General features: G+C 39.2%; 8 protein-coding genes across 9 annotated transcripts in view; 4 read left to right on the top strand and 4 right to left on the bottom strand.

The window, feature by feature from the left end:
* The first annotated feature begins 6,947 nt into the window (after positions 1-6,947).
* On the top strand, positions 6,948-8,342 carry LOC140799107 (SKP1-like protein 11). Its single transcript, XM_073153255.1, has 2 exons — positions 6,948-7,497; positions 7,698-8,342. Exons 1-2 carry the CDS (start codon positions 7,096-7,098, stop codon positions 7,866-7,868), a joined length of 573 nt encoding a protein of 190 aa, XP_073009356.1. The 5' UTR covers positions 6,948-7,095; the 3' UTR covers positions 7,869-8,342.
* A 13,175-nt stretch (positions 8,343-21,517) lies between these two features.
* LOC140798976 (SKP1-like protein 11) lies at positions 21,518-23,471 on the bottom strand. Of its 2 annotated transcripts, XM_073153069.1 has the most exons (3): positions 23,001-23,402; positions 22,613-22,709; positions 21,518-22,167 (listed from the first exon to the last, which is right to left on the bottom strand). In XM_073153069.1, exons 1-2 carry the CDS (start codon positions 23,400-23,402, stop codon positions 22,644-22,646), a joined length of 468 nt encoding a protein of 155 aa, XP_073009170.1. In that variant the 3' UTR covers positions 21,518-22,167; positions 22,613-22,643. The 2 variants fall into 2 exon arrangements, with proteins under 2 accessions (XP_073009170.1, XP_073009169.1); XM_073153068.1 differs by lacking the exon at positions 22,613-22,709 and having other exon boundaries at positions 23,001-23,471.
* Positions 23,472-28,289: 4,818 nt separating this feature from the next.
* Positions 28,290-28,968, bottom strand: LOC140798965 (uncharacterized). Its single transcript, XM_073153058.1, has 2 exons — positions 28,738-28,968; positions 28,290-28,649 (listed from the first exon to the last, which is right to left on the bottom strand). The coding sequence occupies exons 1-2, from the start codon at positions 28,966-28,968 to the stop codon at positions 28,290-28,292; spliced, it is 591 nt and encodes a 196-aa protein (XP_073009159.1).
* Positions 28,969-31,591: 2,623 nt separating this feature from the next.
* On the bottom strand, positions 31,592-32,110 carry LOC140798964 (uncharacterized). Its single transcript, XM_073153057.1, has one exon. It carries the CDS (start codon positions 32,108-32,110, stop codon positions 31,592-31,594), a length of 519 nt encoding a protein of 172 aa, XP_073009158.1.
* A 7,142-nt stretch (positions 32,111-39,252) lies between these two features.
* On the top strand, positions 39,253-40,932 carry LOC140799086 (SKP1-like protein 12). The gene is made up of 2 exons (XM_073153229.1): positions 39,253-39,750; positions 40,453-40,932. The coding sequence occupies exons 1-2, from the start codon at positions 39,370-39,372 to the stop codon at positions 40,663-40,665; spliced, it is 594 nt and encodes a 197-aa protein (XP_073009330.1). The 5' UTR covers positions 39,253-39,369; the 3' UTR covers positions 40,666-40,932.
* Positions 40,933-46,249: 5,317 nt separating this feature from the next.
* LOC140798471 (SKP1-like protein 11) lies at positions 46,250-48,538 on the top strand. The gene is made up of 2 exons (XM_073152309.1): positions 46,250-46,749; positions 48,026-48,538. The coding sequence occupies exons 1-2, from the start codon at positions 46,348-46,350 to the stop codon at positions 48,194-48,196; spliced, it is 573 nt and encodes a 190-aa protein (XP_073008410.1). The 5' UTR covers positions 46,250-46,347; the 3' UTR covers positions 48,197-48,538.
* A 7,179-nt stretch (positions 48,539-55,717) lies between these two features.
* LOC140799072 (uncharacterized) lies at positions 55,718-60,367 on the bottom strand. Its single transcript, XM_073153215.1, has 2 exons — positions 58,828-60,367; positions 55,718-56,083 (listed from the first exon to the last, which is right to left on the bottom strand). Exons 1-2 carry the CDS (start codon positions 60,322-60,324, stop codon positions 55,910-55,912), a joined length of 1,671 nt encoding a protein of 556 aa, XP_073009316.1. The 5' UTR covers positions 60,325-60,367; the 3' UTR covers positions 55,718-55,909.
* A 6,927-nt stretch (positions 60,368-67,294) lies between these two features.
* Positions 67,295-71,463, top strand: part of LOC140798485 (uncharacterized) — a 5,057-nt gene continuing 888 nt past the window's right edge. Inside the window, exons 1-3 of the mRNA XM_073152327.1 lie at positions 67,295-67,575; positions 70,722-71,025; positions 71,144-71,463. The exon at positions 71,144-71,463 is cut by the window's right edge and continues 888 nt beyond it. Coding sequence (XP_073008428.1) covers positions 67,513-67,575; positions 70,722-71,025; positions 71,144-71,463 — 687 coding nt within the window. The 5' untranslated portion in view covers positions 67,295-67,512. The remainder of the gene's footprint in view (positions 67,576-70,721; positions 71,026-71,143) is intronic.

Here is a 71,463-nt window from a genome sequence, read left to right as displayed (position 1 = left end):
AAATCTGCATGGCACGACGTGGCCGGCCACATTTGCGGGCTGGGGGTGCCACGCACTCCTAGCTGGCCGGGTTAGCTAACTCCGGTGGGCCCGCCGGCCCCGCAACCGCAGCGCCGGCATCCCCACCACCTCTCTCTCTCCCCCTTTATATTTATCTCTCTCTCTCTCAAACTTTCTTCCTCTCTCTCTCTAACTACTACCGCCGCCGCCCCACCGGCCTGCCAACTGGTGCTACCTCCCATGGAATCGCCGCCGCCACCGTTGAGGTCTCTCACTTCCCCACTTTCCTTTTCTCTCCCTCTCTCTCTCCCTCTATTTTTCTTGCTTTGGGCTCGGGCTTGTCGGAGCCGAACCGCCGGCGAGAGGCCGGCAGCTGGCTGGCCACCAGCTGCCGGTGCCCTCCCCGTCGGCCCGGGTCCACACCTCCCTTCCCTCCTCCCTTCTCCTTCTTCTTCTTCTTTCTTTCTTTTTCTTCTTCTTCCTCGGTTTCTTCTCCTTCTTTTTCTGCACAGTGTTGGGTCGTCTTCTCCTTCTTTTTCTGCACAGTGCTGGGCTCAGCCCAGCACTAATGGCAGTGTTTTAATTAATTAATTAATTAGTTATTTATTTATTTTATTGATGTTATTTATTTAGGTTTTTCCTTCTTAATTAATGCAAATAGATTATTTAGACATTAATTATTTTAATAATAATATATATTCTTCAATATGATTAGTATTAATTATAATTTGTATAATCAATGATTAATTAGGTATAAATATAAGTTATACTCACATTTATTTATTTATATCTCTATTAGATTAATATATAGATTTGTAAATTATAATTATCAAATTTATATACTAATATTTTTATGAGATACATTTTAAATAATTCTAATAATTTATTATACATTATTATTTTGTAACAAATAAAATAATCGGCTTATGTATTTATTTATTATTTTATAAAGTAATGACTACATAGTCCCTAATTAATTAAGATATAATTTAATTATAATTAGGTTTTTATCTATATTTATATTTTTATTTATAATTAAAAATCTAGCTAGTTATAAAAATAAGTAGAAATTCTAAAATCTAATAAATTATTATATTTTACTCGAACGGATTATAATCAGATAAAAAACTAACTTTATGTTACTTAAACATTTTCAGATCCCGAACCCTTTATTTAAGACCCTGTGGACCTTGCTAGTGATGTGTGACGATTGATTGATAGACGTGAGGGATACCTGTGCTAGATTTTCTAATCAGAGGTGAGTAGTCTTATCCCCTAGACGCCTTTCTCAAATTAGGATATATTATATATTATGTACATGCATGTTTTGCCCTCCAGCATAATTATATGACTTTATCTAGAGATGATTTCAGTCGAGAATATTTTATCATGTATTTAATTAGGCTGATCTGAGATATGAATACATTGGTGATATATAGAGATGATTGAAGATGATTATATTGTTATGACTTTGTGTCAGGGTGATCTCTAGCATGAGTATGCATGTGATAGACTAGCAGTGATATACATGTGTTAGTTATATGGTTAGAAACTACATTGCATTATTTTCCTCTTGACTTCCTTACCACTTAAATTTCTTATATGCATGACTTGTTATAACACTGGATATATACACGTGATATATCATATAGAAGGAAATGCATAAATCTCATTGATAGGAAAGTTAATAGAAAAAGTATGAGGTTACCCGAGTAGGCGCTAGGGTTAGGGGTGTCTGGAGTGATGATTATGGTCGTTGATATGCGATATCTCGTGGCCCATGTCCGAGGTTTGTTGAGTCTGTACGCACAAACAATCGGACACCTACCGTTCGCCATGGCATGCGGGTGACGAGTTACCCTCATGTGATTTCTATTAACTGGTGGGGGGTTACCCGATCTAGATAGATTTTGATATACCTTTAGCATATGGCAGGGTATGATTATGACTGAGATACCCTTAGCGTATGGCAGGGTATGCTTTGAGCCTACGGGTAGGATGTTGAGATCGGGTACCGAGTGTTGACTGTGCACAGTGGTCTAGTATGATGATATTATACCGAGATGTCGGTGATGATCGTGATGTTGAGAACTACATATGATTTTATTCTCATCTGAATACCTGATTATAAAATGGTCAATTTACATCATATATGGTTGCATTTGATATCATAGCATGGTCATAAACGGCATGCATTATGTATCATATTTGAGAGAGTTATGATGATACTATAGCATGAAGATTTGTTTACTTATTATCGAGAATTATATGCTTTTATTAGTTATGACATGTTATCTGCATTTCAATTATATATTATTGAGGTTACATTCATACTCTCATTCATAACATGATGCTCTTTCTGATTAATATTATCCAATACATGATTTACTCTTTGTTTGCCTTCACTAATTTCGAGTAAGGTCTATTCACTGAGCCTTTTGCTCATGACTCTCTTTATTTTTTTTCTAACCCCCACAGATATTATGGTACGTGATACCAGCTTGAGATATCCTAATGAGATATTTTAGAGCAAAGATGAGGTGATTTATAAACGTGAGGTGGTATAGGAGCTAGTTTAACTAAATATTGAGTTATATCATTGTTTGTTATATTTGTACATTATTGTATCAGATAATGATTTGTATAGTACATGTCAGAGTATAGTGCACTCGTGTATTAGTTATTTAGTTGTATCTTGATGATTTATTATAGCTTGTGTGAGTCCTGCCAGATTTGGTAGTGGTCTAGTGTATATTATTGTGGACTTGGATATTCATATATTAACAGATTTATTTGGTTGATGATATGATTCATTTGGTGTTGGATTATGTGAGCATGAATATGTTAGCAGGTATTATTGGATGATGTCATGATTATATATGCACGAGAGTGTATCTGTGCGTGATGAGCCCTGCCCGTCCTGTCGCGTGCGCCGTACATGCCGTGTGGGCACGTTGGCGTACACGTGCCGGTGTCGGGCGGGGGCATTACATTTTGTGTATGTTCTTCCAACGCCACGTAAGTTATATAATCTTTGTCTTTTATGTGTCAGCGTTCGAACATCAATAGAGACTATTTAGTGGGTTATTGATACAACTCGTGAAATTAGATCTTTTTCGATTCAAACTCGATATTCTTTGCTTAATTCAATCTTCCACAAGTAATATAGTAACAAAAAATAATTTTAAAAAAATACTAGCTCTTGTTGCTTCTATTTATCCCCCCAAAGTGGGAGAGGAAATCGTAATATCCATGTCAAGATTGAAAATCGTGGCAAACCTTATTCCTCAATAAAATTCTAGCCATGTAGCCGATTAACTATTGAATAGATCTAAATTACTTTATATTTTTCATATTACGTTACAATAATTTTTTACAAATCATGCTATCTATTGCCCAAGTAGAAGCTATAAAATTATTTACATAAAATATTTCATTTTTATTAGAAGTATTCCATTACTATTTGAACGTATTTTTTTTAAAACACATTCACTTTTAGAAGGTATTCCACTATTCTTACCAGGAATATTGTATCCTATATATAAGATATTACTAGTTAACAAAACTAACATAATCTGTTAATTATAAGCATAAATATGTTAATTTTGTATAAGTTTCTTTTTTCTTTTGACCAGGTCTCCACTTCTGAAGTGTAGTTTGAAAATGGAATAGTAAGAATGACTTTTCCACAAGGAAACTAAAAGTGGATTTATCCACTTAAAAACGAAAATGCAATGGATTTTATTGCAAATTACCCAATGATCTGCAACTAAATAGAAACTTGCAAAACAATATACTTAAGATGAGAATGAAATTCAAATTTTATTTTATATATATGAGAAGATCACCTTCTTTGTCTTGTTTATGATTAGCCTATGAGTTCACGTTCCACAAAACACACAAAAAAGGAAACAAAGTGTTGTGCTATTGTCGACCAAGAAAATGAAATTTATCGGGTGGACACTACTAAACCCTAATAAATATCAGGATACGTAGTCTAAGATACACTAGCAAAAATACCGAAGGATATAAATATCTAGAAGGGATTATGAGATTTTCTTTAATAAATATAAAATTTGGGCCGTTATTTGCAAAATAATTAAATCATTATAATTTTAAAACTGCCTACCTAGGAGATTTTATGAAAGATGAATTCATAGGAGCCTTTTGAACATGATTTAGGCTAATGAAACCCATTTCTTGATAGAGTTGACCTAGTTATTCAATCTATATATAGAGAGGGCTAGCTTTTAAAAAAATTATTGTTGTGCTAACTTCAACAAAAAAAAGCAATTTATCAGACGAACACTTAACCCTATATATACTCTCTCGAAAATACTAAGGGATATTAATATCCAGAAGGTGTTAAAGGCCTTCTGTAATAAATCTAAAATTTCAGTGGTTATTTGCAAGACAATAATATGCTGCCTTCGGGTATTTGCACACATGATTTTAGCCCTAGTTATCGAATAGATATAATAGGAATAACTAGCCCCTACATATCTTACTTTTTAGTATTACCGGAGCTAGACACTAGGTCGCCGTTTACTCTAAGAATAAGTATTCATTTTTGTCATTCCCAAAATAAGAACTTTATTCCAAGAATAACTATTTTTATACTTATATTCTAAAATTAGAGTGTAATAATTTTATTTGATGCAAAATAAAGTGATAAATTATATAAAAAAAGGTTATATTTTATCTTTTGTGAAATTACCATGAATACCATTTGATTTGATATAAAGTAGGTTGCTGGTATATATATTAATAATAAATTAATAATTGAGTTATTATGTAGTATATGCTAAAATATTGTTATTATAATGTTTAACTGTTATTATAGAATAAAGAGTTGTATTGTAAGATTTAACCATCTGCCGAGGCAATTTCAACGCCAAGTGTCCTGTCTACACCAAATTCCTGCATATAGGAATGCACTCGATCCATTTCTTCCACTCACACTGTAAATAACCGACGAACTCTGCATAGTGGCCTCTCTCTCTCTCCCCCCTCCATTTATCCAAAGCAATAACTCGATAGAGATACGGAAAGAGACGACCTTCTCTTTTAGGGTTTCTCTCCGCAACCGATCCATGTCGACGGAGACGGAAAGCAAAGCGGTACTTCCCGAAGACCTCGAATTGATCGAAGTTCTAAATTGTATATTCTTAATTATTGAAAATCCAATCAATTTTGATATCCAGATCTTTCTCTCATGACATGTGATATATTAAGTATTCCTATCTCTATAGTTGCTTTTGAATATGCTTTTAGTGTTGGTGGTAGAGTACTTGATCAATATAGAAGTGCTTTAAAGCCTGAAACTGTGGAAGCTTTAATTTGTACTCGAGATTGGTTGTTTCATACTAGAGGCAAGTATATATTATTGTTTTCTTATATAAATATTCAAAAAGTTTAGTCTACTATTTATTTTATCATATTATGATAGATAATTTGGTAGCATTGGAGGAGCTAACGGAAGATATTACAAATTTGGACTTAATGGCTAATGCAAATGAAGTTGTAGAATCTGGTGAATGCTCAAATACATAAATCTAAATCCGATGAATGCTCATTGACTAATATAAGTGAAGTTTTGTATATATCTTATATTTTAGATGTTTACTTTTTGTTCTTTTTGGTAGGGTCATGATATTTGAAGATGGAGAGCTTAATGATAGTGTTTGCATATTTCAAACTATTTATAATTTGTAATGAATTGTAAAATCTAAATTTTGTTCTAATTGTCATGAGATTGTATGGACTTTGTTGGAATTTTATTTTAAACTACATTGTATGGACTTTTGTTATGTTAATTTTGATATTGTATAAGTTTTGAGTTGGAAATGTATGAGTTGGAAATGTATTATTTTGTTTGTACGAATGTTTGATACACTTTTTGAGAGTTGGAACTTTGTTCTAAACTCTATTGTATGGGTTTTGTTATGATAAATTATTAGGATTGTAATTTTAATACTGTATAAGTTTTGAGTTGGAAATGTATTATTTTGTTTCTATGAATATATGATACACGTTTTGAGAGTTGGAACTTTGTTCTAAACTCTATTGTATGAGTTTTATTATGATGAATTATTAGGATTGTAATTTTGATGTTGTATGAGTTTTGAGTTAAAAATAGGTTATTTTATTTATGTAATATACCATTTATATATAATAAATCAGTAAATATTAAATTTTATATATGATTTATATTAAACGGGTTAGACGGGTCGTGTTAGCGTGTCGTGTTAACTTGACTCGTTTATTAAACGGGTTAGGCGGGTCGTGTCGTGTTACCTGTTTATTATTCGGGTCGTGTTCGTATTTACCAAATGCAACTCGTTTATTAATCGAATCGTGTTCGTGTCAAGGTAATATTGACCCGACCCGAATCTGACCCGACTCGAACCCACTTAACCCGACCCAATTGTCAACCCTAACTAGCCCTTACATATGTTATTTTCTAGTATTACTAGGGCTAGACACTAGGTCGCCGTTTACTCTAAGAATAAGTATTAATTTTTATCATTCCTAAAATAAGATCTTTATTCCAAGTATAACTATTTTTATACTTATATTATGAAATTAGAGCGTAATAATTACATTTGATGTAATATAGAGTGATAAATTATAAAAAAAGGTTAGATTTTATCTTTTATGAAATTACTACGAATACTGTTTGATTTGATATAAAGTAGGTTGCTAGTATATATATTAATAATAAATTAATAATTGAGTTATTATGTAGTATAAGATGTAAATATTGTTTAGCTGTTATTCTAGAATGGAGAGTTGTATTCCATAATATATCTAGAAGGTATTAAGAGGTTTTATGTAATAAATGTAAGATTTAACCATCTGCCAGGCAATTTCAACTGCCAAGTGTCCGGTCTGCACCAAATTCCTGCATATAGGAAAGGAATGCACTCGGTCCACTTCTTCCACTCACACTGCAAATAACTGACTCTCTCTCTCTCTCTCTCTCTCTCTCTCTCTCCTCTCTCTCTCTCACCTCCATTTATCCAAAGCAAGAACTCGATAGAGATACGGAAAGAGACGGCCTTCTCTTTTAGGGTTTCTCTCCGCGACCGATCCATGTCGACGGAGACGGAAAGCGAAGCGGTACTTCCCGAAGACCTCGAGCTCCGGGGGGCGGCGGCGGCGGAGCTGCTGGCCGAGGTGGTGGTCAGTGAGGGCTTGATCTCGCCAGAGAAGAGACGCAGATCCAAGAAGACGGTGTTCCTGAAGAACTCGGAAGGGTCCCTGTGCGAAGTGGATATGACAGTAGCGATGGAGTCGGCGACGATCAAGAGGTGCCTCCTCGCCGGGAAGTTTAAAAATGGCGTCATAGCCATCAGGGGCTTCGAGAACGAGTTTTTCGACATAGCCATCGGATTCCGCAAGAAGACCGTGGGAAATGACCCTTCCCGTTCCTGGGAGGATATGATCGTGAAGGATGCCAGTATCCATCCCGCTACCCTCCTCGACCTTATCTCGGTGAGTTAGTCATCAATCTTAAGAGGTTTGATGCCCTAAGTACGATATATACCTAATTCTGTGGAAATTTCAGCAACATAGAATTAGATTAAAGAATCAATCTACTTCTGTTCATACTTTTTCATCACGTATTTTGCTCTTAATTAATTTCCCTCACACTTTTCTAAATTAAACATTATCTTTCTTGCTCTGATGTACAGACTGCAAACTACCTTGGGATTGAGGGACTCAAGGACATGACCTGTCGAATAGTGGCTGAGATGATGAAGGGAAAGACTAGTGATACTATTCGACATCTGTTCTACATCGTCGATGATTTGAGTATTTCTGAAAAGAAAGTGATAGAGAAAGCTAAGATAGCTAACAAATGAACTACCAGTGCTTTTGCTTATAGAAGTTAGAAGTAGTAATAGCAACATGCAGATGATAATTTCCACCGAATATGATATAAACATCACTGTTTGTACAGTAGAATGAAGAGAAGCAAGAGAAGAGCAACAAAGTACGAGTGCTTTGCTGAAGATTTTCTTTGCATTTTCTTCTCTCTCCCAACGCCTGTTCTTCCGCCAGGTAAAATTGGATTTGTATATGAAGAAGATGTGCAAGGAGGACTGCCTAAGAGACTAATTCAAGCCTTGTTCTTAAAGCCTACTGGTTTCTTTCCAGAATAAATCTTGGGTTTTCTTAGGCTATATAATGTTTAACTTGTAAATAGGTCTCGAGTTTTCTTACATTGTGTATCAAAAGCAAGAGGTGGGGATTTTGAATCCCAATACAAGACCGTAGAATCTGCATTATTAAACAGCATCAAAAGAATTCCTAAAGAATGAATTGCTCAGTTTAGGTACTTCTGCTTTCATCTCACACAAAATAATGTTCAAAAACCAATACTGTAAGTAAAAATTTTCTTCAAGTAATATTATTTAGAAAGCTTATTAAAGAAGCAAAAGAGGAGAAAGTACATGGCATATCCAAGCTACAGTTTTTCAGCAGATTCTCAATTTGCTTCCGGTGACAAAAGTTGACTCCAACTTGTAATTCGACGCAATAATTCGGCTAATAGATAGGTTTGAGATTAATTTGGTTGGTTTTCGTTTTTAAACGAGTTAACCCACTGGAACTCGATTATTAAATATTTCGTGTTCATTTTTATTACCTCAATCCGCTTAACCCAATTTTGATCTAACATGGCATCCTGTTTATGATACTGTTATAACCCGAATAACTCATTTGTCACCCAAATAACCTGTTTACAACACAAAAAAAACATATTTATAATACAAAAAAAATTATATAAATTTAAATAACTTATGTCACCCGTAATCATTTTATAATTAATATTAACTATTTAATAAATGAGTCATGTTCTATGTGTATTATCATAATGCTACCTAAATCCAGCTAATGAGTTCATCTTTGATAAGAATTCCTAGGCAGGCAGTTTTAAAACTAAACTACTTTTTTTCTCTTTTTTTTTTCTGCAAACTATCATCTAAATTTTAGATTTATCGAAGAAAGCCTCTTAATCCCTTTTAGACATATATATATATATATATATATATATATATATATATATATATATATATAATTCCTTCGGTATTTTGCTAGGGTATCTTAGAGTTCATACTACGATATTTAGCAGTTAGTTGTGTTCATCTCGTGAATTTCATTTTTCATGGTTGATGATAGAAATATGAATCTATAGACTAACCATAACCAGACAAAGAAGGTAATCCTCCCATATATATAGATTAAAGAAATTGAATCAACCCTTCCAAAAGAAAAGAGCCACAATTGATTAAAGCCATGTACATATAGCACTCTTTTGAAAAATTTATCAAATATGATAAGCTGCTACAGAAGACTGGAATCACATTGGGCTCGGCGCACAAGAAGGAGTCAGGGGATTTACATTTAGACCCTTAATAGTTATTTATTTGCTTATTAGTCATTGTATGTCATATTAGACTCAATTGATCTTACTATTTGCTTATTGATACTTAGTTGTTATTGATTTTAGTCAGACTCAAGCAGGCTAGGTCAACCATCTCACAAGTAGCCACCTACTTATGGTGTGTACCTACCTAGGCATCTTTGTATCAATTGGAACCTATCTCCTTCCCCCTAGTTTGACCATTTTTCCTTGTTGGTGAGTTCCACCTTCAAGACATAGAGATACATTAGTACCAATTGTTCACTAGTAGTTCTGTGGATGGGCCAATTTTTCTAAAAGTATCACCCCACAGTTTAGAGTGACAAACTACAAAGATTTCCATGCCATCCTTGGCAAAATGTAGTGAGTAGCTGTTGCATATTGCCATGGCAGGATCAAATGTTGAGGTAAACTGTTATTTTCTAATTATGAGAGGAGATATGAATAGACGTCCAAGCTCTCAATCCTTACACACTGGAGGAGGCCTTTGAGGAAGTCATGAGGATGGAACAAAAGCACAAAGCATTAAGGCATGCATCGAAAATGACTTAGACTAGCCAAGACAGTCAATATACACCTCGAGCGGTCGTCGGATCTACTACTGTAACGCCCCCGCCCGGCACGGGCACGTGCATGCCCACGCGCCCACACAGCATGCGCGGCGCACGCGACAAGACAGGCGGGACCCATCACGCACAAATACTCTCCTGTATATATACAATCATGACATCATCAAATACTACCTGCTAGCATATCCATAATCGCATAACCCATCACTAATTAAATCATATTATTAACCAAATAAACCTGTTAACATATGAATATCCTAGTCCACAATAATATACATTAAACCACTACATAATCTGGTATGACCCACACAGGCCACAACAAACCATCAAGATACAACTAAAACGACTAATATAAGAGTACATTATGATTTGACCTGTATTATACAATTCATCGTCTAATACAATAGAGTACAAATATCAAATACTGGTACAACTCAATTCCTATATAAACTATCATCTATACTATCTTGCATCTATAGCTCACCTCATCATCGCTCTAAAATATCTTCTCGAGATATCTCAAGTCGCTATCACATACCACGTATCTGAGGGGGTTAGAAAAAAAATAAAGAGAGTCATGAGCAAAATGCTCAGTGAATAGACCTTACCCCGAATCAGTGATGTCAAATAGAGAATAAATCATGTACTAGATAACATGAATCAGAAAGAGCATTATGTCATGAATGAGTATATGAATGTTCTTCAATAATACATAAATGAAAAATAGATAACATGTCATGTCATAACTGATAGAATATATAATCATCGACAATGTATAAATAAATCTCCATGTCATATCATCATCATAACTCTTTCATAAATATGACACATGATGCATGCCGACCATGACCATGCTATGATATCAAATGTAACCATATATAATGCATATTGATCACTCGATAATTATATAACCAAATGATAATGAAATTATATGCATTTCTCAACATCACAATCATCAATCATCACTGACATCTCGGTATAATATCATCATACTAGACCACTCTGCACAGTCAACACCTGGTACCCGGTCTTAACATCATGCCCGAAGGCTCAGAGCATACTCTACCATCCGCAAGGAGTATCTCAAATATAATCATACCCTGCCATCCGCTAAGGGTATCAACATCCATCCAGACCGAGCACCCTTCTAGTTGATAGAAATCTCGTGAGGATAACTTGCCACATATGCCCTAGTGAACGGCATGTGTCCGAATGTATGCTGCGCACACAGACTAACGACCTCGGACGTAAGGCCAATAGGATCGTGACTGTGTCGAGCGATCATCATCCACTAAGCGCGTCCTAACCCTCGCGCCCACTCGAGTATCCTCACGCTTTCTATCAACTATCATATCAATCACATTTCATGCTTTCCTTCTAAATGACAGATCAAATGCATATATCCAGTACAATAACAAGTCAATGCATAACAGGAATTTAGGTGGAATAGGAATCAAGAGAAAATGATGCAATGTAGTCTCCAACTGTATCGTCAACATATGCATACTCATGCTAATCTATTACATGCATACTCATGCATCAAATCAACTCGGTAAACAATCATAATAATAGAATCATCTCTAATCATCTCTATATATATCACCAATGTACTCATATCCCAAATCAGCATAATGGAATGCATGATAAAATATGCTCAATTGTAATCATCTCTAGATAAAATCATATAATCATGCTGGAGGCCAAAACATGCGTGTACATAAGATATAATATATCCTAATTTGAGAAAGGCGTCTAGGGGACAAGACTACTCACCGTCTGATCATAAGACACAAACCATGCATCTCTCACGTCCGTTAGGTAACCGAGTAACACTCATCACTAGCAAGGTCCATAGGGTCTCAAATAAGAGGGTAACGAATCTGAAATATTTAAGTAGTATGATGTTAGCTGTTTATCTAATTAGAATTAATTCAGTTAAAATATAAATGTTTATTAGGTTTAGAATCACTTTTCTTTATTTTTTATTACATAACTAGGTCTATAATATAGATACGATTCAAATATTATAATTCTATTATTATTATAAAATGTTACTTATAACATAAAGAGAAGAGGCATGTTTCCTTTTATATGAGAGTATTTCTAAATATATAATTATAAAATAAAATAAAAGGCTACATAAGTATAGACAAGGTCTAATTATAATTAATTTTATAATTCATACACTATCTTGATTAATTAGGGACAATGCAGTCTTTACTCGATAAAATAATAAATAAATAACTAAATAAGCTTAGTATTTTATTTGTTGCAGAATAATCATAAAATTAATAGAAATACTTAAAATATATATGATGAGGGTATTAGAATATAAATCTAATAATTATAATTTACAAATCTATCTATTAATCTAATAGATATATAAATAAATAAATAAATATAAGTGTTACCTATATTTATACCTAATTAATCATTAATTATAAAATTATCATTAATAAAATTATATTGAAGAATATATAATATTATTAAAATAGTTAATGTCTAAATAATCTATTTGCATTAATTAAGAAGAAAAATACCTAAATAAATAACATAAATAAAATAATTAATTAATAAATTAATTAAATCTGCCATAAGTGCTGGGCTCAGCCTAGCATCTTTGCTGCTCTGATCTTTGGCCGAGCCCAAAGACTGCAAGCGAAGAAGAAAAAGAAGAAGTAGAAGCCGAGGAGGAAGAAGAAAAAGAAGGAAAGCAGAAGAAAAAGGAGGAGGAGGAGGAGGAGAAGAAGAAGAAGAAGAAGAAGAAGAAGAAGAAGAAGAAGAAGAAGAAGGGAGGAGAAGGAGAAGAAGAAGAGCGGGAGGGGAGCTGAGGGAAAAGAAAGGAAGAAGAAATAGAAATAAGAAATAAGAAGAAGAAGAAGAAGAAGAAGAAGAAAGAGAGAAGGTGAGGGAGGAGCTTACGGACTCGAGCCGGCGGGGAGGGCACCGACCGTTGCTGGCCAGCCAGCGGCCGGCCTCTCGCCGGTGGCTCGGCTCCAACGAGCTCGGGCGAGAGAGAGAGAGAGAGAGAGAGAGAGAGAGAGAGAGAGAGAGCTTCTCATTGGTGGCGGTGGCTTCGGGAAGGTGGCGGCGGGCCAAGGTCGGCGACGAGGAGTACGAAAGATAGTGGAGAGAGAGTGGAGTGAGAGAGAGACCGAGAGAGATAAATAGATAGAGAGAGAGATTTAAAGAGAGAGATAGAGAGAGAGATTTAAAGAGAGAGAGGAGCCGATGGAAGGGGTTGCGGCGGCTCCGGGGCCCGCCGCGGCCAGTTGGCCGCAGCCCGTTGGCTGCAACAGCGGCAGCGGGCACGTGGCGCCCCCACCACGCAAGCTGCATGCGCAGCTTGCACGCGGCCGGCCACAGTGTGGCGGTCGCGTCGTGCCCAGAATTTTTTTATTATTATTTTTAAGATTGGGTTGTTACAACTACGGTGCTAAGAGCAGCAGCAGCATCATCATCTAGAGTGAGGGCACCTCTTAGAACATCTACTAATATTAAGGGAGGCACATGGCCACCTGTTCAAACTCTCACACCTACCCAGGTGAAGGAGCAAAGAGCAAAGGGCAAAGGGTTTATGCTTTCGATGTGATGAGTACTTCAAGCTGGGACATAGATGCCCAAAACCAATGGAAAGTATAATGCTTATTGATGGATTTGAGGATGCAGAGAATGATGTTGCTGAGGAGGAGATCATGCATGAGCCTTAGGAGGAGGCCTTGGATGAGTTCATGGAAGAAAACATGCAAGTGGAGATCTCGTTGCAAGATAACTCGGGGACAACTGCACGAAAGACCCTTAGGGTGGATGGTCTCATCAAAAGGTATTGTGTACACATCCTAATTGACTTGGAAAGTACACATAAATTTTTAGATGAGCAGCTAGTTAAGAGGATTGAGCTTGAACTTGAGTCGACAACGAGGTTTGATGTAGCGATAGGCAATGCCACCAAGCTTTAGGCAAACTGCTTGTGCCGCTGGGCTAAGATTTGCGTGCAAAGCCACAAAATTACTATGAAATTTTACCATATTGCCTTGTCAGGGGTTGACATTGTTCTGGGTATATAGTGGCTACAAAGCTTAAGTCCTGTCATGCACCTTAGACTTCTAGAATATATGGATGATGTTCAGAGAGAATGATAAGGATGTGTGGTTTGACAGCGTGAGATCCATGTTGAGCCTAACGTTGCAGCCTATGGTGGGCTGCCAAGAATGTGAGACTTGGCATACTTTCTCTAGATGTTACTAGCTGAATCTGAATGGGCTCTAAGCTCAGGTACATCTATTAATTCATCGCATTTACTTGATAAATTTTCTAGGCTATTTGAAGAATCCAAAGGGTTGCCATCGATGAGAGAAGCCGCCCACCATATTGAGATCATCTTAGGGGCTGAGCCAGCAAATGTGCGACTGTACTAGTACCCCCACGTAGAAGGAGGTGACTTCCAAGATGGTTGCTGAGATGTTAGAGCAGGGAATAATTTAGCCAAGTTACAGCTTATACTCATTGCTGGTTTTGCTTGTGTGGAAGAAAGATGGGACTTAGCGTTTTGTCTTGACTATCAGGAGCTCAATGCTATTACTGTCAAAGATCGATATCTCATTCCAGTCATAGAGAGGCTGCTGAGCAAATGATTATCTTTAGCAAGTTGGATTTGCGAACCAGGTATCACCAAATCTAAGTTCATGCAATCGACATTCATAAAACAATGTTCTAGACTCATAATGGACACTATGAGTTTTGAGTGATATCGTTCGGTCTTACTAGTGATCCTACAACATTCCAAGGCCTCATGAATGATGCGTTTAAGCCTCTACTACGATGGTATGTTCTAGTATTCTTTGATGATATATTTGTATATAGTAGGATAAAAACTGATCACCTACGACGCTTAGAGAATGTGTTGAAATCGTTGGACCTGAACCACTTGAAGGCAGATGTTGAAATGCCTTTAAGGAGTACCATAAGTGGTTTATCTAGGCCATGTAATCTCATGGAAGGAGTTGCAGCCAACTAAAGCAAAATAGCATGTATACTTGGCTGTACTATTTCCTTGGACTTACGGGATACTATGGCGGTTCATTGCCAAATATGGGAAGATCGTTACCCCACTCACAACCCTACTGAAGGACTAATTTTAGTGGACAAATAAAGCCACAACGGCCTTTGAAGAATTAAAGATCGCCATGACGTCGATACCAGTCTTGGCTCTTTTAGACTATACTAAATAATTCATGATCTAATGCGACGTGTTGGTAATTGGCCTAGGTGCAATCCTCATGTATGGGGGAAAACTTGTAGCCTTTCTAAGCAAGGCTTTATCAGGGATATCTCACCTTCTATCAACATATGAGAGGGAGATGCTCGTCATCTTACACGCGGTGACGAAATGGCGCCCTTTACTTGATAGGGCGATGCTTTGTCATTCAGACCGACTAGTAGAGCCTCCTATGAGATTCACCAAGTTACTTGATGAGATAGTGAATACACACTTCGGCATAGTAGCGATGAGTCACTAAGTTTCTAAGCTACGACTATAAGATTTAGTATAAGAAGGGAGTGGAGAATCGAACAACAAACTCCTTATTGTGCCAACCTAATGTCGCCAAGCTCATACCTTTTTTGGTGCCCTCCGAAAAACTGATTCCTATTTGAAGAGTGCATAACTCTTATCCTCGATGAGTTGAGGAGGGTAGGTAAGACTAAGCCAGACATTATGATGTTGTTGTAGGAGATTGTAGTTGACCCAAAGAGCTACCTAGATCTTGAGAACTGAGGTGGACTATTGTTGTATCCCGGTGCCCATGGATGTGAGTTTAAGCCATTGATTTGATGAAGTATTGTGCGAGTCTGGCCAAGGCCATGGATGAAGTATTTGTGTGAGATGTCGCGAAGTTTCATGGCATGTCGCATACCATTGTCTTCACTAGCAAGTTTTGGACATAATTTTATACATTGCATGAGACCCAATTGGGCCTCAATTCGTCCTACCACCCACATAAGAATGGCAAAACCAAGGTGATCAATTGGGGCATCGAGCAGTATCTTTGATGCTTCATGGGAGAGAGACTGAGATGCTAGTTATAGTTCCTACCATGGGCGGAGGGGCCCTACAATATTGCTCACTGCAACAACATCAGCATAATATTTTTTAAGATAGTGTGTGGACAGTCAGTACTAGTGCTGCACACTTTTGACCTATTGGCTTCATCAGCATGGATGATAGTTGACTCAACCTTGATAGACTGTGATGAGACACTGAGAAGGTAGCGTGCACATATGAAGATTGCTTAGAATTGTATGAAGCAAATCGTTGATCATAGTCACCATAAGCACGAGTTCGAGGTGGGCGACATAGTGTTCATAAAGTGCAGCCATATCGATAGGTGACATTACGTCCAATATAAAATTAGAGTCATGGAAAGGATAAGACTAGTTGCTTACTGTTTGGATTTGCCCAGGGGATTGCAAGTCCAGTTAGTGTTCCATGTTTCTATACTAACGGAGAGGATCGAACCGGATCGAATAGTGGGGACATATTTGCTTGAGCCATTGGAAGAGATAGAAACTACAAAGCCAGTTCATGTGCTAGCTAGATGACCTCAACATGGGTATAGGCTAGAGTTCGAGATTTTGGTCTTATGACTTGGTAAGCCATCCGATGAAGGTACATAAGAGCTGGAGACGGACACGATAAAATAATTTTTTTTAATTGTAACGATCCGGTAAAAATAAACTCCAAGAGTGTTTCCCCAATTTCATACCTTAGTGATAAGGTGGGAGAAGCATAATGAGCTGATAGGATTCAGCTTGACCGAGTCGCTATAAAGGACCGGATCACATTGAGCTCGGTACCCAAGGAGGAATTAGGGTATTTACACTTAGCCCCCAATGGTTATCTATTTGATTATTGCTTCACATTTTCTTATTAGTCATTGTATTTTGTATTAGACCATATGATCTCACTATTTGCTTATTGGTAGTTATTTATTAATGAGTTTAGTTGGACCCAAGCTAGTTAGGCTTGGCCAACCAGGTCACTGGTAGCCACCTACGTATAGTTGTGGTGCGCACATAGCCAGCCATCTTTGGATCAATTGGAAAACTATCTCCTTCTTCCTAGTATGAACCTTCTTCCTTGTTCCTTCATCCAAGCTTGGCCGACCACTATTGCCGACCTTGTTGCCCACCTCCTCGTCCCTGAGAGAAAACTCATATTCTCCTTCCTCCCATCTACACTCGATAACCATTAATCTACACCACATCACTATCTCCTCCACTGTCCCTGAGAGACAACTCATACTCTCCTCCCTCCCATCTACACTCGACAACCATTAATCTACACCACACCACTATCACCAAACTATTGCCGAGCTCCATCTCCACCACTTGATCACCACTTCACCGATTCGTTCCTGTAAAATTGTTCCTCCATCCATGATCTCCAATGCTACACCACACCACTATCTCCTCCACTATTACCAAACTATAGCCGAGCTCCACCTCCACCACTCGATCACCACTCCACCAATTCGTTCCTGTAAAATCATTCCTCTATCCATGATCTCCAACCCTCCAAGTTACATTCAATTCCAATGGTCAGATCTCTGATCGGCCACCATTCGACCAAATTCAGACTCTCTTCAATTTTCTAAGTTGGATTATGCCATTAGTTTTTCATTCCAGAAGGCCTAGTATATCAAATATCAAACCCAATGTCTACAAGGGCACTTGCAATTCAAACATATGACCTCTCTCATGGGCTGACATTCTTTTCCTATAGCTTATTCTCTCATATGTACAATATTTTATCATGAAGAATATCAAATAAGTCCTTACCTATGTGACTTCTTAAAATTGATTCAAGTAATTCTATTGTCATATTATGTTTGCAAGTTTCTAAATTAGTTGTATATCTTTTAATAATTTGCAATAAAATTCTGTGCATTTTCATTTTCAGTGGATAAGTTCATTTTTAGTTTCTTTCCATGATAAGTCATTTTCATTTCCAAACTACCCATTAGTTGAGGTGAGAGAGGAGAGAAGTATCCAATGCATTTAATGTGATGCAAATAAAACAACTATTATACGTATTTAATTTAATGCATCTTACAACTAATTGGACATGAATATACTATAAATTGATTAAAACATTTCCTTTTCTTTTTCTTCTGTTTTAAAGAAAAAAGAGATCTATATAAAATTAACATAGTAATCAAAGGCATAAGCATCCCTTAGGTCTAAGTTAAGGGCATCCACATCACCACTACAACCAAAGCGATCCACGTGTGGAGGAGAGTCGACAATGGAAGGAGTACCCTCCATGGCCATAGGCCACCGTGGTACTTGGATCTACCAACAAGGCTACAAGATCGAAAATAAATGTGCCAACAAAATCCTCACGAGAAGAGAAGTTCAACCAGAAGGTCAAATGCAACAAGCGGCGACAGCGAGACTGGATGCAACGGAAGAAGGCCACGGAAGGAGGTTTCATGGTTCTACCTCTCTCGGTCACTTTGGAACTCGATTGAAGATTCCTATTAAACAAGAGTGATTGATATGAACCGAGCATCCGTTACCTGATCAAGCTCACGTATAGAGAAGCAGTCCGCATAGTCAGAGGAGAATATTTTCTAAATATTCTCCCATAGTTAGAAAATTACAAAATCAATTGGGATCATTCCTTATCTTCCTAACCTGCATTTTTAATACTCATGTCATTCGCAGATTCTGATTGCACCTAGGGAAAAAAATAGGCAATATTACAGTGGAGGTGGAGATGGCGGGTGATGGTGATGATAGTGATAAGGGTGGTGATAATGGTGATAGATTTGGTTGCACGGGGTGCTGATGGGAGAAGGATGAGGGAGGAGAAGATGGTCGAGATCCCAAGGAGGACTCCACAGTCGAGGGAGATTAAGAGTAACAGGCGTTGAGATGGCACACACCTAGGGTTTGAACGAGGAGGGAGAAGAGTTAGAGTAGAGGAAGAATGAAGAAAAATATAATATTCATTGATAATCTTAATTAGGTTGCCTTCCACATATTAAGAGGCTAACCTAATAAGCAAAACTAACAAATGATAAACCTAAAAATAAGGTATTCTCACCGAGCGAGACATCTGCGTGTTCTCTGTATATGTGAACATATGTAGGTGTTCGAATAAAGCATTCAAACGCTACCTCCCCTCGTTCAAAACGTGACAGCCAAAATTTTTATTTTTGAAGAAAACTAGAAACAAAATAGGAAAATAGTCCATAGGTTGTATCCATACATGAGATGACTCAGTGTAGTCCGCATCACATTAGTGATGAGGTGGAGCTTTCTAGACTAAAGCAATGGCCACCTAAAGCCACCAACCGGTGAATTTCACTAACAAAGCCAAAAACACCAAAAATTAAGGTACATGTTATTTACTCTATCAAATTTAAATTAAATAAGTGGGATTGGAGTGGACTCGCTAGTGAGTTGAGAGGTTCTCCTATTGTTCTAGCGGTGCTTTGGCGGTTTGATCTAATGACGCGTACTTCAATAGGGAAAAAAAGTAGAAGAAAAGGAAGAGGGTGCTAGCGGCATTGGAAGGAGAGAGGGTGTGATAGGATTAGGGTTTTCTTTCATACAAAGGATTTAAGTAGGTTGAATAAAATTTGAAATCTAATAACTCGCCAAGAAGATCGCATTCATTTCCCTTTCGTTGTTGTATCAGTAAGGGAGAGAGGAGGAGGTGCATGTGCCCTCCAGTTTTCTGTTTTTTGTTATTGCAATTAATCATTGTGGCTACAAATTGCCCCATTAATGGCTAAGGCCAAAATTTGTCTCATCCCAAGTGCAACCATAACCCATTAGTTGAGCCAAATTTGCGAGCCAGTCTGCATCTTTGTTGGCGTCAAAGTAGCAATGGGATCTCCTGGAGTACGGAAAAGAGAGAGGAGGTAGCAACAATTTTCAAGGATATTATCAACTATTCATGATGCCTTCTCAACAACTACTTCCTCTAAGGCAACTACTTCCTCTATGAGAGTGGACAGGAGGATAGATCAACAACTAAAGTATCTACTAATCCAATGAAGGAGCTATTAGTTTTAAGATTCAAACCTAGAAGGTGAGAGTTCTGATCAGATAAGACAAAGAAGATCTAAATAGCTTTGAATAGTATAGGAGAGAACATCGAAATATTAAAAGGCCAGTGCAAGATTTCTCTCTACATCACAGTGACAGGTTCCCTCCCATTATCTAAGAGAATGTTATTGCAGTTTTACCATACATGTTATAACAAGAAGGGATCTACTATTATGAGAAAGAATTGCCCCTTCAAGAATCTAAGACTAGTTGGCTCAATCCCCATCCGGAGGCCTACTGGATCAGATGTTTTGAATAGCAACCCAATGTCCATGGCAGAATACCAAATAAGAAATAAATATGAAATGGTTGTGCCCACGGCCAAGTCCAAATGAGTTTAATTTTAGGAGGGATGTGCAACTTTCAAATGAGTTTCCAGTTGTGCTTACGGCCAAGTCCATGGGCTCGAGTTGCTTCAAGGACGAGTAAACCAACATAATAGTGTAACTCCTCAAAATGGGAAAACCTACCTCATATCTTGGATTAGGTATAAGCATCCAGTTTGAGATTGAAATCCAGTGAGGTTAATCTCCCTCAAATTCTTTAATCCCCTCTATTCTCTTTTAAGCGTGAATGGAATCATTGCATGCAAGTAATCGATGCATTGATGCACATATGATAGGTGCCTCGCCTGACCCATGAGGGCCAACAATGAAGCTGCTGCACTTTACTTTGAGGTGGCGATCAAACTTAGCTATGACATAGATGTTGCCTTTTATCTTCTCTGGGTTGGAAATCCAACCTCCATAGAGTCAAGTTGAGAATAAAGGCCATAGAAAGACAAGGACTCTCTACTCATGGCCCACTCATGCTATCTTCATCAAAGAAGTTGATAAACTTAGAAGCCTGCACCCCATGTCAATGACCCACATGACACCTACTGGAGCTCACCTCCTCCTTACGACTAATTTTAAGCCATTCTAGGTCTATGGTAATTAATATAGTAGAAACATCTTGAACTCAATCGAAAGAGCGAGCCAGAAGATTTTGGCAAGCATGGTAGCTTCGAAGAGCTGAGGCCATGAGATCGGAGCAGATGATAGAGGGGTTAATCAATGAGGGTGATTAGGCTAAGTGGATTTATATGAGAAAGGAAGAGAAAGACCGTGTTTTAAAGTGATTATTTGGAATCATTTTTTTTCTTCCTTTCTCCTCTATTCTTTTCTAATATTTGTATTCAAATAAGAGAAAAATTCATCGCCCATTATTTTTTTCTCTTTTCTCAATTCCCTCCATCCAAACACGATGTAAGACAGAGTTGTTTCATCTTAATACACTTTTTAATCATATTTTGAAAAGTTCGAGAAACAAATCGTTAGAAAGTCTCTTATGATGCTTCTTCCATAGCTTCACATCATTCCAGGTAAAGAAATTTATGATTAATTTGGGCCCAGTAATATCCCAGGTAAAGAAGTTTATGATTATCAACTGTCATGAGATAAATGTTCAGTGATGGCAAAACATCAGCTGAATGTATCCACAATGATATAACAATTTCTGATCTGGAGACTTGAGCAATGGAAGAGAAAATTCATCCAACATTATCTACTAGATTTGGTTTCCAAATCCTTCACATTACAATCTCTCTTCTGAGCATCCTCTGCATATTCATATCTATACCAGAACTTCGGTAGTCTCAATTTTACCTGGCGAAAGAATAAGAACGGGAGAGAAGAAAATGTAAAGAAAATCTTCAGCGAAGCACTAGTACTTTGTTGCTCTTCTAATACTTCTCTTCATTCTACTGTAAACAGTCATGTTTATATCATATTTGGTGAAAATTATCTGCTGCATGTTGCTACTTTCTTCCGTCAGACATCCTAGCTTTCACAACAACTAACTAAAGTTGGCATATCTATAAGCAAAAGCACTGGTAGTTCATTTGTCAGCCATCTTAGCTTTTTCTATCACTTTCTTTTCAGAAATACTCAAATCATCCGCGATGTAAAACAGATGTCGAATATCATCACTAGTTTTTCCCTTCATCATCTTGGCCACTTTTCGACAGGTCATATCCTTGAGTCCTTCTATCCCAAGGTAGTTTGCAGCCTGTACATCGACGCAATAAAAGATAATGTTAATCCACTTCACACAATCAGTTGTGATCTTAACCTGAACTGTCTTAACATTATTCAGGAAAAAAAAACTGTGAGGAAATTAACATAAAAAAGATTGATTCTTTAAGAGCAAAATACATGATGAAGAAGTATGAACAGAAGTAGACCGACATACTACCATCCAAAGGGAATACATATTCACAGAACAAAACACCTTATACTATGGGGAAAATGGAATGGACATCTAAGAATACACACTACCTTTGTTAAAAGGATCAAAAGTAGCATATCAGTATAACTAATGAACAGAGCAATATAGCAGTGTACATATGAAACAGTAAGCTGGCATTTCCAGTTAATCTTATCCGGGAAAAGATCAAACATAACCTACATTATATGCTATAAATTATCTCCGCGTCTATATGTTAGATACTTACAATAATCCGGAAATCCTAATTCACTGCAGGATTAATAAGCATATGTTGCAGAGCAATTGATGATGTACAGCATATCCACAAAGAGAAACATCATACCCTAAAATCAAAAGAAAAAAAATACAATCAGAGCTAAGATTTTTAAAGGGAGAAGTCTCCACAAATATATTTTATTTCCAGACTTATTAAAGAGCCATTCATTTTGATAATTTTATTTTATACTAGCTTATTCCATAAACCTCATCTTACATATTGACCCAATCCACGACCTAAGATATTGGCAAGAATTACTCGCAAATGCCCAAATGCTATCTTTAATCTCATCCTAATTTCCACAGAATAAGTATCTATCGTATTTAGAGCATCAAACATCTCAAGATTGGTGACTCACCGAGATGAGCTCGAGGAGGGAATCGGAATCGATACGGACATCCTTCACGAGCATATCCTCCCAGGAACTGGAAGGTTTCATTACGACGGTCTTCCTGCAGAACCCGATGGCCATGTCGAAGATCTTGGTCCTGAAGCCGCTGATGCCTATGACGCCATTTTTAAACTTCCCGGAGAGGAGGCACCTCTTGATCAACGCCGACTCCATCGCTACTGTCACATCCACTTCGCGTACGGAGCCATCCGAGTTCTTCAGGATCACCGTCTTGTTGGATCTGCGTCTCTTCTCTGGCGAGATCAAGCCCTCATTGAACGCCACCTCAGCCAGCAGCTCCGCCGCCGCCGCCGCCCGGAGCTGGAAGTCTTCGGGAAGTACCGCTTCGCTTGCTGTCTCCATCGACATGGATCGATTGCGGAGAGAAAGACCGTCTCTTTCTGTATCTCTCTCGAGTTCTTGCTTCGGAAAAATGGAGGTGAGAGAGAAAGGCTACCAGTCGGTTATTTGTAGTGTTTTTTTTTTTTTTTTTTTTTTTTTTTTTGAAATCAGTAAGTTTCATTCAGCTGGCCGGACCCGAGCTAGCAAGCTAACCCGGGTTGTCCAGGCCCAAGATAATACAGAGATCTGAGGGAAACGGCCTGTCCAGGTCCAACCCACCTGAGGACCCTGCCACCTTCCCCCGGCTAGCTGCCCAGTCGGCCACCCTATTTGCCTCTCTGAATACATTTAATACACTCCACTCCCTACACTCCCTAAGCAGGCTATGGCATTCATTCGTGATGTTCCTAATGCACCACGGAGGGCTTTTCTCTCTCCGCAGGATTTCTGCGAGCTCCCGAGAGTCGACCTCCAGCTTTAGCCGGCTCACCTTGCCCACCGACCGGAGACCAAATCTAGCCGCCCACGCTTCCGCGTATAAGGCATTCCCATTAGGACATGGCTCCCACGCCATCTGTAACACCCTGCCAGCCTCGTCCCTGAGCACCATGCCTGCACCCCCTTGGTAGCTGCCTGGTACGTAGGACCCATCTGTATTAAGTTTTAGCCAGCCGGGCTCCGGAGCTTGCCATCTGGCCTGCGCCCTTTTTGTGGTCTCCTTCACTACCATCTCCCCCCTGGCATATTCTTTAGCCATTGTCATCGCCCTCCCCAAGATTATCTTAGGGCTAACTCTCCCTCCACCGAAGGTAATGGCATTCCTTTGCTTCCAGATCAACCACAACAATGATGCAATGTAAGCCTTCACTTTCGCACTCCAAGTAGTAGTCAGCCAATTCTCCTCCACATGTGTCACCCCCCCCATGCAGGCATGCAGTTCAGACCAGCACTCTAGGCTGTACCTGCATGAGAAGAACAAATGATTTATAGTCTCTTCATGCACCTCACACAGAGCACACAGCCCCCCGTGCCTCAGGCCTAGTCCACCCAGCCAGGCATTGGTGGGAAGCCTCCTCCAGGAAAGTTTCCACACGAAGGAGCGAACTCTCGGCGCCACCTGGAGTTTCCACAGCATCTTCCACCCCGGCCAGTTATCCACCGCTGCTGGTTGGAGGAAGGAATAGATGGATTTCACGGTTGGCATACCTTGCGGGTGCGGCCACCAAATCCATTGGTCTACTGTTGTAGGCCTCCCAGCTTGAAACGTCAAAATGTCGAAGGCCAGTTCGTCACCCACCGCATCGATTATCTGTTGTTCAGACCATATGCGGTCCAGCAAGTCCCTAACCATAACATTTTCATCCAAAAGGCTGCAGTTCATTACCCTCGGTTATTTGTAGTGAGATAGAGAGGGAGGGTACGGTTAGTTAATGGAGGAAGTGGATCGAGTGCATCCCCAGATGCAGTAATTTGGGTGCAGTCGGGACACTAGTGAAGATGGCTAGATTTTAGATTTATTATAAAAAAACCTCTTAATCCCCTGTGGCATTAAAAAATATTTAGTTTTTAAAATATTAAAAAAAAAGCCCCCTCAACTATACTCAACTTTTTTAAGTTACAATATTCCCTAAACTTTGGAAAAGTTTCAATGTAAGTACTATTAAAAAAGTTAGGAGGGTCGGCTTATATGGCAATTATATCAGACGTACGTAATTCTAATTGACCTAAATGCCCTCATAATCTTTATACGACTTACTAATTAAGTTAGGATAAAAATATATTATAATAAAAATTTAATATTTTATTATTATATTCCTTCACTCTCACCACTCATCTTCTTTCTTTCTTCCCGTCTATTTCTCTCTCCCTCTCTCCTTCTCTTTGCTCGCTTCTATTCTCTCCCTTTCCGAGTGAGGATGCTGACATATCTCCACTGCAGGCAAACTTGCTACCGCACTGCATGGAACGGGAAGCCGCTGCGAATTCACTGTTGTGCCACGTGGGACGGGGAGGCATCGACGAGTTCACTGTTGTTGCCTTCCCGCTCACATGCCACTCGATGCCTACGAAGTTAATAGGCAAGTGCACGGGACAGAAGAGAATAAGTTATTTACTATTTTAATTTTATTTTTATTTAAAAATTAATAATATTATGACATATTAATTATTAGTATAGTTGGTCAAAACACGATGAAAAACGTGTTTGAGGATGGCTTGTAACCTAATAAAGTTCAGGGAGCATTCCTAAAACCAAGTATAGTTTGAAGATGTCAGTGTAAATAACCCAAAAATAGTTGTTGTGCTTATCTTTTATGTATACGTCTGAATTTTATTTCAAAAATGTATACAAAAATGAAAGCAGTTAGTTTGAGAACCAAATGTTGCCTTTTCTAGATATGCATATACCCCTTTGCATTTCGTAAATTTTGTTTATAATAACGTGAAGTAAAGTGTTTAGTGTCTAAACCTGACAGTGAAAAGTGAAGTATTTTAAGGCTAGGCAACCCTCCTCAACGAATGAGCCGCACGAGCCCTAAAACCATATGAACAAGGTAGCCAAGGGTAACATTAATACTTATATATCTATAATTATTTTTTACACATAATATTCAAAATTTTAGATTTATTACAAAAAGCCACTAATCCCTTTTGGATATGAATATCCCTCTTTTGCGAGACTATATTTGAGGTTAAATGTTTATTTGGTAAATTCTTTTTTCTTGGTTGAAGATATATAGCAATAAAATTTATAAAAGCTAGCTGTCCCCAATATATAGATTAAATAATTAGTTTAACTTTCTCGAGAAATGAATCACATATAAACGCCTCTCATAAATTACATTTTTTTTTGCAAATAACTATTTATATTTTATATTTATTGATGCAAGCCTCTTAATCCCTTTCTAGATATATATATGGGTTGGTATTTTTGCTAGAGTATGTAAGTCTTTCATACTACAATATTTAGCATTTAGTGGTGTTCATCTCAGTAAATTTCTTTTTCTTAGTTGATGGTAGCATAATAATTCCTTTTTTCCCCCTTTTTTGATAGAATATGAAACATAGACTAAACATAAATTAGACAAAGAAGATAATACTCCCATATATATAGATTCCAATATTAAAACAACAATTTCAAAAAAGAAAGCCAAGCCAGATTTTGAAGCCATGTACATATAAACCCAATGCCTACAAGAGAATTTGCACTTGAAACATATGACCTCTCTCATAGGGTGATAGTTTTCTTTTAACTTATTCCATTATATGTGCAATATTTTATCACAAAGAACCTATGTGACTTCATAAAATTTATTCATGTAATTTCACTGTCATACTGTTTGTAAGTTCCTAAAATTAGTTGTATATCTTTGGGTAATTTGCAATAAAATCCAATGCATTTTCATTTTAAGTGGATAAGTCCACTCAGTTTTCTTTCCATGATGATTTATTTTCACTGTTCTGTTTGCAAACTATTCATCATGTTGAGATGATATAGAATAGAAGCATGCCATGCATTTAATGAGATATAATTATACAAATAAAATAATTATGATATGCATTTAATATACCTTACAGTTGATTGGACATCTATATACCCCATATTGATTAAAGATTATCTTTTTATCTGAGGCTAAAAGTAAAAAAGAAACATATATAAAGTTAACACTGGCGAATCAAGGCCATCCACTTCACCCTAGGTAGGGCTGTCAGGCTTGACGAGCAGCTCGGGCTTGGCTCGGGCTTGGCTCGGGTGAAGCTCGAGTCCGGCTCGGCTCGATCAGAGCTGAGCCAAGCCCGAGCCATCATAATAGGCTCGAAATTAATATCGAGCCGAGCCTGAGCTGGAGCCGGCTCGCTCAGGCTCGGCTCGATAGGCTCAATAGCCTGACTCCATATGACTAAGGACACGTGGCATAAAGAAATATTGCCACGTGTCCCTCACTAACTCATTCTCACCCATAACACAATATTCATCACCCTCACCTACCCCACCCTCACCTACCCCACCCTCATTAATTACTTCACCTTTCCCATCACCACCTTCCCCATCCTCAATTCCCCCACCCCACCCTCATCTTCACTCTCACCCTCATCCTCACTCTCACCCTCATCCACCTGATCACCTTCACTCTTCCCTCCCCGTCGGCCTCCATCGGCAACGACGGCAAGCCACCACCACGGCGCCACGCCTTCCTCTCCGTCGGCCTCCTCCTCCTTCGCCGTCGGCCTCCTCCTCCTCCTCCTCCTCTTCCTCCTCCGTCGTTGGCCTCCTCCATCCGTCTCCGACTCCTTCGGCAAGCCGCTGTCCATGTCGCCACCGCCCACGTCGCCACCGCCCACGTCGCCACCGCCCACGTCGCCACCGCCTCTAATCGAGCTCGAGCTTTGCTCGGGCTCGGCTCGGGCTCAGTTAGGCTCAGCTCGAGCTCGGCTCGGGTTGAGCTGAGCCGAGCCTAAGCAACATTATGAGGCTCGAAACTAATTTCGAGCTGAGCCTGAGCCAGAGCCGGCTCGCTCAGGCTCGGCTCATTTACACCCCTAACCCTAGGAACAAAGCTGCCCACACAATGTGGATTAGAGTTGACCATAGCGATTGATGGTAGGAGTACCAGCCATGGTAGTGCTCAGATCTACCAACAAGGCTGTGAGAGCCAATTTTTTTTTTTTTTGAATAGCTTGCTATATTAGGCTGACCTATCCTCCTGCCGGGATAACGACCTCCTCCAAAACGAGGTTACATAATTCCATAAGGAGAGGGTCCGTCGGCCTAAGCCGAACAGCCCCCAGACCCCGCTTTCCACATTTGGCCGCCCAGTCGGCCACTTTATTCCGCTCTCGCCTTACATGACTCAGGCGACAATTTACAAAAGAGCTGAGTAATACGGTACACTCAGCAACTAATCCCCTAATTTCTCACGGACAGTTGACTCTTTTCTGCATGATCCGAACTAACTCCAATGAGTCAGATTCAACCTCCACCTTGGCGTAGCCCGCAGCAAGTCGCAGTCCCAACCTGAGTGCGTGCCCCTCGGTTCGTAGCGACGACTCGTCGGCGGACGGTTCCCACGCTGCCGCTACCAGGGTACCGTCCGCAGCCCTTATTACAGCTCCTGCCCCTCCAAGACGATCCACCCCGGAGAACGCACCGTCCACGTTGACCTTGATCCACCCCTTCGCTGGGTATGTCCACCTTGCCACCTGCGGCCTCTCCAGAGTGGACCTTGGCCGACCTTGCTTTGCATAGTCCTTAGCAAGTTGGACAGCTCGCGCGGACTAGCATGTCAACATGCATCTCAGCGCCCTCAAAAACTCTCGCGTTACGCAGCTTCCAAAGCATCCACAACGTGGATGCTATTATTGCCTTGCAGTCCAGGGTCTCCTCCGAGTCAGCGTTCCAGGATGTGGTGATCCAGTCTTCTATCATCATGGATGGCCACTCGTCACCCCATCCTTGGCTTGTTGCCAGCGCTCGCCAGATCTCTTTCGCAACCCTGCACGTGAAGAAAAGGTGCGCTATACTTTCTCGATGTATCCCACACATGGCGCAATTCTCGTCCGGGTCGACTCGCATCACATAGAGGCGCGCCCGCATTGTCAACCTCCCCCATAGAAGCTTCCATGCAAACAGGCGAACTCTCGGGGCCACCCGCAGTCGCCAAAGATCAGTCCATCCTACCCAACTGTCTTGACCCCTCGGGTTGATGAAGGCGTAGATGGATTTGGCCTTGGGTTCTCCCGCTCGCTCCGGCCACCAGATCCACCTATCCGGCCCGGCTGCCTCCGTCAGCTCCGTGGTGCCAATCTGGAAAGCCAGGTCAAGTCCGGCTTCCACCACCAGTCGGTCCGCCTATCCCCTAGACTCAGCTATTAGATTGCTAACAAGCATTTCTTCGTTCATCAACCTCGGGTGCATTTGCCGTGGCTACCGATTCCATGGTACCGCAGATAGCCAAGGTTCACCAGCCGCTTTTGTCGTTCTTCCATTGCCTATCTGCTTGCGACACCCGCCTCAGATTGTGACCACCGTGTTAACCAACGCTCGCCAAACCCATGAAGCCCTAGCTGGAACGCTAGGGATCCAAGGGTTAAGTTCACCATACTTGGCTCTCAGTAGCTTCACCCACAGGCTTTCCTGCCAATTCAGAACTTTGAATACTTGTTTCCTGAGGAGCGCCGCCCTTGCCTCCTTCAGCTTTCTTATCGCCAAGCCCCCTTCGGCCTTCGAGCTCGTCACCGTGTTCCAGTTCTAGAGGTGGAGACCTCGGCCTGCCCCGCTCTCCCATAGGAAGGACTAGGCTTTCTTCTCTATTGCCTATAGGATAGTATCTGGCAACCACGTGCATCCCAACCAGTACGTCGGGATAGCCATGATCGTGGCGTTTATCAGGGTGAGTTTTCCTGCGGTGGAGAGTACCCCGCGTTTCCACCCGGCAAGTTTCCTGCCCACGCGGTCCACCAGCGCTTGATTTTCCTGGACTCTTACCCGGCGGTCCGAGATGAGCACACCCAGGTAGGTAAATGGCATGGTCGCCGGTTGGATTCCCAGGCAGTTGGCGAGCAATCGTCTCCCTCTCCTTATATATCCACTAGGGGAGGAGAAGCTGAGACTTCTCGAGGTTAACCTTTTGGTTGGTTAGCTTGGTGTAGTTTGTGAGGCACTCTTGGATACTTAGCGCATTCGACTCAGTAGCTTGTACCGTGATGAGGAGGTCGTCGGCATACAGCAGGTGAGTGAGTTGGGCATCTCCTTCCCGGTAGCCTATCAGTTGACCGCGATCCACTCTCTCGTTAATCAGACTGGATAGGTTCTGAGATACCAGGATGAACAAGTACGGGGAAAGAGGGTCTCCTTGTCGGAGCCCTTTAAACGGTTGTAGCCACTAGGTCAAGGTTCCGAAGGCAAAGGCCGAGGAGGAGATACAAGCCTCTATCCATACGCACCACCGAGTCGGGAAACCCATTCTTTGGAGCGTCTCCATTACCGCCTCCCAGTTAACCCTATCATACGCCTTCTCCATATCTAGCTTGAGCATTTGATCGGCGTCGAGGTCCTGTTGGTGGTCATCGAATGCACCACTTCTTGTGTTGCCAAGGTGTTGTCGGCTATATTCCTTCCCGCCACGAAAGCCGCCTACTCCGGCCCCACCAGCTTGGGGAGGAGGCTCTTCATCCGGTCAACTAGTAGCTTCGCGATGATCTTGTAGCTGACGTTACACAGCGATATTGGCCGAAAATCCTTCACTCTGGTAGGGTTTGCAGTCTTCGGAACGAGCGTGATGTAGGTTCTGCCCCATTGCGGCGGCATGCTAGCTTCGGAGAAGAAATGATTAACGGTGTCGCAAAGGCCTTCCTCGATCTCCTCCCACAGCTTGATATACACTTCAGCTAGGATGCCATCAGGTCCCGGCGCCTTCCCCGTAGGCAGACTCCACAGCGCACCTTTGATTTCCTCCCTAGAGATAGGCTTGACTAGTTGTTCTGCCTCCTCTTCCGAGATCCTCTCGACCTATGGCCATGACCGGAAGGTGTCCGTCTACTCGGTGTCCCCCCCCCCATAACTGATTGTATGTGGTTCTGAAGGCATCTGCCACCTCCCCTTGGCTACTGACCCACCTCCCGTCCTCGCTGAAAATGCCGGTGATACGGTTGCGATGCTGGCAGATGGTAGCTGTGAGGTGGAAGAATTTAGTGTTCTTGTCGCCGTTTTGCACCCACTTAAGTCGCGCTCTTTGCCACCATTTGATGTTTATTTGCCTACTAAGAGCTGACTTGAGGTTATACAGGTGGCACAGCCCGGGCTCGTCCAGTCCCGCCTCCGCATCAATCTTCTCAAGATCCTCCAGCTCTTGTTTGGCTTCCTTTAGTTTGGCTTCGATATCTCCCACCTTTTCCTTGTTCCACCTCCTCATGGCTTTCCGCAGCAAATCCATATTATGGGAGAAGAGCTGCATGGGGTTACCTCTCCTCCGATTCCTCCAAACCTCTGCGGCGATGGTCACACTGGCTTCGTATTCAAGCCAGTAGAGCTCGTACCGGAAGGGCCAAGCTGGTTGAGTTCGCTCGGAGGGGAGGGTTAGTAAGAGAGGCGCGTGGTCAGAGGTAGAGCGATCTAGGTGCTTGACCTAGCTTAACGGGTGCAGTTTGATCCACCTGGAGTTAGCCAGCACCCGGTCCAAACAGACCCGTATGCGTCGGCTGCCTACTTGGTTATTGCACTAGGTGTATGGTAGTCCTGAGAACCCTAGATCACATAGACCTGCCGAGTCAACGAAGGTCGCAAAAGCCTTCGCCTTTGGTCCCAGCTCCACCATTCCGAAGCTCTTTTTCTCCTCCGCATGGAGGTAGGCATTGAAATCGCCAGCCACCACCCAAGGGCTGCCGATGCCAGAGAGCTGCATTAGCTCCTCCCATAGGCTCCGCTGCTCCGCTAGGTGATTGCTGGCATAGACCGCCGTCAGCCTCCAAGTTTCTCCGGTAGCCGGGGTGATTATGAAGTGTGCTGCGTAGCGAGACAATGCCACTACATCCACTCGACCTAGTTTGGCCTTCCAAAGAAGAAGAAGTCCTCCAAATACTCCCACCGCCGGAACTGCAAACCAGGACCAGCATCGACCTAGAGCTTTTGCTACGATAGCCGCCCTATCCCAATCCACATGAGTCTTGAGCAGCACCATAACCTCTGGTTGGTGTTCTCTATTAAGATCTCTACATCTGTCAAGGACTTCCTTCCTCATTGCTCCTCTGCAATTCCAGATTAGGGCCTTGTTCATTGGATAACTTTGTGGGTTGGGAGCGGTCAGTGCTCAATTCGCCCTCCCCCGTTTGGAGGAGGGTAGCTGGTCGGCGCCTTCCGCGATAGCTTCACTGGTTCCTTCCACCTCCATGTCCTTGGTGCCCCATCGCTGAGTATTGCATGGGTAGACAGCAACCATCTGTAAGTTGGTCTTATCTGTCTCCATGTGTTGTATCAGCTCTCCTCCTGGGGCTACTAGTAAGGCTCGCCTGACAGCCCGGACTACACCTACATGGCTCGCCGCCTGTTGAGTATCGCAAGCGATAGCTAGTCTGGTACCCGTTGCTGCCAACCCTCCCTTGAAGATTTCAGTTGGGTACAGGCTGCTGGACTTACCTTTAGCTCCGTTCTTCTTTAGCGTTCGCATGTACGCCGAGCGGGGTGTACCGTCACTTCCGGACCCGAGTTTGATGGCAAGCCCGTTGATGTTTGCCGTGCCTGTCGAGGTCGAGGGACCTTCCTCAGCGCGGTAGCTTGCTGCGCCTTGTGCCTCTCCCTCTTGTTGCATTAAATCCTCCACTGGTGTGTCGGGTTGTGGTTGGCTCGCCACTCCCCTCGTTACGATGTTTGCATGGCCCCCTATCTTGTCAGCTGCTGGCGTGTCCACCTGGGGTTGGCCCGGCCCGCTTCTACTCGCCGCGACTTGATCCCTCATGTCGTCCTTACCCCCTGCTTTGGTTTTCCCTTTAGCATCAATAGGTGGCATGTCACACGGTTGCTGTGGGTCCCGTGGTTCAGTCAGGGTACGTCATTGGTTCTCCTGTGAGAGCCAAATTCGGAGCACAAAATCCTCATGATGACGAAAGTTTGACCGGAAGATTGGACGCAACTAGCAACGACGGTGGTGGCCGGATGCAACCTAAGAAGCTGACTAAAGGAGGTTTCATGGTGCAACCTCCTTCGATCATCTTGAAACCCAATTAATGGTTCAACTACAAAAGAGTGATGAGAAAAAGCTTCTCACACTAGAATGATGGTGATTCGAAGTCGTCAGTCGAGATAAATTCCACTAAGGCAAAACACAAAATACTAAGGTACACGATATTTACTTTGTCAAATTCAAATTAAATATTAGGGGAGATTGACTAGTAAGTTGAGAAGTGTGCTCCTATTGTTCTTGTAACACTCCAATACCGCTAGGTGGCTCTTGCGGATTTACGTGAGAGCACATGGGAAATTAGAAGCTTGACAACACATCATCAAAACATTCCCGACAAAATAAAATAAGCAGAAATAGAGAAGGGCCTACAGGCCACAACAAATTCATTCATACTATAATATAAAGGGGGTAAGCATCCCAACAAAATGGTACATGATCAAAGTAGCTAGAACATGAAATTTGAAAGGACTATCGCCCAACTAACTAGCTACTACCAAACCTCCTGCCAGAGTATAAGTCAATCTGCATCTAATGTCAACACAAAATGAGCCTAATGCTCAGCAAGTGGTACTATCCCTAATTAGTCATCATCAATAATATCACACCCGACTCAACACAAAATACAGGAAAATGCGCTACATAAGGCAATATGCATCGTAACATGGAGTACACATGTCAATAACTATCAAGCATGGTCCAATAGGATTATAGTTAATTATACATTTTGTATGCATGGTACGACTCCTAACCTAGGCCCTCAATCAAGGGTAGACCTTAGTGGTAAAATCGTCTGCCCATAATCCAACGAACAGCATGATCAGTCGTCCACCCCAACAAACTAAGGACCTTAATCGTAAGCTCACACTGAGGTCAGTACCGCACAGCGATACGACCCTCTGAGCCTATGGCTCCACATCATCGCACCACGTGAGCCATCACTCATAGAAGCATTTACCCTATGTCATTAGGTACCACTAGGTCTATGTCATCCTACCATTACTTTCTAATATAAATACCTTAGAGGGGAAATTAATTCTCATCGATCAATAGTAAATTGCCTATCGCGAAACGGTTGTTTGATTGTTTGGGATCCACAAACTAAGGCCTCAAGCGTAGGCCCTACTATATATATACTATAAAATATCCCCCACCCCTAACCTAACTGGGGAGGTGTTGGATATTGTTGAGACGTAAAATCATTCCCTTTCGGGTCATGCAAGTGTGTAAGTGTCATGACGACATGGTAATTAAAGTTAGCATAATAGAATAGTAAATAAGATTATCTAAGCATGCAACACATCACATTAAATTAATAATAAATTATGTCAAGCAACATACTAATTAGACAGGTTTTGCTAAAATACCAAGATTAGTAGGTCATATATGCTTATGCTATCACATCAAATAAGAAATCAAGAGTGGATAGACCAATTGCCTAGATAGTGACTAAAAGTCTCTAGCGAAGAGTAGTCCCCACCTAATCACGGCCGGCTCCGGGATGAGCGTTGGTCATAGGGTGCTCTACAATAGGATCACTAAGTTGGCACCAAAATCTTAAAAGTGGGTTTATAGGGGATAGAAAAATAAAGATAAAGAGTATTAAATGATGTGGGTTAAGATAAAGGGGAAAGAAAACTCGGTTCAATCCTTACCCTGCCCCAAAATATGAGGCCCCAAGGAAGAAAAAACTAGAGGAAGCATATCGGGTGGCCAAGTGTCGAACTTGGGCTAGACAGGTCCTGCCCGCAGCCTAGCACTCGGGCTAGCCAAGCCCTAGCCTAGGCTAGACCCAGCCTAGTGCTTGGGCGCACTCGGGCTGGTCGAGCCCAGCCCGAGGCGAGCACAACGTGCTTAGGCTGGCCGAGCCCAAGCCGAGGCAAGCGCGCCTTGGGTGTGCCTGCAGCACTCAGGCCCTCCATGCCGCCACCCCACCAAGGAACTGGGCTGACGTCCACTCGTCGCTGTCCTGTCAGGGAAGGAGGGACGGTGATGACCCGTAACTCGAAGTGTTGCATTATCACCGCATTGGAAAGGAAAATAACGAGGTGGAAGAGGACTTACCGACGAAGATGAGGACCACACCGGCCCGACCACGTCAGTGACGATCACGACGATGGACAGAGTGGGAGGGAGAAGAGTGGAAGATGAGTAATGGATGCCCGAGCTCTAAGAGGGGGATAAATAGAATAGAGAGGAGGGAGAGAGAGAGAGAAAGAGAGCGATGGCGGTTGCCCGAGCCAACCCCGCCCCCTATCGTTCCGTGCCCACCTACGATGGCATGTGTGGGGAGGGGAAGGGGAGGGCTAGCCTACCTTCCCCACACCTTGGCCTAACAAAGCACCCCTTTGTCAGGCCAAGTTTAGACAAGGGGAGGAGGAGGATGAGGGGACACGTGCCCTGCAATTTTTTTTTCTAGGTGTTATAGTTCTAGCAGTGCTTCGGCATTGATCTGATGACACATACTTCAACGGGGAAGAAAAGAAGAAGAGTAAGAAAAGGGTGCTAGTGGCACTAAAACTGGGATGGGCTAGGGTTGCAATTAGGAATTTTTTTTTAACATAGGATTTAAGTAGATCAATCCGATGACTCACGAAAAATCACATCCACTTTTCTCTCATCGTCGTAACAACAAAGGAAAAGGAAAAGGAAAAGGAAAAGAGAAGCATATGTAATGCACGTGTCTTCATTTTTTTCCCAAATTTTTGCAATTTATTACTGTGGTCATAAAACACCCATAACCATTAGTCGAGCAAAATTCACAAGCCAATTTATAGCTTTGTTGGTGGCGCAATAGTTTAGAAAGATTTTAGAGGGCACACATATAAAAAGGGAGTAGCAACAAAATTATCACAGAAATTATTAATGATTCATCACCTTCTGAACAATGTTGAGCACGTTAACTAATAAAAGTGAATTAGATTCAACTAGCAAAGGATAGCCCATCCATCACCGTAGAGCAAGGAGCTCCTCCTTTAAGGTACTTGCTTCCTATCTAAGGGTGGATAGAAGGATAGCTTAGCGATTATCGGTTAGGAGGGCTCCTCCAAGCTCTGAGCATAGGATCAACTCGCAACACCAGTATCCACTAGTCTTGTGAAGTAGCTATCAGTTTTAAGATTTAGCACACTAGAAGGTGATAGTTCCTATTAGAAAAGAAAAAGAGAATTTGGGCAGTTTTGAATAGTAGGGGAGAGAATCTCAAAAATATTAAAATGCCAGTGCAAAATTCCCTTCTTGCGGTTTTAGTAGAAATGCTACAACATAGCACCTACGATAACGCAAAACTTATAGGAATAAGAATTGACCTCTTAGCTCAATCCCCATTTGGCGGTCCAAGAATGGAAACCTAATGTCCTTGGCATAATATCAAATAAACATGACGTGGTTTCCGCTGTTAGCTCATAGTCTGGGCAGGTTCTATTGGCACCAAGGTCTAACCTAGCTAGGTTCACTCTAGTAGAAAGTTTGTTCAAATATACCTGGCATAGCAAAAGTTCACTTTTAGGATGGATGTGCAGCTTTCGAATGAGTTTTTAGTTGTGCTTATGGCTCAAATCCCTGGGCTCAAAATGTGTTAGGAATGCGTAAACCAACTTAGTAATGTCATGTCCCATAAAATAGATGAGTTTTCCAATCTAGCAAACAAGGTTCTATAAGGCAACTTGACTGCATTGGTAGGATGGGTGGCTAGGACTTGGTATTCTCTCTCTATTACATTTCTCCCCATGGGTGCCGCCATCACATCTGACGTTTGGATCTGGTGGCTATACTAAGCCAGAATTCTTGAAGCAAAATCTATCTACAATTTTTTCTACTCATCGGATTTGGCATTATGGAGGGGATGGAAAACACTATGACAACTTCGATGGCCCTCAAGATTAAGACATTTTGTTGGAAGCTATACTAGAATCTACTGCCGACAGGTTTCTACCTTCATGGTTTGTGAATTGGACTAGAGTTAGTGTGTGCACTTTGTGGCCTCCATAATGAGACTTCACAACACCTCTTCTTTGAGTGCAAGTATGCAACTACGGTTTGGGGGCAGATGATAAAGGATCATCAAGAGATAGAGGGCCTTGTACATAAGGTTAACCACAAATAGGTGTGCACAAGGTGGTATACTAGCAATACTAAGAAGATAGAGTGCAAAGTGGTGACAGCATCCACCTTGTGGCAAATTTGGAAACAAAGAGGAATAGGGAGGTCTTCGGTGGAGTTGCAGACAATCATGGAATGATGATGTGTTGAGTTAAGTACATCCCAACTGAATATGTTCATAGGCCTCAGACCCATGTGGAGGTAGGTGTTAAGTAGGGGTGTAAATGAGCCAAGCATAAGTGAGCCGGCTTTGGCTCAAGCTCATCTCTAAATTAATTTTGAGCCTTAAAATTGGGCTCAGGCTCGGCTGAGCTTAACTCGAGCCGAGCTCGAGTTAAGCGAGATTGAGCCTGAGCCGAGCTCAAGCCTGAAATGAGCCTATTATCAAGTCTCATTCAAGCTGAGTCGGATCGAGTTGGACCGAGCCGAATCGAGCTGGACCGAGCCAAATCGAGCCCAAGCCAAGCCACAAGAAGATGAAGAAGATTGGGACCTACTAGAGTGCTGCATGGCGAAGGTGCTGATCCACCTTGATCCGTCAAAGATTTGCTTGCCCCCACGATAGCTTGACGAGGCGGCGGCTTGTCATTACCGAAGGAGGAGGAGACGGCACCGTGGCGGCGGCTTGGTAAAGGAGGATGAGGGCACAAGGCGGCACCACGGTGACAGTTTGGCGAAGGAGGACAAGCACCGAAGGAAGAGGAGGTGGGGATGTGGAAATGAGATTTGAGGATTAGTATTTTTCTCACCCCTTTTATATCGAGCTTATTGAATCGAGCATGAGTGAACCAGCTCCAGCTCAAGCTCGGCTTGCCCGAGCCTCTCGTTTATATTGGTAGCCCTAGCATTAAGAAGGGCTAAGGTCAAGTGGCAACAATTGACACCGAGGTGGATCAAATTAAACATTAATGGTTCGTTGGTTCTAGGTAGCTGCTAAAAAAAAGCTTGAGCAGTTCTAAGGGATGACCAGAGGTCACGGTAGGCTGGGAACTGGTGTTGAGCTGAATAACACTCATGGCTGAGGAATGGGTAGACATGATCATCGAGGGGCCGGACAGGGTTAGGGTCGGGCTTTTCTAGCCAATCGAGCTTAAGTATTTGTTCACGGCCCGACCCACCAATCACTCGGGCGAGCCGGGTTCAAGGCCAAGCTAGAATAGTCTAGCCTGTTATCGCTCGTTGGCCCGTGAGAGATCGGGCTAGTCAGGATGGACCGACCCGACCCACTTTTTAGCTATTTTTAGAACTTTTTTTACCATTAACTTATTTTTTAAAAAATATTTCTATTCCTCTATTTAAAAAAAAGATATTAACAAATTTTAAAGGTGTGCTAAAAAAATGTAAAATGGTACGTTACAAAAAAATTTCATTGGTTTTTTACTGTAGCAGAACAGGTATGCTACTGTAGCGGAACGGGCAGGCCTAGTTCCGGGCCGAACAAGTGGGCTGAACTAGCGGGCAAAACAAGCAGGCTTTCGAGTCGGGTCGAGCGTGCAAAGGGTTGGCCCGTGTCGCTCATGGGTAGTTCAGGCTCGGGCCAAGCCAGACCCAAATCAGGTCTAAGCCGGGCTTAACTCAATCTAAACTGGGCCGGGTCGGGCTAGGCACGAGCAGGCTAGGCTATTTGATTAGGTCTAAGAATGGGCATGAGGTGAGGACGCATGCTAATTAAAAGCAGGGCCAAGGTAACAGTGAAATCTGACTCAAAGGAGGTGGTTACAATTTTGAGCGTGGAGACCGTGATCCCGTGCGCCATACGTAGTCATGATTTATTCATGGTTGTTGGATTCTCATATTTATGGAGAAGGTACTCTTCTAGCTAGAGCATATAGACCGGGTAGATTAGTCTCTCAATACGTTATGTGGAGGTCGGGAGATCCCCTTTATGCAGATTTTTGTAAGATATTTAATTCTGGATAAGCTGAATACAACTCTCTCTCTCTCTCTCTCTCTCTCTCTCTCTCTCTCTCTCTCTCTCTCTCTCTCTCTTAAAAAAAAAAAACAAATAACTGACTCCAACTACAAGTACTCAACTAGCATAGCACCTCTCTCTCTCTCTCTCTCTTTTTATTTAAAAAAAAAACAATAACTGACTCCAACTATAAGTACTCAACTAGCCCCCTCTCTCTCTCTCCCTCCCCCCAATTTTTCCAAAGCAAGAACTCGAGAGAGATACAGAAAGAGACGGTCTTTCTTTTTTATTTTCTCTCCGCGATCGATCCATGTCGACGGAGACGGAAGACCTCGAGCTCCGGGCGGCAGCGGCGGCGGAGCTGCTGATCGAGGTGATGGTCAATGAGGGCTTGATCTCGCCAAAGAAGAGATGCAGATCCACGAAGGCGGTGATCCTGAAGAACTCGGATGGCGCCGTGTGCGAAGTGGATATGACAGTAGCGATGGAGTCGTCGCGGATCAAGAGGTGCCTCCTCGCCGGGAAGTTTAAAAATGGCGTCATAGCAGTCAGCGGCTCCGATACCGAGATCTTCGACATGGCCATCGGGTTCTGCAAGAAGTGCGTGGGAATTCACCCTACCATTTCCTGGGAGGATAATGTCGTGAGAGATGTCGGTATCTATTCCGATGACCTCCTCGACCTCATCTCGGTGAGTTACCAATCTTTAGATGTTTGATGATCTAACTACGATAGATACTTATTCCGTGGAAATTTTAGCGAAAGATAGAATGTGAGATTAACGATGTTTGATGATCTTTTCATTTTGGATAAGATGTTTCTCTTTGTGGATATGCTGTAAATTAATAATCCAATTGCCCTGCAACATATGCTAATTAATCCTGCAGTGAATTAGGATTTCCGGATTATTGTACGTATCTAACATACTGAGATAATCTATAGCATCTAATGTAGGCTATGTTTGATTTTTTTTCCCGAATAAGATTAACTGGAAATGCCAGCTTACCATTTCATATGTATACTGATATATTGCTCTGTGCTTTAGTTATGCTGATATGTTAGTTTGATCCTTCTAGCTCTAAATTTTATTTACGCTGTCGTTTTGTGGACTAGCTCATGAACAAGGGTAGTGTGTATTCTTAGATGTTCATTTCATTTACCCCATATTATAAGGTCTTTTATTCTTTGAATATGTGTTCCCTTTGGATAGTAGTATGTCTTTCTACTTCTGTTCATACTTTTTCATCATATATTTTACTCTTAAAGAATAAATCTTTTTTATGTTAATTTCCCCCACCTTTTTCTCCTGAATAATGCTAAGATAGTTTAAGTTAAAGATCACAACTGATTGTGTGAAGTGGATTCGCATTATCTTTATTGCGCCAATGTACAGGCTGCAAACTACCTTGGAATGGAGGGACTCAAGAACATGACTTGTCGAAAAGTTGCTGATATGATTAAGGGACTGACTAATGATGATATTCGCGAACTGTTTGGCATCAAGGATGATTTGACTATTTCTGAAAAGAAAATGATAGCGAAGGCTAAGAAGGCTGAGAAATCAACTACAAGTCCTTTTGCTCATAGAGATGCCACTTTAAGCTAGAAGTAGTGAAAGCTAGGATGTTTGACAGAAGAAAGCAGCAACATGCAGCAGATAGTTTTCATCTAATATGATATAAACATGACTGTTTACAGTAGAATGAAGAGAAGTATTAGAAGAGCAACAAAATACGAATGCTTCAGCTGTGAATATGGAAATTCTGGTATCGATGTGAATATGAAGAGGATGTTCAAAAAGATTGTAATGTGAAGGATTTGGCAACTAAATCTAGTAGATAATGTTGGATGAATTTTCTTTTCCATTGTTCAAGTATCCAGATCAGAAATTGTGCATTGTTCAAGCTGATTCTTTGCTATCACTGGACATTTACCTCATTACAGTTGACACTCATAAACTTGCAAATTAATCATAAACTTCTTTACCTGGAATTACAGTTTATCATTTTCATATGTATACTGCCATAATGATGTAAGAAGCTATTGAAGAAGCATCATACAAAACTACCTAATGATGTTTATCTCAAATTCTGTATCTAAGTAATTCCTGAATAAATCTTGGGTTTTCTTAGGCTAGATCAAGTTTAGATCTCTTGTAAATAATCCGAAAATATAATTTCAGTTAACAGGTCTCAAGTTTTCAAGAGGTAACTTGAAAATTCAAATTAGTCGTTTATGAGCCTGATCTCAATATAAAAGATCAAATTTACTAAACTTATAGAGAAAAATAAAAATGCTTACATGGTATTAGAAGCAAGAGCTCGGGATTTTGAATCCCAATACAAGATCATAGAATCTGCATTTTTAGTATCATACTGTATTTATATGTAATAATTTGATGAACAGCCTTAAAAGATTTCCTAAAGAATGTATTGCTTAGTTTGGACACAGTAAGGTATTTATATAATTAATTGGCAATGTATTTTAAAATATTTTAAATGCATAAGTATGTTTAGAATTTTTCTGTGAGTATATGCACAAGTATTATGAAGGTAACCAAATAAATTTAAAGTGAAGAAAATAGAAAGAAAAAAGAAAAGTTTTAGGCAGTTTGAATGTGAAACATTGAAAAGTTTGGTTTGAAAATATTTTCTTACATTAGATTTTGTTTGCCATGTGTTCGAATCACTTAAGAATGCTCATACAATTTCAAATGCTCTGGCTTAATTATGATGACTTCATAGAAACATCCTATGGAAGCTATTGGATATCACATCTTTGCTTTATATTGAAAGTGCTAAATCATCTTTCTACTCAATGTATTTACATTAAATATAAAAAAAAATATCTCGAGAGTAAGTAAGATAGAAGATCAACATCGAGAAGGTTAAGAACTTAATTAAGAGAAGTGATGCATCGTGAATTCGAGCGAGCAAAACCTTACAAATATAGCGATGAAAATTTGTAAGCAGTTTATAAATTCATTTTTGTAATTGCTATGATTATCAGTGATTGGATTCAATTTGAATTTGGATCAATAGTTTTTTTTTCCTTAAAGTTTTAAATTATTATGTCCAAATTATTGTATGCAGTGCTAGATGAACTAAAACCAATTTAATTAACAAAATCAATCAGCAGCAAACAGACTTCGGATATCCATCAGTCCAATTGCATCTGAGATCTTCGTGAGCAATTTCCAACAACAAATTTCAATTAAGTAGTAGATTTTTTCTAGCAGCAAATTTCCATTTGAGCAATAGATTTCCAACAAGAAATTCCCACCCAAAGGAGTAGATTTCCAGCTTGATTGACTGAGATCTTTGTCTAAAGAAGCCTTGCAATATAAGGTTTTTAAGATCCAGAGACGGCGCCTGGTTTGGGGAAAAAAAAACTTCTATGTCTTAGGGAGTTTTCTGCACTGTTTTTTATAGTGTTTTAGTTCAATTTTCAGGTATGTAAATACTGTGTGGTGGTACAAATTTAATTGCTTTAGGGATTTTTCTTCCTTGTTTTCCAGTGTTTTAGTTCAGTTTCCAGGTATACAAATACATTATTAACATGTATCATAGAAACCTGCATTATTAACATGCCATGGGAAAAGTTTAAAGGTCTTCAAATTAACAGGTCACATCACAACTTGGAGAAATTATGGTTAGTCTAATATTTCTACAGTGATCTAACACACATAAATTGTAATGTAGTAGAGTCTACGAATGATGGGTCATTTACGGATAAAAGCATACCTGAAGCGTAGGCTCTTTTTGAAAAAATAGTTAAAAATTAAAACTTTAGTATAAGGAGTTGAGCATTGCAGGATTGTATGAAGTTTAAACTGATGTTTGTCCAAATGTGCGACTAAGATATAACCTCTTCCACTATCTTCATCTCCCTTTTCTCCGTCTGTTATAGAGCCTTCCAAATTGATAGTAAACTATTACCCGATATCCTCAAGTATGTGTTCTTAGTCTTTTCTAAAACCTTCATATTATTGTAACATCTAATTTAAATGAGAAACAAGTGGGTAAGTTTGTGAGTACTCTAAAAGAATATAATGAAGTAATAGGATGAATGAATTGAACACCCACTCGCAATGTATTTAAAGAAGTTCATAAACCATTAATATTCAAACAAAATAAAGCCTAAATTATATAGTACCACGGGCCGCAACATGCGCCTAAAGTTACATGTTCATAAATATTTAAAAAAACAAAGTCCAAGTAGCAACTACTACTCAAATAATTTGAAAATAAAATAACTAGAACGAAGTAAAAGCAGATACTCCACAATATCAGTATCGTCCTCCCCCTAAATATGTGAATATTCTACTAAAACATGATGAGAACACAACCTAGCAAGTATCGTCCTAGATTGTCTAAAAGTAAATATAAATACGAAATGAATGTTATAATGTGTTCCCATAAGTACCAAAATAAATAAAATAAAATTATAACTAATATGATTATTAATAGATTCCTGCTAAATCACGACACCTATTTTAAGTCAAATCTTCAAACTAAATGATAAGCTCACATAGAGTCACAAGATTATATAATATTTTATGCTTACACAGAGCCATAAATCGTATAATATTCTATGTTCACACAAAATCATAAATCATATAACAGCACGTGCTCACACAAAGCCACACATATTGATATGAAATAGACATTTAGTAGTAATGTTGCTTGTACAGGCTTGATATAGTCGGTTGTTGTTTGTGGTCATCAAATTAAGGACTCTGATTGTAAGCCCATATCCCCATCTTTATTATTATCATCATTATACACGATAGAATTATGCACGCATAGCTCTAGGCTGACGCCCTAACTTGTCATCATAGGGTATTGCTAGAATTATAATTCCTACCTTGCAATTATTTTCTTTAATCAATAGGTGTCTAGTCTCTATGTGATGCAATGTGATCGTCCAAATACCACAAAGGCGAGTGACCTCAAGCATGGGCTAAGAATAATATAAGTACTATACAATATGCTTTGGCCTTAATCCCGAGCTAAGTGAGTATAGGGCACTATTAATATAGAGACTTAACAACTTAACAATGCATGCAAGTGACATTATGTCTCTTATCATATTTGAAATTTCGGAGGAATTAAATATATAAAATTAAAACCAAGTCAAATTAGAAAAATCAAAAATCAAATCCAAATTGGTTTAGAAAATTAAATTCTATTAGGTTTAAGAAAATCAAATAAAATTCAAACTTTGAAAGTCTAAACGAAATAGGAGATAAAAGTTTAAAGCCTATTGTAATTCCAAAAATCAAACTCAAAAAAGAACAATTAGCGTAATTTCTTTTTAACATTAAAAAACATCTCTCTCGTAGAGAGGAAAAAAACTACGAATTGATCAATCTCTCGAATCAATCTATTTCACACTCAAATTATAGATACAAGATTCACTTACAATCTCTCTCATCATATTCTAAAAAGTCTCACAGATTGAAATTCTTCTTTTGCTCGAACTTCACGCATCAATGAATTACTTAGTAAAATAAATTGCTCCTCGTTGATTGTTGGCGTGGACCAAACTCAATAGGTGGTAGACCTGCTTGCTATTCTTTAACCTCCTTCGCTGCTTCAAAGAATTATAATAAAACTCAAAGCAATGGGCATATGAAATCTCTCATCAATTTATGTGCATAATAAACTATTTGCCAAAGAGTACAACAGTGTAATGATAGAGTCTTATGCACTTGAATTGGTGAAGATTACGAAGAAAGAGGTGGATAGTCGTGTGAGATTAAGGAATTTAGTTACCAACTACGATGCTACTCTCGTCTATTTTATTAATATTAAAATATTACGTATATTTATGGAAGGCACAATCGAGCAGCTAAATAGGGTAAGGCTGAGTCTACATGTGTTTGTTGCGTCTTGGTGATACTATTCCCTCGGATTTATGTAACTCTACCAAGGGTAGGAAAAAGAGTATTTGAGCAAAATAAACATGTTTTCAATTTTATCTATCGAAACAAATTACACCCTAAATTTAATACCAAAATGGTCTATTCCCTAAGTAAAATGCTAAACTATTAAGCGTTTTACCCAGCTAAAATTAAAAACGCTAATCATATCAGTATTTTTTTCGGGTAATACGCTAATGTGATCAATGTTTTTATTGAAAAAAAATGTTGAGCAATTTAGCGAGTTACTAAGAAAAAGGAACACACATAAAATACTGAAAAGTTAAGCATTTCATTGTTAAAAATACTAAACTATTCGACATCTTATTAAGACATTAAACTACTTATTTTTGCTAATCATAACTTTCTAACTGATAGTCTATTTTGGACATATAATATATCATTATGAGGATGAAAGAAAAATTAATGTAATGGTTTTGATTGAAACTTAATCAAACTTCAAATGATGAAGATTTAAATAAAAATATAAAGAAAAAAATTTGTAGCTTTGTAACTTTGTGTTGGTTATCTCTGTATAAATTGAAATCTTTCCTTGCAACATGCAGCTACTTCAAAGTCTTACAACTGAACTATCTCATCTACGGCGCTTAAAATCATAAAAAGCGACCTAATCTCCTCCAAGTTTTAATTTTAATTTTTTAAAGTTTTTTCTGATAAAGCCTCAATTCTTTAGCATTTTATGAACATAAAATGTCGAATAATTGCACGTTTTATAAAATATTTTTTTTAATATTTCTATCTAAAAGGCAAAATGTAGGTATATAGTGACACAAACCCATTTTGGTATTAGATGGCCAATTTGGTCAAAAACTCATTAGGAAGATGTTTAAGTTGAATATAATTTCTCTGATTAAGAAAACTGATAATACTTTTTTCACTCCCTAAATTATCACTATTTTCTATAATAATCAATTGAATAATATTTTACTATATAATAACTCGCTGAACTATCAAAAATATTTCGCCACACCCCTTTTCCTTTTAAGTTTTATGTGTAAACTATGTTTAACTCAAGAGAAAATTTTATGTTAAATAAAATAGAACAGCGATATTAAACGATGATGTAATTTTAATAATTCATGTAGTAATTATGTATCAAAAATAATTCGAGGAGTCGCAATGAAATATAGTGATATTTTAGGAGTGAAAAGAAAATTATTTATTTAACCAAATATAATTGATTTTCTTTATATAAAACAAAAAATTAACTTTATATATAAAAAATACAAATAACTGACTCGAACTCTCAATGTAGCCTCTATCACCATCTTTCTCAAAGCAAGAGAGTTTGAGGGAGGGAGGGAGGGAGTCTTCTCTTCTAGGGTTTCTCTCCGCGATCGATCCATGTTGGCAGAAAAGGCAAGCGAAGCGGCACTTTCGGAAGACTTCGAGCTACGGGCGGCGGCGGTGGCGGAGCTACTGGCCGAGGCGGTGGTTAATGAGGGCTTGATCTGGCCCTATAAGAGATGCAGATCCAAGAAGAAAACGACCGTCAAGAACACGGACGGCTTTGAGTGCGAAGTGGATCTGACGGCCGCGATGGAGTCGGCGAGGATTAAGAGGTGCCTTCTCGCCGGGATGTTAAAGGATGGCGTCGTAGCCGTCAGCGGCTTCGACGGCGAGGTCTTCGACGTGGCCTTCAGGTTCTGCAAGAATTGCGTGCGAAATGGCCCTTTTGTTTCCTGGGAGGATGAGCTCCTGAAAGACGACGAGATCGCTCCCGACGCCATCATCGACCTCATCTCGGTGAGTCACTGACTTTTGGAACAATTTTATTGTAATTGAATCTTCTTTCGGTACTATTTTTCCGGTATTGAGAAGTTTGATGCTCTATATATAATAAACACTTCTTATTATGTCAGAAATTTTAGCAAGATAGAATGGGATTAAAGTTAGCGTTTGAGCATTTACCAGTAATTCCTTCCAATCTCTGAGTTCCTGGGTTGGATGCAGTATGTTATTGGGACGAGTTTTATGGAATAAGACTAAAATTGTAGGTATTGATATGAAAAATCCCGATTTTTAATAAGCCTGGAAAAAGATAGAAGTATATTTATGGAGCCTTCTCTTAGCTATAATTGTATCTTTTTTTTCTTATTTTTTAATTTTTTTTCTTATTTTTTGATTATAGGATAAGATGTTTCTCTCTGTGGATCAGAAGTGTAACAAGCCTTGTAATATGCTGTAAATCATTCAATTGCTCCGCCACATATGCTTATTAATCCTTCAGTGAATTAGGATTTTATGATTATTGTAAGTATCTAACATATAGATGCTAAGATAGTTTATAGCATATAAATGCAGGTTATGTTTGACCTTTTCCCAGACAAGATTAACTGTATATGCCTGCCTATCATTTCATACATATACTGCTATGTCTCCATCTCTTCACTAGTTATACTGACTTCTTTGTGGATTTTACCTTGAATCACTTTGGGGCCATTTGGCTTTATGTATTTAGGAAAACTACATTTATACAAATAAAGTGTAATATAAAATTCATTTATTAGTTTATAGATTCACTTAATACATCCTCTCAACCTTCCTTCCAAAGAAAAGAAGGAAATATAAGATTTTTTGTTTACGCATTGGTTTCTTATTTAATACTATAGATGCCGAAACATATGAAGCCAAACAAACCTATATGTTAATTTTGATCCTTCTAGCTCAGATTTATTTTGTGCTGTGGACTATGGTCTCATAACATGTAATCTTAGTTGTTCCTTTTCATTTTCCCATGTCACAAGGTGTTTTGTTCTTTGACTATGTATTACCTTTGGTTGGTAGTATGTCAGCCTACCTCTGTTCATTCTTTTTCATCATGTATTTTGCTCTAAAAGAATCAATCTTTTGATATTAATTTCCCTAACATATTGTCTGGAATAATGTTAAGTTCAGGTTGAGTAATTTAACTGGGCTCAGCCCACTATTCTTAAAAAGAAAAATGTTAAGTTCAGATTAAGACCACAACTCCTGATTGTGTGAAGTAGATTAACGTAATCTTTCTTGCCGTGATGTACAGGCTGCAAACTATCTTGGGATTGAGAAACTCAAGAACATAACCTGCCGAAAAGTGGCTGCGATGATGAAGGGGAAAAGTACTGATGAAATTCGGAGACTGTTTAACGTCAAGGATGATCTGAATATCTCTGAAAGGAATTTGATAGAGAAGGCTAAGAAGGCTGAAAAATGAATTACCAGTCCTTTTGCTTATAGAGATGCCACTTTTAGTTAGAGTAGTGAAAGCCAGGATAGTTGACAAAAGATAGTAGCAATAGCAGATAATTTTCATGTAATATGATATAAACATGAATGTCTGCAGTAGAATGAAGAGAACTGTTAGAAGAGCGACAAAGTAGGAGTGCTTCTCTGAAGGTTTTCTTTGCATTTTCTTCTCTCTCTCGGCCTGTTGTTTGGCCAGGTATAACTGAGAATTGAAATTCCGGTATTGGTATGAAATTGAAGACAATGTTCAGAAGAGAGATTGTAATGTGAAGGATTTGGAAATCAAATATAGTGGATAAAGTTGGATAAATTTTCTCTTCCCTTGTTGAAATGTCTTAGATCAGAAATTGATATTCATTTGAATTAATCATAAACTTCTTTACCTGGAGTATCACTGACCCAAATATAATACAAATATCTTCACCTCATCTTTTAATGTTTTTGTTTATATTAGGCAGAAAATAGCGTGCCTTCATTTACTGAAGAAGATCAGACTCAATAGATCTGGAGTTCTTCCCCATGATAAAGTAATCAGCAGGTTCACATATCTCATAATTAAGAGTTCTTTTGATTTCCGTATCAGATTTCCCAAATAAATTGTGCCAAATGCAATGAATCAATTATAATAAAAACTAAAAGTGCAGCTCATACTAGCGAGATCGATAAACAATCGTTTCTTCAAATCATATTTTTCACATATTATTTATTACCAGACACTCTCAGAGAGTAGCAGTTTGCCTGCAATGATGGGTGGATTCGAACTGCCATAATGATGTGAGAAACAAGGGAAGAAGCATCATAAGAAACTACCTATTTATGTGATTCTTAAATTCTATATCTTAAAGTAATTCTCTCTGAAGCTTCAACTATATGGTGATTACACTCGTGAAAACTTGGAATTTTTCAAAATATGATTGAAAAGTGTTTTAACTGGGTGACTAATTCAAGTATGTTCTTAAGCATACTGATTTGTTTCCCGAAGAAATCATGGGTTTTTCTTAGGATAGATTAAGTTTTTTAGATATCTTGTAAATAATCTAAATGTATAATTTAAGTTATAGTTAAATACATTTTTAAAAACCCTTATACTTATGTCTATAATTACTCTACCTCCGATACAAACTTTATACTATACCGAATGTTGTACTTATAACTAAAGTAAAACTATTTAGAGTTTCCGTCTAAATTAACATAGTCCACCTAAATTACCAAGATAACCTTTTTGAATTTAATATATTAAATTACTAAAAAAATGCTCAAATTGCCCTTCTCCCAATCAATTTGTCCAACAAATATAGTATGAGCATTTTAGTAAATTGGCTAGGACTCTATTAAGTGGGAAGAAAATTCTAACAGTTTCACTTTAGTTTGGTAAAAAAATTATACATTATGGTAAAGTAATTGTGCATAAGTACCGCAGGCATATCAATACTTATATTTACGAGTTGTTCTTGCCAAATATCTGAGTTTATGGATCGAGACTAGGTTTATGGAATAAGACTAAGATGTAAGTATTGAGTATTGATATAAAAATAAAAAATAAAAAAAGGCCAACCTTTTTATAAGTATCTAATTTATAGACGCTAAGATGATTTATAGCATGCATGTAGGTTATGTTTGATCCTGTACTCCATAATATTAACTGAAAATTCCAGCTTACCATTTCATATATATACTGCTATATGTCTCCCTCTGTTCATTAGCTATACTGATATAGTCTGTTATCCTGAATTCTTTGTTGATTGTTTCTTGAATCACTATATGTTAATTTCCCTCACAATTTTTTCTGAATAATGTTAGATAGTTCAGGTTAAGATCACAACTCCTGATTGTGTGAAGTGGATTGATCTAGTCTTTCTTGCGCCGTCATACAGGCTGCAAACTACCTTGGAATTGAGGGACTACAGAACATCTCTTGTTGATAAGATTCGGAACCTGTTCGACATCAAGGATGATTTGAATACTTCTGATTTCTGAAGAGAAGGTGATAGAGTGAGGCTAAGAAGACTGAAAAATGAACAACTAGTCCTTTTGCTTATAGAGATGCCACTTTTAGTCAGAAGTAATTGAAAGCCAGGATGGCTGACAGAAGATAAATTTCATCAATATGATATAAACATGACTGTTTAGAGTAGAAAGGAAGAGAATTAGGAGAAGAGCAACAAATTAAGAGAGCTGACAAGCTTTTCTTCTCTCAGCCTGTTCCTTGGCCAGGTAAAACTGAGACAACTGAAATTCTTGTATACTTTATGAAGTTGAAGGAAATGTTCAGAAGGGAGGTTGTAATGTGAAGGGATTTGGAAACCAAATCTAGTAGATAATGTTGGATAAATTTTCTCTTCCATTGTTCAAGTTTCCAGACCAGAAATTGATATTTCATGGTGGATGATACATTCAGCTGATTCTTTGCCTATCATTGGGAACTTGTCATATGACAGTTGAACTAATTAATCATATACTCACTTTTATTGAATTTTATTGTCTTTTTCCCAAAGTGGGAAAATTGCATGCATTCATTCATTTATGGGAGGCCAATACTCGATTTATTGACAATTCTGCATCCCATAATAAAGTAATCATCAGGTTAACATATTTGTAATTTATGCAACTAAACATCAAAAGAAAAGAAATTTCAGAAAGTATTTCCTTTCCCCACTTTTTAGCAACCAAAACAAAAGTAATCTATTGTAATTTTGGGTCTGATCCCATATTACATATTTGTAAGCTGGCAAAAAAAACATAAGGTAGAGGTCCCCTGATTTCCGATATCTGACATCCCAAATAAAAATAAAAACTAAACATGCAATTTAAACTAGCGAGAGATTAGAACTGTTGTTTGTTCAAATCATACTCACATATGAAAATTTTGAATTCTTTCTCTAGCTTCAACTGTATGATGGATAGCACTCAGTGTGAAATCTTGAACTTAAAATATGATTAATTGAGCGTTGGAAAGCAATATCCATTGTATTAGAATATTTGAAATGAACTAATTCGTTTGTATTATGCTACGGAGGAAATCTATCTGTTATTGAAGGATATAGTAATACAAACTGGAACTGAATTTACATGCGGGTGGATTTTCTCTCTTGGTGGTGGTGTTACTATTTCTTGGGCATCCAAAAAAAAAGACTTGTATAATTCATTCTACTATGGAATCTGAGTTAGTAGCTTTGGGAGTAGCAGACAAAGAGGCTGAATAATTAAAAGATTTTTTTTATTAATTGCCAATATGACTAAATTATATGCCTCATATTTGGATTCATTATAATAGTCAAATCATTTTGTCACGGGCATATAGTAAATCATATAATGGAAAATCAAGATATATATATCTTAGATATAATTCTGTGAGACAACTATTAGAAGATAAAAATAATCACTGTGGATTACATTCGATCATGCATAAATTTAGTGGATCTTTGATTAAAGGCTTAATGAGGATTTAATTAGAAAAAAATATTGTGAGGTGGGTCTAAGACCAGTTGAATATCATCACCAAAGGATGACAATCCTACCTAAACCATGAATTTCCATGCTCTAGGTTCAAAGGAAGAAACAAGTTTGGAGGGTGATAATGCAACACACTATCTTGACCTACTCGGAAATTATTTGTTAAGCGCTACGTTCCTGTAATGAATAAGTGATGTGAGTTAAACTCTTAAATAAGTTTGTATAATATGTATGTTTAATCTAAATGAGCACCTAAAAGAACTCTACCTATATAAGTACGAACTCAAATCGCTTCTGTCGGAGTTTGATCAACTCCTAGCACACTCATAAATTTGGAATCAGTGTATGGTCATTAATGCGCGACTAGAAAGAATATTGAGATTGTAACAAATATGTGTGTGAATTCTCCGATTGTGTCATAAAGTTTATTAATCCAAAGACTTTATGTCTATTAACATAATGATACAACTTTTTGTTACGAATTATATTTGGACCAATTTGGATGTAAAAATTTATGGAAATTTTTGTGATGATAGCCTCAACGGATCTAATGGCTTTCATTTCACGTAAATCCGAGGTTGGAGTGAAAGTTAAAATAAAGGAGTGAAGAAAGGTCAGAATGGAGCATATCGATAAATGTCTGATATTGCGGCGATTACTGGAGTGTGGCAAACGGCCAAGGGTGGTAATGGACGGCCATATTGCAGAGTGACTCGTGATTGAAGAGGGTGGCTAGGGTTGGGTGCTTGAAAATATTCTACGGTTACGATCTATTATTACGAAGATAAGCACGATATAACGACTATGATGAAAGATAAGAACGAGATAATAAAATAACTAAACTCATTGATTAATTCCACAATTATTTGCTTTATTTAAATTTAAAAATAATAAACTAATTTACTAATTTGACTCGATTGACTCAATCCACATGATCGGATCGTAATAGTCCACCACTCTTTCGATGTTTTGCTTTGAAGGTTACTAGTATGCGAGCTAGATCTTCTAGTTCACATTGTGCCCATAGACCCATAGGTTTACATGCAAGTCGAGCTCAATTAGTTGATGCGGGTTCAATGGGTTGTTCCACTAGTTGTCCTCCGGCTCATACTTAGGCCTCAAGTCACACTCATGGGTTCCCAACTAGTATCACGTGAGGTGGTCGAGCTGGATCGTAAAAATTTAGGTCACCTTGAGATACATGCACTTCATTGGATAGCCAGAACTATAACCTAGCAATGAAAATATCTTCCTGCCTAGGGGCGTCGCTATGGGCCGCATGGGCATTGATAGTGGCTGGGCAAGGTTGTTGGTCAATAGCAATCGACGTTTGGTGGGCTGTCGCAGTGATAAGCAGCAGTGGAAGCTGAAAATCATGCTTAGAATTAGGTTGTTGCAGCGGCGGCCACAGCGCATCGCTGGTGAGTTCATCGATCCCCAATGGCTACGATTGACAGCCATGGCCCCACTGTAGTGGAGCAGAGGCAGCGGAGAGCCTAGACAAAGCCACCCCAACATGGCTTGGCTTGAGCGATATTGCCACAAGCGTGGCTGTCGTATTTATCCACGCGATGGACTCCGGTGGCTATGGTGGCCAACCATGAGATTGTAGTCCGCTAGTGGAAGCTAACCGTGGCCACTGGTGGTTGCTGGAACACTGGACCCGTGGCCACCAATAGCGATGAGGGCCGTCGACGATGGTCTTTCAACCATCTCCTGGGTCAGTTGTTGACATAGTAGGGATCATATGGAAGGGACTAGATGTGGCCATTGGCTAGGAGTGCCTAGATCGTCGCCGATGGAAAGTTGGAGTTCTAAACCTTACTTGATGCGAACTGGGACAGATCAGATCATATCATGAGGACATTAGGTTGGATGGATTAAACTTATTTACCTTTTAATTGATTCATGCTTATGTAAGCCTTTAAGTCAAGTTTAGTTAAGTTATGTAAGCCACTAAGGCAAATTCAATTAAGTTATGTAAACCACTAAGATAAATTAAATTAAGTCATGTAAGCCTCTAAGGCAAGTCATATTTTGAGTCGTATAAGCCTTTAGGGCTAAGTTTGAGTAAGACTCATTGTACCTGACCTTTATATATAGACGGACAGAGCTTCGTTGTTTATTAATTAAAGCATCAAAGTATTGAGAAACTATTTTAGTTTTGAGTTTATTTTAGTAGTAAGAGTAAGATAATCTAGGAGCATAAGTAAGTTAATTATAACCGTTTATTTTCTTAGGAATAGAATTAAGTTAGAAATCCTAATTCTACCACCAACACATAGCCACCATCACCTCCATGAGCCAACTTACCTTACAGTCGTTCACCATCACCCTTGGCTGTCTGTCACCCTCTGACGACCGCTGCAACGTCGGATATTAATCGTTTTAACTTTACTTCACTATTTTAATTATATCTTTTCATCCAAATATTCGATTGACATGTAACTAGAGTCATTAGAACTCTATCTCGTAAAGCTATCACCACTTAAATTCTCATAATTTTCTTACGTCCGGATCAGTTCAGATCTAGTTTGTAACATTGGTATCAAAGGTGACCCTTTGTCCTTCATCCACTTTTCTAAAGATATCTTCTAATCTAGCTATCCGATCTGTGGGAAATTAGATTCATTAGAAATATCTTTTCTAAGGCCATAACCTATTAAAATTTTATATCGATCCAATAACTAGATCTACCGAAAAATCTCTTAAAATGCTTCATATAAATTTCTGTCCAAAAACTTATTCGAATCGGGTCAAGCCGGTTTGTATCACTACCTTCCACCACGACTGGGGAAGACGATGTCGGGGCCGTCGCTAGGGGCTTCTCTGACATCACATCAGAGACTGGGATGGTCTATAAAGGTAGAAGGGATTCCAATATGACTAAAGGTGGTGCTTTGGCCGCGGTTTGGACCGGCTCTTTCCTTCCCTCACCAGTTGGGTTTGCCTTGCCATAGGGGATTGGTTCCTACGTGGCTAATGGCGTTGGCAGTGCATGGGAGTTGTGTCGAGCTCGGAGAACTGCCATCAAGGCACAGAGAGCCTTCTCGATCCTCTCGGAGACCTCTTTCGATGATTCCATGAACTTGACCAATGCCCTCGCCCTTGCCATTGCCTACGTGGGTAGTTCATCGCCAACGGTTGCCGTTGGTGGTGGTGGCACTAAGAAAACCTCCATAGGGACAGAGAGAAAATCTTGGTCTTCTATGGGTGCTCCTTCCTCGTTCGTTTTTCTCAATCTCATGTTAATCATTGGCCAGAGTACGTCGACTCTGATACTAATATTACGAACCAGATCTAGATATAAGAAATTTACGAAAATTTGTGGTAGTAACCTCACGAGTTACGGATCTAATGGCTTTCCTTTCACATAAATCCAATATCAAGGTAAAAAGTTAACAATAAAAGAGTGAAGGAAAGTCAAGATAGAGCAAATTAGTAAATGTCCAATGTTGAGGCGGTCGTCGGAGGGTGGCAAATGGCACGACCATTGGTGATGGTGGACAGACGTATAGTAAGGTGTCTCATTGTTGAAGATGTTGACTAGGGTTTCGATGCTTGAAGAAGTACTAATAGTTACGATCTACTCCTACGAAAATAAGGACTATATAAAAATAAGGATGAGATAATTAAAATAACTAAACTCAATGATCAATTCTACCATTCTAATTAACTTATAACCACTTTTTTATAGGAGTAAAATCCGAGCGGGTCGAAACCACATATAAATTATCTCCTTCATTTGAACTTAGAAATAATAAACAAATCTAACTAGCTAACTTGACTTGACAAATTCGACTGACTTAACCCACGTGGTCGGATCATAAGAATTCACTACATTTTCAACACCTTGTCCTCAATGTGACTAGTGCGCGAGCTAGATCTTTTGATTCACGTCGTGCCCATAGACCCAAAGGTTTGCATGCCTGTCTGGCTCAATTAGTTGACACAGGTTCACCGAGTCGTAACAACTTAAGGATTTTACACTATGTGAAAATTCAAACGATAAAGTATTTTCACTTATGTATCAATATCCTTCTGTAACAGCAAATATATTTGGACAAAAGTAACTTTTAGTACAAACCTAGTACCAGAAAATGAATTTGCAATGCAATGCAATTAATACTATCCTCTGTTAGTCATCTACCCTCTTTACCGGTAACTAGTAAAGATTGCAAAGAATGTATAGTCTTGTTATTATTTGGATCAACCAATTAGTGTGCCTTCAGTCAAAGATCCAAGGGTACATACTTCTGATGTTATACTCTTCTGCTGGCGTATAGTCATTTGGGAGGTTGAACATGTTCCGGATCTGATCAATGGCCTTCCCTCTCATCCTACAGGCTGCTATTTTGCAGCAGAGATCTTGGAGATTTGCAACCTTAAGATTGTAGGCACCCTGCATAGAGGTGTTATCAGAGTCATTAAAGAAGAATGGGCAAAACTAGTTCACTTTCTTGGTACATCTCAACAATTTGACAAACAGAGGAAATATTGTGTTATTCCAATAAAACAAATAATGTCGAACTGGAGAACATAACGAACAGTGGAACTCTTAGAGTAGTACACAATAATATAGTCTGTTTGAAAAGATTTTTCTTTACTTTCATTTGATTGTTATCATTTTAAAGGAGCAGAACAAAGAAATCCTTGTTACAATTATTTGAGATACACGGAGAAGGAAAGATAGTATATCTTTTACAGCAACATATGAGAGGGTAATCAAGGATCTTGGTGAAGTAAAACAGAAAAGGAGTCGATCATTCATCTATGGTTGAATACACAATTATTTGTGTCAAGAGCAGGCTTATATAATTTGAAGCATATAGATTTACTTGTAGTCATGGAATTGTAATCATGGTTTAAAAAGAATCTACTAGCAAAATTTGATGAACTAAAAATAGTCAATCTAGACCAAGGAACATGAGGCACATGAATAACTGTTGCATTTTTTTTTCAATGGAAAAGCACTATATCACTAGTAGAAGAAAAATTAAAGATCCTGAGTACAGATTAGAAACATTTATGTACAAAAGAAGAAAAAAAAAAGGCATACCTTTTATAAAAATAAAAGAGAGTAGAAAAGATACAGTATCAGCAAAGTGAATAAGAGGATCAGGTTTATGTTAGTTAAATAATTCTGATTAAATACATAGAAACTACCCCAGAATGCACAATTCTGTCCTGAAAAAACTGCAAGAATATACTCTGTAGGAGGGAAAAGCGGGAATAGCCCATAAAGCATAAAACACTTCATTGAGAGTAGCCAGGACTTGTAATGGTCTTAAGTATGATAAACTCAATTAGTAACACAAGAACAGAATCGCTAAATAACTAAAAGTAATAATAGACTTAAATCATTCTTTAAGAACTGACCAAGTCAACTAATATATAGGAAAAAAAGACAGTACAAATGAATCATTACTCAAAAGAATCTCAGAATATGGCACAATACTCTAAAACTTGATGGGCAGCTTATAACTCGTCTTTGATTTCATGCTTAAGAACTATATAAAGAAGACAACGTAAAATCTGACTAAAAATACAGTATCATGAAAAAAAATTCTAGACTAAATAAGTTGCCAACACTTGTACTACTGAAATTGTGATGTTCAATTTATACCAAAGAAAATGCACATGAGTAAACCACTATAAGAAAATGCCTACATTTGTCTATTTCTTATGTATAAACTGCTATAAGATTAAAGTAGAGATCCTTGCTACAGATCAGATACATTTAGCTACAAAAGAGAAGAAAAGAAATATCTTCTTATAACAATACAACAGGGTAGAAAAGATATAGGTTCCTCCAAGTGAATAGGGTGATCAAGTAAAGGTTGGTAAGATAGTTATGATTAAGTAGATAGAAATCCATCGACGAAAAGAGATGTGGCTGTCCAGCAACAACCAGTTATTGGTGAATTGGATCAACGATCAAGCTGCAAATACTGATTGGGTAATCCACCATATTGTGCTGAACTGTACACATCTGCTTTCATTGTATCAATACAACAGGGTAGAAAAGATATAGGTTCGGCGAAGTGAATAGGGCGATCAAGTAAAGGTTGGTAAGATAGTAATGATTAAGTAGATAGAAAATTCAATCGACGAAAAGAGATGTGGCTGTTCAGCGACAACCAGTTATTGGTGAATTGGATCAACCATCAAGCCGCAAATCTTAATTGGGTATCCACCATATTGTGCTGAACAGTAAACATCTGCTTTCATTGCATCCTTGGATCAAATTAGGATTCACTAGTAGATACAACAATTAACCTGAACATTTTCTAGCTCAATATGTTGTTCGCGTAAGATCTTCTGACCTCCTGTTAGGCGAACAACTGGATGCTATCTATAATCAGACCTAATTCAATGACTATGGTCTATGGACCTTTCTAAAAAAAAACAGAATGCACAACTTTCTCCTGGAATAAAAAACTGTAAGTTTGTATTCTGAGAGAAAAACTCATAGAAAGTGTTCATGGGAGCATTGACTAGTAATCATCTTAAGGAAAGGTAAAATCAATTATTAGCTCAAGAACAGAATTGCTGATAGGAATTAGCTACTTAAATCATGCTGTAAGAATTGACAGAATCAACTAAAAATATGGAAAAGACAGATCCAGAACATATTAAGTTATTTTCTTGAAAGATTCTTGGAATGTATGCTAGAATAGATACCATTCCATGAAGAAAGAGTAAAAACTGACTAAAAGTACAATATCCCGGAATAAATTTATAGATTGGATAACCTGCCTTTGTTTGTACTACAAAAATTAAGATGTTCAGAACACAAAAGAAGTCCTGATATATATAAGCAGATTTCTTTTTTCACGTTATATTATACAGGCCCAATAATATGGCAAGTAATGGAACACATTCCAGGAGACTATCTCTTATACCACAAAGAAATCTCAACTTCATAAAATAAGTTCAATCTTCAATAAACGTAAAAGCAAGCTATAAACTGACTAAAATCTTCTTATAATCAAGATTATAGTTTATAAAAGGATTCATCAAATCGATCGATAGCAAAACAATGCATTGTACAAAGCAAGAAACAAGCAAGAGAAGCATCAAATAGATCAAGAACTGATCAAGCTGGTAGAAGGGAGATTTTATTCCGAGAGGGCGATTAATTACCATGAGGACCCAGTAGAGCTCGTCCATGTCAAGGGACGCTGCGAACCTCGCATCCCACCTCTTGAGATCGTTGACGGAGAGCTCCGTGTCGACGTGGACCTTCAAGAACTCGACGATCTTGGCGAGGACCGGGGGGTTGACGTGTTTGACTGTGATCTTGCCGCCAGGTGGCGCCTCGATCTGTGATCGGAGGGACTCGATCTCCATCGCCACCTTATCTGACACCTCGAATTCGGTGCCGTCAGAGGTCCTCAACACCACCTTCTTGTCGCCCGACTGCTTCTTCTTCATCTTCTTCTCCGTTTCCTCGGCGTCGGAGCTCTTCGACTCTACCTTCTTCCCCTCCAATTTCTCGGCGTCGGAGATCTTCGATTCCACCTTCTTCTCCTCCAATTTCTCGGCGTCAGAGCTCGTCGATTCCACCTCCTCCAACAATTTCTCGGCGTCAGAGCTCGTCGATTCCTCCTCCTTCTCCTCCAATTTCTCGGCGTCAGTGCTCGTCGATTCCTCCTCCTTCCCCTCCAATTTCTCGGCGTCAGTGTTCGTCGATTCCTCCTCCTTCCCCTCCAATTTCTCAGCGTCCGAGCTCGTCCATTTCGCGTTCTTCTCCTCCAATTTCTCAGCGTCCGAGCTCGTCCATTCCGCATTCTTCCCCTCCAATTTCTCGCCGTCCGAACTCTTTGACTCCGCTTCTTTCTCAGCCGATGCCTTACTCCCCTCCAATTCCTCGGGAACCGAGCTGTTCGGCTCCACTTCTTTTTCACCCGATGCCTTATTCTCCTCCAATTCATCGGGAACCGAGCTCTTCGACTCCAAATCATATTCGCACGATGCCTTATTCTCCTCCAATTCATCGGGAACCGAGCTCTTCGACTCCAAATCATATTCGCACGATGCCTTATTCTCCTCCAATTCGTCGGTAACCGAGCTCTTCGACTCCACCTTCTTCTCCTCCAATTCCTCCGCAAACGAGCTCTTGGACTCCGCTTCTTTCTTCGCCGATGCATTCTTCGACTCCAATTCCACGATAACTGAGCTCCACGACTCCATCCACATCTCCTCCATTTCCGCGGCATCGGCTCTCTTCGACTCCACCTTCTCCTCAGATGCCTTCTTCTGCTCCAGTTGCTCGGTATCGGAGCCCTTCGGATCCAGTTCTTTCTTATCCGATGCCTTCTTCTCCTTCGATTCCTCGGTAACAGAGCTTTCCTCCATTTCCTCGGCATCGAAGCTCTTCGACTCCACTTTCTCATCAGATGCCTTCTTTTCCTCCATTTCCCCGGCATCGAAGCTCTTCGACTCCACCTTCTTCTCCACCATTTCCTCAGACTCCGAGTTCTTCCACTCCACCTTCTTCTCCTCCTCCAGAACTTTCTTCCCCTCTAATTCCTCGCCGTCCGATCCCTTCTCCTCCAATTCCTCGCCGTCCGGTGCCTTCTTCTCCTCCATCCGCTCGGTAGCACAGCTCTTCAACTCCACCTTCTCCTCCGACGTCATCTCTCTAGAACTCTCTCGGTTTCTTGATCGCTCTAAAGAATGGTTAGTTACTACTGGGAGAAGTGAGGGCTGGCTGGTATTTATAGGACAGGAGAGAGATGGGAGTCGATTAGTTACGGATGGGGATGGAATTAGAAGGGTAATTAATTAGTTATAGGAATTAGTTGGGGCACGATGGCGGGAAGGCAAAGGAGGATGGCCACGTGGAGCGACTGAGGTGATGAGGCGTTTTGGACCGTCAGATTAAGTTAATTCCGTTTTAGGTAGAAAACGGAATAACCTAGGTCGTTCCAAGGTGGGGCCCACTGAAGCATAGGTCAGCATTTCGATCTCGAAATTTAATAAGGGAATTTATTAAAAAAAACCCTAAATAATATTTAGGGCTGTCAAAATAATTCAGCCAGCTAGAGCTCTGTTTGAGTTCGGATCGTCAAACTTAATCTAGCTCGATTTAAAATTGAGTCCATTCAACTTTAATTTGTAGAACAGACTCAATATTATTTTTAAGTCGAGCTCGATCATGAGCTGCCTTAATTAAGTTCAGCTTGATAAAACTCAAATCTAATAATATATTATTTAATGTTATATGAGTGTAATACGCATGACTAATAAAATTATTTAATTAATATCTAAAGGCTTATAACGACACTATATTAGTTCTTATACCTTCGGTCTTGAATCATGCCTTATTTTAAAATTTAATAATCAAGCTCGATTAGACTTGAATTGATTCACACTCGTTGCCAATTATCGTCCTCCTCCTCTACTGCTTATCTTATACTTTCATTATCAAATCCTAGTAGAGAGTTTGTGTCAAAATGCTATTGTCGTATCTCCTTTCATCAATTTGTGTATTAAGCTATTTTATTAAGGCCTATTTTCACTTCTTTAGGAATAATTTTTTCTTATTCTGAAATACAACTCTTTATTTCAAAATAATAACAAAACATAATAATAACTCCATTCTAGAAATATAAATATTATTTATCAAAATTACATCTTATACCACACACTAATCTAATTACTAATTTATTATTAATATCTATCTCATTAATCTACGAAAGGTATTCACAATAATTTCTTTAAAATAAAATTTTCTTATTTTTTTTTCTTTACTTTATATCATATTAAAAATAATTATTATATACTTACTCAAAATACAAGTGACATAAGAATAATTATTTTTTAAATAAAGACATCGTTTTGAGAATAACAAAATAGGCCTAAATGAAAGAAATCTAAACTACATTGAGGCTTGCTAGCACTTGTTACTTATAAAAGGAGTCAAGCCCAAGATCAAATTATGAGCTCGTTTAATAAACCAAATTATCTTGTAATTTGCTCCATCTTGCTTGGGCTCTACCCAAATTAGTTTGTATACATACAATATGTTATATGCTTGTGGGAAATTTTGTTCAATAGGAGCAGACAATACTTAGCATATGAGTAGAGTTCATATCCTAAAATAATTATATATTTGTATTTCAAGTAGCTTTGAAGCAAATTTAGTTGATCAAGTCAAGTTTGAGCGAATGCATTGACATGGTAACCTAAATCTCACTTATTCCAAGCCAGGCTGAGCCCAACCTTAGCTCGTTTACAACCCTAATACATTCTCGACCTAGTATGCAACATCTTTTTCCTTATCATCTTCTTCATGAATCTCAAATTAAAACTTCTCAGCTAGAAAATTTGTTCTCCTGGATCATCATCTTCCTCAAAATGCAAAAGAATGCATCCTCAACCTACACAACCTCTTTATTAATAGATCGGTCAATTGATCATGATATTTTCATAAGGAGGTAATATGTGTAATAATCGAATCTTATTTATGTGGGAAAAACCTAATCCAATTATTAATTAAGTCATATGTCCTATTAATATATTTTGTATTTTACTTATTAGCCAATTCATTCGAGTCCAATAGGCTCAAATATTGCTTCTAAGGGCATTTATTTGTTGTGGAATAACTTCTGTACTAGTTTACATAAAGATATAGTGGTGTAGTTACTATACTTCGATCACGAGAGAGAAGAAACAAGAAAAGAGAAGGAGAGAATGACAAAAATGATAGTTAATTATTCTGATATATTTTCAAAGGTAAGTATAAATAATAATTGAAAAATATAAAATTAGGAGAGGGAAAAATACATATTAGTAAACTAGCGTTAGACATGATCAAAGGGCCCAGCCCGCCCGTGCCCGGCCCGGACCCGGTTTAGGCCCGGCCCGGCCCGAGCCTGAACTATCCATGGGCGGCATGGGCAGCCCTTTGCCCGCCCGACCCGGCCCGAAAGCCCGCCCGTTTGGCCCCAACTAGGCCCGCCCGTTCTGCTACAGCAGCCCGCCCGTCTACTACAGTACTTTGCCCGTCTGCTACAGTAATTTACCATTGCTACAATAAATTTTTTTAAGTATTGTACCATTTTGCATTATTTTAAGCACACCTTTAAAAAATTTTAATTTATTTTAATTATTTTTTAAATGGAGGAATATAAATATTTTTTTTAAAAAAAAAGCTAATAGTTAAAAAAATTCTAAAAATAGCTAAAATATGGATTAGGCCGAGTGATTGGTTGGTCGAGCCGGCCCGGCCCGACTAGCTAGCCCGATCTCTCACGGGCCGACAGGCAATAACGGGCTAGACTATTCTAGCCCAACCCGAGTGATTGGTGAGTCGACCCGTGAACAAATACTTAAGCCCGATTGGCTCGAAAAGCCTGGCCCGAACTCGGCCCGGCCCGCCCGATGATTATGTCTAACTAGCGTTGAAATAAGTTTGTAATTTAGTTATATGCTAATATAAAAAGGCTTATACTAAAATAAATTTATACTTTCCATAATGCCTTGTTCACATGTGGAATATGGTTGAAATAGGAATAGAAATATATGTTTATTATTACAAAAATGAGGAATTTTTTCTAGAAAGAATTATTCTTATATTTACTTGTACTCTGAAATAAAATTATAATAATTATTTTTGATGTGATATAAAGTATAAAAAAAGAGAAAATATATTTTATTTTTCTAAAATTATGATAAAATACCTTTTTGATTTGGTACAAACTAGATCGATGATATATATATTAAGGATAAATCGGTAATTGGTTAGTGTGTGGTATAAAATTTAATTTTAATGAATAATATTAATATTTTAGAATAAGACTATTATGATATTTAGTTGTTATTCTAGAATAATTGGTTGTATTCAGAATAAGAAACAAATAGGGTTAAATACACTTACACCCCTAAATTATATTTGATTTTCACCGGCACCCCTAAATTTTAGATCTAAGTAAAATGACAAATGACAGCGACCAAATATGCCTAATAACTAAAATGCCCCTTATAAGTATTCTATGTTTCTAAACTAAAATAAATTAAAATAGTAAAATTATATAGTTACTGTAACACCCATGACAAAAAAAAAAGAATTAGCGCACACGCCATGCGCGTGCACTCTAACCGAAGCGCACGCACGCAGTTGCGAGAGATGGGAGAGAAGTTTGCCGGAGAACTCTACTCCGCTCCCTTCTCCGCCTCGCCCCTATTTAAACCCCTCCCCTCTGGCTTTTCTATGTTTCACAATCTCTCTCTCTCTCACTCTTCCACCCCTTTCTCTTTTCTCCTCCGAGCCACCGAAGACTTCGTCGCGAACAGCGGTCACCGGAGCACCGACGGCCAACCAAACCCCCTCATCTCAATCCTCGGGTTAGCCTCTATCTTCCCTTTAATTTAATTTGAATATTGCTTAGTAAATCATGATTAATTATAGTTTATCAATTACTACTTTCGCTAGAGAAATTCGCCGGCCAACGTCTTCGAGTCGACTACCCACCGGTCTAGGAAGTTTCCTCACATCAGCCCCTTGCCGTGGGTACCCAATTTGGGTACCCATGGGGTGCGTGGGAGGCGATGCCATGTCGCCTACCACCGCCGGGTTACTTGGACACTAGCGGCCACCACCGACGGTGGTGGCCTTGCTCGTCAACCTCGATTGACTCACCTCTTCATGTGGAAGAGGTGGGTACTCGAGATGGGGGCTTTGAGCCCATTTTTCACTGAATTAGGAAACTCCATGGCCACCGGCCATGGAGTTCCTCATTCCTCACCATCGGCCACACTAGCCGATGGTTCAAATCGGGCTGCAACCCAAGTCGACCTCGTCGACTTTGGGGAGTCGGTGGAGCTTGGCTGCCGATGATGGGGATCACCAGCAACAGCATCTCTCTCTCTCTCTCTCTCTCTCTCTCTCTCTCTCTCTTTCTCTATTCTTAGAGAATCTTAGCTGGGTGGGGGTTGATCAAACTCCCCACTAGCTTGTGTTGGCTACGGAGTGGGTTGTAGCCTACGCCCGTAGCCAGCAGTGGACTGGGCTCATGAGCCTAGTCCACCCAACCCCTATGGACTACGAGGTGGGACGCAACTCACGCCCGTAGCCGTGGTGAGCCCAGGTCCACCCGACCTCTATGGGTTACAATGTGGGCCGTAGCCCACACTCGTAACTAGGAGTGGATTGGGCTCAGCCCAGTCTATCCCAATTTTTGTGTAGTTAATGTGGTGGACTGGGCTCTTAAGCCCAGCCCGCCCAATTTCTGGGTAGCTACAGTGTGGGTCGTGGCCCACACTTGTAGCTAGCCTATCTTTCGGCCTAGTGGACTGTGGGTAGGCCCACATCCCACTTCCTCAGCATTGATGCTGACTAGGCCTTGAGCCCAGCCCAGCCTATGAACCCTTGAGCCTAGCCCAACATGTGGACCATAAGCTAGTCATTATTAGTCTTTTATTTTCTTTAACTTGTGTTAGCTACATTTTTTTTATTATTTATTTATTTATTTTTCTCAATCATGTTATTAATATAATTAAGAATAATACATAATTAAAATAGGCATTTGAATTTATTAGTCTTTTCAATTATCTTTGACACTTACAAATTTGGATGACTCTAATTTTACCATAAATAACCATTTTTAATTAATACAAAATAATATATTAATAGGAAAGGATAAATGTAAAACCAAGTCACCTACAACAAGGTAGTTAGTTCTATAAGTTCATCATTTTTATGTTGATTGTATCTTATAAATTATTAGACTCATTACTATGCGGGGATGATCTCGAAATTCAGGAGAAGCCGACTGATTAGGAGACTCATTACTAGCGGTGTGCTCTTATGCGATAATTCTGCTATGTGCGATGATTCAGCTACAAGTAATAATTCTGCTCTGTGTGATTTAAGAGAGCGGTGTTGATGAGCCTACGACTGGGGTCCTTAGTCTGATGGCCATAGACAAACATGTCATATGCAGCGTCGCCAGACATATATGAGCAATAATACCGCTAGATGACTAGTCCCCCTCGATACTATGTTGCTTTGTGAGATATGACATTAGTGACACGGTTTCTGTGTGGATTTTTATATATATTGAGCTATGATGATGAAAATTATTAAAAATTATATTGTATGCATTTTCTTGATATGCTCATAATTATGGATTTGCATTTCTATTTATCATGTAATATAATATTCATAGATTACTATTGGATTATACTTGCTGGGCCCCGTGCTCATTGCCATTTTGGTGGAAATAATTCAGAGGTAATTATAGAGGACGTGAATATCGAGGAGTAGCAGATTTGTTTTCCTATTAGTATTGTTTATTCTATTATTCCTAGTTGGACTTAGCTCTGCGATGATTTTTATGCTTAAAATTTGTGTATGTACTTATATTCCTAGAGGCTTGTTGAGGCCTGCGATAATTATAACTTTGGATTATTTGTTTGGATCATTATGGTATTTCTAGACTTATCCAAATACTTTGTGAGATTATTTCACTGAACGGTCACGTGAGGATCACGTGGAACTCTCCATGGGGAACAAGTGATTTTTGGAATTTTAGTTACCCTCAATCAATTTAATAGTTTTTTATTTGAAACCATCTTCCCAAGATCTCTTTATCCTTTTTTTAAACTTCTGAAATTCTCTTGCAACTATTTAAAGCCTTTATATTTCCTTCTTAGCAACGCACTTCTTTGTAAGCTTTGATTTTAAGATCCCAACAACTTTTGACACACAAATCCTCACCATTATGACCATGAAGAAAATCTGGGCTTTAATTAGTTAGGGGAACTTAGTAGCGGCACTGGCTCTATGTCCATAGGAAAATCGTGAGGAGGGAGGGAAAGAGAGAGGGAGAGAATGGAGATCATCATCAGATGGAGAGAATGAGAACAACGAAATAGGAGGAGAGGAGATTTGAGTGCATTGTCTATAAGAAATTAGAGGGCACGGGAAAAATGGAAGTATATTTTGGTACATTTGGGTTATTTGATATACGATGTATTCTGATATAATTGTCACGTAAGTTGAATTGCCTAATTTAACTAACGGTAACATTAGTAAGATCACGACGAATGGATGCACGCAATTGATAGTATGTTCAAGTCCAAGCTAACTCTCATGGGTGGGCCTGCATCCTTCAATTAATATCCCATATAAGGATAGTTGTATCATTAACAACAGAGTATTCCTCAATTAATTAACCCATATAAGGATAGTTTTACCATTAATAACAAAGCATCCGTCATTTTTAATCAACATATGAATCTCGGGAAGATGAGTGTGGGTCCGAGTCCGGTTCGGATTTGGCTCGTACGAGGCTCCTGGAAATTTCCCGGACAGCTAAAGCTCAATTCGTTTTCCTACTCTCGATTGGTCCACGTGCCCTTCACTTGGCTTCTTTCCTAAGTCGGTCCGCTCGCGATTCCCAGACCCCACGCGGGTTCGGGTTGCGTATATCCCACGTCTCAGCGCACAACTAAAAAGACGCGGGTCCCACCCCCTCCACCAATCACGCGCCACGTTACGCCGAATCATATTAGTACTCGCGTGACACCGTACCGCCTTGAATACATTTACGACTCGGTCTCTTCCCGTGGCCTATAAATACGCCCTGCCCCCTCCCCCTCTACTCTCTAAGAGCTGTTCTTCTCTTTTGGTTTTTCTTTTTCCTCCTATCCCGAAACCCTAACCCTAGCGCTTCTTAGGGACGAACGGTGATCGGCTTCTTGCCTCGATCGCTACCTTTTTGAGGCGAGAGGGAACGGATTTTTGATTCCCTGAGCCGATTCGGAGCGATACGGGGCGAGGTTTTCTCGATTTATCCGCAGGATTTGGGGGTGTTTGCGATGTCGCGGTGCTTCCCCTATCCGCCTCCCAAGTTTGATGAGGCCTTGATCGAATCCATTAAGGTTCGTTGAGCATTAATGCTACTGCGAATTGATTTCTTGCATTCTTGCTCGACTCCCTTCGGGGTGATCTTGTTCATCGATGGGCTCTGTGATCTGTGTATATAACAAAGGAAACATATATCGGACGATGAATCTTTGTATAGATATTGATGTATTGTAAGTGTTTATTGGATTCTTTTGCTGGTGGTGCTTGTTTTGCCCCCTTTCGAAGCTCTTTTGGCTCTTGATCTCCTCCCTACAGTCGATGGGATGAGTTGATTGGGATTATATGATCGGTTGTAATATTTATTGATACTTGGCTGTTGAAGATGGGTTTCTGTTCAGGCGCAAGAGAATTAGGTTATAATAAGCTAAGGGAATTGCTAAAGCTCTAAAAAGGTAGAGGTTTTGATCTAACTGACTAGGAGCAGTAGGTTACTTGTAATTAGACTATTCTCTTGTCACTTACTGACATTACTCAGTGTTCTTTTAGAGATTGGTGAGTTGACACTGGATTTTGGAGAAAGGGTGTCGTGACTGTTTTTTTTTTAATGTTAGGACAAGAGATAAACTATGTGGGCATCAGATTTCCGGTTACTTGATAAGGCAATTAGCCAATGACTGACAAAAGTCTGATCAACTCAGGAAAAGTTAATAATTTCTAGTGATTTGCTTGAACATACTCTTTTCCGGGAAACCAAATTTTGTAAGTGGAGGTACCTGTGATGACGCACTTAAAAGGTTGGAAGCAACATTTTGGATCAAAGAGCAGAGTGCTAATTATACTGTGGTTCAATCTAAAGAAACTATTTTTCTGATTTTTGTTTGGGTTAGTTTGGTCCTCAAAGATTATTAGTGCTCGATTCTGATTTTGGGTCCTGGAGGAAGCTGATAATATTTGGAATTTTCTAGTTATCTTCAAGATAATATATTACGTTGGGATTTCTCATGGTATAGTTTCATATATTATATATAAAATTGGAACACAAACAGAAAAATAAAAAGCTTGATCTGAGGGTTTGAAATAGTTTTTTTTTAACACTGATGGAAATTGCAAATTTTATTTGAACTAGCCATTGTGATGAGAAAGTAAAGTTACTGGACTAGTACATTTAACATATAGTCAGAATTAGAAGGTATCAAAAGCGGTATGCTGAATTGATAAAAAAAATAGTTTCTACTTTCTAGACATTTGAAGAGGGATTTGTTTTACTGCTTTACATGGGTTAGACATTTTCATAAGGTTTTCCTGCTACTATGAGGGAGAATTTGCGTTTCAGACATGCATTGATTTTCTATTGGACAAATGCTAGTTTTTTCTTCCTCTAATTCAATTTACATGTATTTCACGAGAACAATAAACTATAAAGGCATTGAAAATATAGGCAATGTTGCTAGTTGTTTTTAATGGAACAAGACACTCGTCAAATAAAGCATGATCTGATAAAGTTAATCTTTGTTTCCGAGGCATAGTCTGCCATTATTTACCATGTTTGGGTATTGTCCAAACAAAGTACTTTTTTTCACATTGGAATCTAGTTTTTCGGTTGCTTTACTAAATAAGACTCATACCATCATTCGTTCTGTGTACATTAGGTTCTAAAGGCTAATACAGACCTTGCAGTCTGTTGAGATAAATGTGACCCCCAATTCTCAATTCCTATTGAAGCTTTTTTTTGGGGGGAAGTGAATATTGCATTATAATTGAGGATCTCAAGTAGTATATTATTGCTAAAGGTGTTGCTGCGTGCAACTAATTTTCTCAAAACATACATTTTTTAGTTACATGTTTACTAGTGAATGTTGCTTTTTATAAGAAGACGATAAACATGTTTTTTCAAAACTTTTCCCTTGACATTATTTTTAATTATGAGTTCACTCCATTATCTGTAATGTGGTTAGTTATCTCTGCAGAAGGGTTTCTTTTCTTTACTATTTTTAGATTAGTTACACCAAGATCAACACCTTTATTTATCATTCATTATGAAAAGAAGCTATACTTTGTTGTCGTTGGGCCCACATGATTTTTCTTCTTCAGGTGGTTGATTGTTCTTTTTGATGTTTTGCATGTTGGCTGCTCCATTAGTAGCCGTCTGCACATGAAATGTGTATAAATGTACTTATAGTATTCCATGGTTGCATGGTGTTCGCCTCTTGCCCTTTGAATTTTATTTTACTTAATCTATCTAGGTTACAGTATTTTGGTTTATAAATTGTAAGTGAATTTTCTGCTTTAAAAATATTTGTGAGACATATCTGTCTCAATCGTTTTCTTCTTTGCATTTGCTGTTTTTTCTTTCTTTTTCATCTTGAGGTCAAACATTTTCAAAACTGCAGTTAACTTTTCTTTAGTTCATCTGAGATTAACATTTTCAAAGCTGCATTTTTTTCCCCTCTGACAAAAGGAAGTTCTAAAGCTTCTTTTTTGTTTTAAATAAACATACCAGGATTGCAAAATTGGGATGGAATCAATATGCAATTTGGCTTGCACTAACCTTGCAACTACGCATTTTCTGTTAGGTTGGTCAAATGGTTGGAACTTGCTGCCCATGTCCTTCCGATGATTTCTATATGTGTTAAGCTGGAGGCTTGATTTTTTTCTGGATCCAATAGTTTCACATGCCTAGTTGGTTTAAACTGCTATTCAAGATATTCTGGCATTTGGTTGGAACTTTCAGTGTCCATCTTTTGTTTTAATGGAGTAAAGATGATTCTCAGTATATGGATTCATTCAATTTAGACAGTAAGAATCTAATATTGCAGTTTCTTTTCTGACAGAGAGGTCTTATCTAATAGGTGCAATTCACTTCAAATGTTTAATCTCTTTTCCTTTGGAGGTTTTAAGAAATGGCAAAGCTCCTTATTCTGTTGGGTTCTTTTACCTGTGGATGCTTATCCTCTTGAATTCAGTAATTCTTTTTGTAAACCCTGAATTGTAAACACTATATTGTAGTTGAGGTATTCTGAGAGTTTAGTTGAACTGGTTATTTCTTTTCTTGAATGCTCTAATGTGTGAACAACTTGTCTTGTTGTATATGATGTCACATTCGGTATTTGCCTGCTAATAGCATTATTCAGAAATGATTGCTCTCGGTGCATCATATGGCATGATCTTCCTTGCTTTCCCAAATGGAAATTGATGCTTGTTCTGGTGGCTAATGCTCCAGAAAGAAAGAGAAAGGTCAAAGAAAGAGAAGAGGAAAGAGGAGAAAAGGGCAAAGAAAGAGAAGAAGAAAGCCAGGCAGCAGAGTGAGAACTCTGAAAATGTAAAGCATGAACACAGGAAGCGAAAATACAAGACTGATGACAATGTTACAGAGACTTCCAATGAGCAGTTGGAGAAGAGTGGCCTTACAGAAGACCATGGGCAGCCACATTCTATTCAGACTGGCTATGATTCCCCCGAGAGATCTCAGGATAGCAGCAAGAGGAGAAAGCTTTCATCTGCCAGTCCTATCCATGGTAACAATGGTAAGCCTATGTCCCTGTCATCAAATATGTAGTGCCATTATTTTATCGACTTTGTATGAGCATTTTAATGTATTTGTAGCTTGGGATTAATTTTTTCTTTTACTTATATCTGATGAAGGGACTGTTTTGCGGATCAAGTTGCCAAGTATGAAACAAAGGGAGCCTGGATCATCAGTCACCATGTCAGTAGTTCAATCAAGGTTTCCCGGACAAGGGGCCATAGTGAAAGAAAGGGCGCCACAGTCATATGGGGTCATTAGTCATATCGGACTACAGCCACCAGCAAGAGTGACACAAATGGAACGCATCACCACCCCACTGGGCCAGGGAAATGCAGAGCGACCTGCCTTCAAGTTGAAACTGAAAACAACTGATCCAGAGCAACCTGGCTCCAAGTTTAAACTCGAAATAAGGGATTCGGATACTGCAGCTGCAAAG

Source organism: Typha latifolia, chromosome 12, assembly GCF_019914945.1.
Source record: "Typha latifolia isolate L0001 chromosome 12, TyphaL0001v2, whole genome shotgun sequence".
NCBI classification, from domain to species: Eukaryota; Viridiplantae; Streptophyta; class Magnoliopsida; order Poales; family Typhaceae; genus Typha; species Typha latifolia.
Note: the sequence above shows the minus strand (reverse complement) of the source record. Positions and strands in the feature narration are given on the sequence as shown.

Coding starts and splice junctions, on each gene's coding strand:
- LOC140799107 (XM_073153255.1), top strand. CDS start 7,096: ATGTCGACGGAGACGGAAAGCGAAGCGGTACTTCCCGAAGACCTCGAG. Junction 7,498..7,697: donor CCCTCCTCGACCTTATCTCG/GTGAGTTAGTCA, acceptor TCTGATGTACAG/ACTGCAAACTACCTTGGGAT.
- LOC140798976 (XM_073153068.1), bottom strand. CDS start 23,402: ATGTCGATGGAGACAGCAAGCGAAGCGGTACTTCCCGAAGACTTCCAG. Junction 22,168..23,000: donor CCCTCCTCGAGCTCATCTCG/GTGAGTCACCAA, acceptor GTCGATGTACAG/GCTGCAAACTACCTTGGGAT.
- LOC140798965 (XM_073153058.1), bottom strand. CDS start 28,968: ATGCGGGCGCGCCTCTATGTGATGCGAGTCGACCCGGACGAGAATTGC. Junction 28,650..28,737: donor AGGAGACCCTGGACTGCAAG/GCAATAATAGCA, acceptor TTGACATGCTAG/TCCGCGCGAGCTGTCCAACT.
- LOC140798964 (XM_073153057.1), bottom strand. CDS start 32,110: ATGAGGAAGGAAGTCCTTGACAGATGTAGAGATCTTAATAGAGAACAC.
- LOC140799086 (XM_073153229.1), top strand. CDS start 39,370: ATGTCGACGGAGACGGAAGACCTCGAGCTCCGGGCGGCAGCGGCGGCG. Junction 39,751..40,452: donor ACCTCCTCGACCTCATCTCG/GTGAGTTACCAA, acceptor GCCAATGTACAG/GCTGCAAACTACCTTGGAAT.
- LOC140798471 (XM_073152309.1), top strand. CDS start 46,348: ATGTTGGCAGAAAAGGCAAGCGAAGCGGCACTTTCGGAAGACTTCGAG. Junction 46,750..48,025: donor CCATCATCGACCTCATCTCG/GTGAGTCACTGA, acceptor CGTGATGTACAG/GCTGCAAACTATCTTGGGAT.
- LOC140799072 (XM_073153215.1), bottom strand. CDS start 60,324: ATGACGTCGGAGGAGAAGGTGGAGTTGAAGAGCTGTGCTACCGAGCGG. Junction 56,084..58,827: donor AGCTCTACTGGGTCCTCATG/GTAATTAATCGC, acceptor ACCTCTATGCAG/GGTGCCTACAATCTTAAGGT.